Consider the following 58,575-nt stretch of genomic DNA (forward strand, 5'->3'; position numbering starts at 1 on the left):
AATAAAGTGTCACAAAAAGTCAGGCAGGAATCAGGCAGTGACACTGAGCTGAGAGATAAGAGACAGCTGACTCATGAGGACTGCAGAATCTCAGACACACACAAAAACTTTCCAGTCATGCTGACACTTTGAAACTGTAATTAGCTTCTGAACTCCTTTAGCACTTGGACATGTTAGCATCAGGACAGCTGCACACACTTGCAGACATGTTTAGCCAATCAATCAAGGGTGACAAATAGCATACAACGTAGCATTCCTGTTGTCGAAAGGCTTGAGACCTTGACTCCCGGCTACCTATGCATTAAAAGAGAACTAAATTTGACACAGCCTCTCAGAACTATCATCGCCATTTCAATCAACACAAGAAAGGGTGGTGTGGGGGAACAATCAGCTGATCAGTTTGGCATTCTCTCAGATTCATTGGGGGCTTGCTGATGTTTCTACCATATAGAGGAACAATTGACCAATCAGAGCCTAGTAGACAGGATGGCAAATGCGTAAGCCATCTTCCTACATAGCTAACGACATTCAGGCCTAGGGACTTAAGGCCCCAACTGTGAACCACAGCATCTATGGTTGGAGTCTGGCCAGACAGCTTTGTTGCATGTCATTCCTCCTCAGTCATCTTGCCCCAGCCAAATCTAATCTCTCTAATAAAGGCATACAAATTGCTAAATAGTAACAAGGATAAGGAGATTAATGTAGCTGTACAAGCTGTCCACATACCGAATAGTTAACTGAAATTGAAGTCCGCTGTAAAGAATACCGGTGGGACCCCGTTCCACTCGTCCATCCTTCCCTGCATCGTGCTCTAGTCCTTTCCCTCCCACATTAGTCCTGGGGAGGCAGCAGAATAGCATATGGACACACTGTTGCACACAATTGGACATCAGGCTGGACATCAACCAAGAGGTTGTTCCAGAAGAGCCGGACCAAGAGGAGCAGATGGTTTATAAAGACGGGTGTTGAATGCAAAGGAGCTCCGGTCGCAGCCATCATCTGGATAGCGAGTGACAGCTGGGAACATGTTGCCATCATGCCTGGCTCTGTCATAGGTAGCTTCAACAAGAGCCAAGCTAATCACCTTGCCTGGTTGGAACAGTGATTATGCATCTTTCGAACTAACCGGGGCCACTTGGCATGAAGATACGGCAGCCGATCTTACTGGGCACCAGCGGGCTTCAGGGACTCCAGGATGAGAGCGGCCGTCCAGTATCCAACCTAAAAAAACCTTAAAGCTGCCCAAAGCCAAGCCAAACCTCAGAGGGGATGAAAGGACCTGGATGTTAAAGTGACAGGAAAATTTTGTATGAGTGGAAATCCGGCAGTGTCTCATCTGCTGACCGCTTACTTTTGGTCAGCGGACCGCTGACACAAACACACACACACATCCAGTGCATCAGTACTGCCACAGCACACACTTTGCTGTCATGCTGACAGTGTGAAACTGCAGTTAGCCTCTGAACTCTTCACACACTTCCAAACATTGGTAACTTGACAGCTGCACACACTTGCAAACAGCGCACTTAACCAACTGTCTCTTCAGTCAGGGGTCACGATGCTCTGTTTTCACATAATATCGTACATCCCAAAAAACAAGACCTGACGTGGAGCGCGGAGCATTTCGTTTGGTGTTTGATACAATTTCTGACAGACATAGAGTCTAATACAGCTGTGCCAATATGCTGTGTGTGTGTGTGTGTGAGTGTGTGCATGTGCCTGCATGTGTGTCGGCCCTTTCATTAAAAGGCCACAGTTGTTTGGAGGCGAGATGTTCCGCACTGCTTGCTAGCCACTTAAATGGGAGAGCGGACACATTACCCACAGCCTTCTGCGAGCGCCGCCATTCACTCCGCACACCCTCCTCCTCCTCCTCTCTATCTTTTACCCCCCGTAGTCTCCTGTTCTTTGTATTTGATTAGCCTCTCTCAGGCAGTCATATCGAAGTGCTGTTTGCTGTGCAGAGATCCATCTGCATACAGCTTATAGGTTTTAGGTTGTGGGTAAGCCCGCGCAGCTTCCAGGCCCTAATGCAATCTGAGCCATTAAGATACAGTGGAGCCAGCGTAGGGCAGCGATTAGAGCATGTCTGATAGAGCAGGGCCAGCCCAGAGATTTCTAAAGACGACCTATGCAGCTATGCAAAGGCCTTACTCATCATTTCTCTGACATTTATCATAAGTCTGCTCAACAACAGGTGTCTGATTCAGAGATTGCGAAAAATCAGCTGCTCCATTTGCTTTTCTGCATTGACTGACCTTGCAGTTCAGTCAGAGTGTGGTCACGCTGTTCAATTATTCAACACATTTTACTGTACTTGTATAATCTTAAAGTACTTGTACATTTCTGCTTGATGCCATCTTGCACTTCTCCTCTGCTACATTTCTGAGAAAATGATCAGTTTATGATGCCTTATTATATATTAAACTCGTGTATAAAGTAGCTCTGCTTCCGACTGCGTCATTAAAATGCAGTTTATGCGCTCATGCATCAGAAATCCTGACTCAATCGTAAAATGTAATGTAAGACTTTGCAAGAGGCCATTCTTTTATTAACTTTTAATACTAATAAACATTTGTACTTTTATGAGAGTAAAAATTTGAATGCAGGGTTTTTACTTGTAGTGTGCTGTTCTTACACTGTGGTATGTCTAGTTTCATTCAAAGGAACAGTTTTGATACTTTTGGGCAAATCTGCTTAGGCCTAAATATTAGCTTTCTTGCTGAGATTTAGATGAGCAGATCGCTTCCACTCATATGTTTGTTGGTAAATATGAAGTTGCAGCCTGCAAACAGTTAGCTTAGCACAAGGACTGGAAACATCAAGGCACAGCTAGCTCGACCCTGTCCAAAGGTAACAAAATCATCCAACCAGCACCTCTGAAGCTCAATTATTAACATTCCCTCTTGTTTATTTAATACGTATGGGAAATAGGTACGCTGTGGTTTGTGGGCTATGTGGCAGACTATTTCTTAGTACCGTACCGTAGGCCGATTCTGTTTCCAGCCTTTGTGCTAAGCTAAGCTGACTGGCTGCCAGCTGTAGGTTCATATTTGTACGAGAGTGGTATCAGTCTTTGAATCGAAAGTATATTTTTCCCAAAATGTCAAATTATTCCTTTAAAGTAATTCATAAGGAATCCAATCAATCCCTCTCTCTTTTCACTCATGAGCCTCCTTCCCCAGATTCTCACCTCTCCTTCACTTCTTCCTTTCCTCCTCCCCACCAGACACACATTACTGTCTTCCTCTATTTCCTCCCTCGCCCACCCGCCTGTTGTGTCGCTTAGAAGTTTTACAGGATTCATACAGTTTCATTTCCTGTCGTCCAGTTTTTATGTGGCTTTAAACCCAGAAGGAGGAGAGAGAGAGAGAGAGATAGACCAGGTGGAGTGAGAACTCATCTGTATACTACAGCGTTGGCATAGCAACTGCCATTCCACTTTACTATTCCTCTTTGTATTCCATTATTCACTTTCTCGTTCAAATATTTCTCACACCACTCGTGACGTGTGCTGCAGGCAGGGCAGGGCTGTGGACTAACCTTTTCATTCAATGGGCCCATCATTCCTCCTCTCTGTCACCTCCCTCTGCTTTCATTGCTTCAAACTCTCCATCTTTCTCTGCTGCCCCCTAACCTCTCTCGACAACATTAAGACTTGTGAAAAATATACAGTGAGGCCTGCCACCGTTGCTATTTTACGTCGCTCCTAATGTCGCCTTGGGCCTCTGGCAGGCCGTTTTCCATTTTCTGTGCTTCATTGTGTTGTATTGTGTTTGTGAAATCCTTCTCACTCTCTCTTTCGCTCCTGTGTTTTATTGGCAGAGCAGCTGTGAAGAAAGAAACTGCTGCCAGTACGTTAAGGTTGAGCCCAGATGTTTATTCTTTTACATTATTTAGTTGAGCCTTTTTATTTGAGAAGACAAGAAGAAAAAACACAAATGGGAGGAATGTACCAACCGTGCAGGTGAGCTCAAAACCATGTGGGCTAACCCTGCACAAGCATGCATACATCTGTGTTTTTAAACTCGCCAACTGCATTCATTCCTAAAGGGGCACAAATAATGATTATTTTCATCATGGATTCTTGATTAATAACTTCATTGTTTGATCTGTAAAATGTCAAGAAATTTTGAACACTCCGAAAGCCCAAGGTGACGTCATGACGTCTAACCGGAGAACATTTGACATTTTTTTTCATTACAAATTGTCGCTGACTAATATTCTGTCAATCAACCAATCGATTAATCAACCAACAGCTTCAACTCTACATTCTTTCATCCTGTCATTAATCATCAGTGTACATGCTGAACCTTGTCTCGGCATAACCAAAGCCCATAAGCCTGGGGGGGACACCAGAATAATGACATAACAAATGGGAGAGGCTGGGATCATTTTTTTTATTTCCTACGACACTAAGCCTAACCAGAATTTTTATGTAATTTAATAACTAGAGGGGTTTTTGTAGCAATTTCACTTGTGCCAGTGCACCTGGTACAACCCTGGACAGTAGACCACCTTCTTTTAAATCTAACCTTAATCATATATGTGTATGTATATATATATATATATATATATATATATATATATATATATATATAATGCAGTGGCACAGATACACTCCAAAATATATATATTTTCTGATTTTCTGTCCTACTTCCTTCACTTTGTCTTATTATTTCTGTCCCATTGTCCACAGTGAATGGCTTTCATCTGTGATGGTTCTGACCTGACCTTTGACCTTTCCCAAGGCCTTTCTGTGAGGAGTTTGCTGCTTGTTGAGCCAGCCACTCTCCGTCACTGACCCATCACGAATCAGCCCAGGGCAGAAACAACACATTACTGTGCTTATTTACCCAAATTCAAAGAGACACGTGCAGCTGGAGCATCCAGAGAATGAAATGCAACAAAGCAGACCAACAAAAAATGCAAAGAAGTAGGAGCCTGACAGTGGGAGTGTGTAGGAGGACAGCTTTTTCTCCGTTAGAGGACCACTGTCTGCCTGAGTGAGGTGTTTACATACGGCTACTGTCGTATAAATACCTGGAATCACGCGCTTTCTGATTTGCTTTATTGATGTCTGCCAGGTTGCGTAATCGCAGGATTGGTTGACCTGTTATAAGGAAACGGTCTAATCCGCTCCCACATAATTCCGCGTCTGCGCTCATCCGATTAAGGGTGCACATAACGCACAGAGAGGGAGTGATAATATTAAACCGATTAGGCCAGGTAGAATAGTCTAATTATGCAGGATTATGCTGTATGGACTCTGTAGAGTTGGATTATAAATTGCTTAGTCTGTCGGGACTGAAATCAGAGAATCCCTCACGGAAAATGGCGCTTACATGATCATGTGTTAATTATACATTGGATTGTTTTTTTGTGCTAATTCTTTTTGCCTAAGGCCTCAGTTATTAAGATAATAACCAAATCAGTTTGATGCAACCTTATTTATGCCTGCAAGGCATTGATGCAGCAGCTTGCCCAGGTCAACAGATAAGAAATAAAAGAAAAATGTATTATAGTTAGAGGCTAATGCATTATAGCGTTTTATTCCAGCCTAAACCATTAGTTGTCCAAGAGGGTTTCTTCCTCAGTTTAATCACAAAACAGAGAAGCGTGCAGGTCCCTCAAGAGACATGTTGCAGGATTTATTTTGCTACATAATTGTTTTGTATTAGCAAGAGACATTTTTGTTCTATGATTGCATTCAAATTTGTGTGAAAATTATTCCCTGAATGTACAGTATTTTTTTTTTTTTTTTACATTGAGCTCCATCGTCATTTTTACCGGCTTAACAGGTGCCATAAACGACCAGATATGCTATTATTAGTCTTCTGGTACCAATGCTGCTTTTCTTCCGAGGCTACTGTAAGAATAACCAACCCTAAATAACCCACAACAATAAATAAGACATTTGTTTGGCGGCTACACCTTACAAATCCTGCCACCTGTTTCCAGCGCCTATTTCGCCTTCCTGACTCCGTCCAATGGGAGCGAGCGGCTGGGCTGGAGGCGGAGAAAGAGGCAGAGAAGTTGGAGGAGAGAGTGAGAGACAGATCCGAGGAGACAGGGAGCTGGAGATTGAGTGGAAGTCGGTGGAGTCACACACTAAATCTCAGGCTTCACCGCTCATCTGAGGGCTGTTTCTTGACGTCCAGCTTTGCGTTTTTTTGTTTTTTTTTATTTTTTTATTTTTTTGTGGTTTACGCTGCTGCACATTTTTTTGACGTGCAGCCACAGGTTGACCGATTAAATCCAGCTACCATGGATTACTCCTCCTCACCTCGATTCGATTGTCACTGACTGGCAATCGACATGGGCACAGCTCAGAGACCTCTGGTGCTTGAGAAAGAAACAAACTGATCACATCAAGTGCGCGGAGACGGAGGAGCAACATCTGTGCGGAGCGACGCGCAATTTCGAGAGGCGAGCGAGGACCTGTGGAGGGACCTATATGAAAGGAGGCGACGCGAAAAGATGATGGCTGTGGCAACATGAAAAAGAAAAAGTGCGGTGGTCTATTTTCATCCAGCCAGTGATTCAACACAACTAACCTGGGGGACAGGGACTGAGAGAGAAGAGGTAGGAGGTAGGTAGAGCAACAGACAGGGAGGAGGGGGCTGTGAAGGTGTCTGGTTATATCATAGGCGACTGAAAGTAGGTTATTGTTTTGGATCAATCGAATGCAAACAAATGCAGACAACTTGTGCTTGACTGAGGCATACATGCAGACACAGTAGCCCACTTCTCCTGCTGTCCAAACTGACTGATGTGGAATTATTATCCTCCAGTGTCAGAGCCTGATCTCATTTCTCATGGAGGATCTGCACCGTCCCCCTGGCTAACAACAGTGTAACACAGATGACATTTTATGGCAAAGATTGCTGGGAGCATTGTGGGATGTGAGAGAATGAGAGGACACTGAGAAACAGGGAGAGAAACGGCTGAGAGGGGCTGACTGGGCAGCTGGCTCAAATGTGACTCAAGGAAAGAACATATTCCCCAATTATGGCCACTTTTCTTCACTCTGCTGCCCCTCTTTGTCACACATGTTCGGCTTTTGAAGTTCAGTCGTTTCCCTCATTTCTTTTAACTAACCTTTATCCCTCACAAAGCTCCCTCCCTCTCTCTCTCTCTGTGTCTGTCCTGTCTTCGCTACCACCTTCATGATGAATATTCTGTCGTTTCTTCACACTTCTTCTCCTCTCTTGTTTTGTGTTTGTCTGCAGACAGGTGCCTGGCCACAGCCGTGACCATGGAGCCTCCCCCCTCTCTGAGCTTGGCTCTGCTAGGAGGGAGTGAGGATGAGGACCAGCGCTTCCTCCTTCCCCTGGGCAGTATATCCCATCCTTCCACCGCTGGCAACCAGCCAGGATCAAACCACTCCAACCACATGGGAGGATCAAGCCTTGACCGTCTAAATGGCAGCACCCCGTCCCCGTCCACTGCCACGCCCAACCTGCCTCCAACATCACTCCCCAAGTTGCCCCTGTCATCGTCTGGTGCCCAGCCTCTGCCGCCACCCATCCCCAACGCCCTGCACCCCACCAGCACCCCGCTCTCCTCCTGCCTGGGATCCCAGCACAGCCTGAGTGGGGACAACTCCCCGGTCTACAACGCCCTCTTTTACTCCTCCCACTCGCCCTCCATGGATCGGGAGAGGGACAGAGAGCGTGACAGGGACAGGGAGAGGGAGAGAGAGAGGGGCTGCAAACACAGACAGGCGAGCCCTCTGGTCCACCGTCGGGACAGTAACCCCTTCACGGAGATCGCCATGAGCTCCTGTAAGTACACAGGCGGGGTCATGAAGCCTCTGAGCCGTCTCAGCGCCTCCCGCAGAAACCTCATCGAATCAGACAGCAGCAGCGAGACCAAAGAGGGCGGTGTTTCAGCTGTTGCCGGAGCAACGGCTGCTGGGGGACATGACCGACAGCGTGAAGCCCCTCCTACCTCCTCGTTGGCCCAGACCTCTGCCAACCAACCCCCAATTCAGAGCCCCCCAGAGATTGTGATTTCATCCAAAGAAGACTCACCGTACCCCAGAGGGGGGTATGACATCAGCGACTCCACATCCAACCAGATGTCCATATACCACCAGAACCACGCGCTGGTGGAGAGCAGGCGGGCGCAGCCGGGGAGGGGAAGCAGGCAGGGGGGAGTTGGGGCAGTGGGCACCGGGGCCAGGGGCAGCACCTCCAAGGCCCCCAAAAGGAAGAACCAAAACATTGGCTATAAACTGGGGCATCGCAGGGCGCTGTTCGAGAAGAGAAAGAGGCTGAGCGACTATGCTCTCATCTTCGGGATGTTTGGCATCGTCGTCATGGTGATTGAGACGGAGCTGTCGTGGGGCGTGTACACCAAGGTGAGGGAACAGACTGGTGGTACTTACAGGGGCACTGCTGATTTTACAGATAAAGACCAGTTTACTGGTCATGCTTGTGTGACTGCAGTCGTATAATGTGTTGTGTGGCTCTGGAGGAGCTTCGTCAAGTGTGACAAGATAACCCTGATGATGTCAGAGCGACATCATCAGGGTTATCCTGGCTTGGGCTTGGAAAATAGAAATTCAAAGAAGAAAGCGTGTGCTACAAACCGAGCATGTGGAAGCTGACAGACGTCATTACGAGGCAGGGAGGGTCTAATGAAAGTTACTATTAAGTTGCATCATGGGAAGTGTAGGATCCTTGGAGTTCAACTCTTATTTGAGACTAAAAGTCGGGATATCTCGGCCTCTGCTGCTATGATTTTGACCATTATGTTTTTTATGTGTTTCTCATAAGTCGCCTAACTTAATGCAGGTGCAACAACATATTGGCAGACTGCCCCTTTAATGTTGTCCATTAAAGGTGTCCAACAAAGTCACACCAGGCTGTTATGACAGTTGTAGCATGGTGCACTGGTGCTAAGATGGAATCTCCCTGGTTAACTTTGCCACTTTTTAAACATTTCTTGCTCATTTATGCCTTAACTTCGCCTGTTTTGGATGGACCGTGACCAGATAATTGGAGTCAGCTTTCACCAGTTAATCGCCAACTTCCTGACTGGTGCAGCCCGCTCAGTCTGACCAGCACCATGCCCATGTTGTTGCGGGGTCGTGTACTGTAATGACCAGGCCCGACAGTTGCTGCTTTTGGGTGATGTAATACAACGATGTAGAGGACATGGGGGGCAGATCATCAGTGGGAGGCCAGGATCTCATTTGTCTGTGTAATGGGGAGTGTAATAAGCTCAATCGGCCCCTGGCTGGTATTGTCTGTTTATTTTGGTTGTGTGTGTGTGTGTGTGTGTGTGTCTGTGTGCCGCAGGGTTCCAGGGAGGCTTGGAGCATGTTGCGCTCACCTTCCTGATGCAAAGATAGTTCTGTCCTCGTTCAATCCCTTCTTTCCTGCTGTCATGTCACAGAAGGCTGGTTTTCCTTGGCTAATAAGGTGGAAACATTACTTCCACTTATTCAGCTTGTCATAAATGGATCACTGATCATGTGAGAGAGGTTATGGGATCATGTGAGAGCACAGATTTACAGGTAGCCTATTAGGATAGGCCAGCTGGGTGTGTCTCTATCTCCTTGCTTCTCTGGATCTGTTTGCAGTCTGTGGTCTCCAGTTGATACTTGGTCTCTCTCTCTGTTATTGTCATTGCTAGAAAAATCTGCTGCCTGTGTCGTCTCCCACTCATTACTTTATGAAAACCACAGTTTTAGGGGCGATGTCTTTTTATTAATAAAAATTCATGATTTGAATGTCTCTCTCGCTCAGTCCCTCCTCGTCTCTTTTCTTCCCTTTCTGTCGACCTATTCTCCTCCCTGAAGGAGACGGCAGACACTGGTAATGCTCTCGTTCTCTGCCTGTTTCTCTTCTCTATCAACTCCACGCCTGTCTCTTTATCCTGCTTTCTCCTTTCTTTCTTTCTTTCATTTATCCCCTTACTTTCTCTCTCCCTCTGCTCCTGTGCTGTTCCAGTGGGCGTCAAACTGGGGGAGTGTGATCGGAAGAGAAAAGCGGCTGGGCGAGAAATGAAAGGCTGTGGAAGGAGAGAAAAAACGGAGAGGCGATAATGAAAAGCTTGATTTGGACTTAAGCTACAACCAATATAGTCCTCATCTGAATCAGGCACAATTGTCTATCAATAAGAATTGATGGACAGCTTTAAAACACGAGCAGAGCAGCCACGGTGTTTTCCAGTGCTCTCTGTGGGTTAATCTGTGTTCATTAAGATATTTCTAGTTAAGAACGGGAAGTCGCAGCTGAGGAATAATAGCATGTAGAATACCCTTGCACCTTATAGTCTCCTTTCATGGTTGCACATTTAAAAAAAAGAGGTTGAATCCAGAGAGTTAAGTACATTCCTGCAAAGCCTGATCAAAATTCATTTTTAAATGCGGAGTGCAAGTTAATTTTTTTTTTTTTTTTTTTATGGTTGCAGATTTGGTTTGACTCCAACAGATACCAGAATTCCATCAGACAGTTCAAGCCCTCACTTAGATAATTGAGGTGGAAAGAAGCCCGCTGGTTGTTGTGAAAAATGAATAGAGATCATGAGGATGAAATAGAGAAAGGAAAGGAGAGAAGAGGTTCATGCAGTGCTTTAAACCAGTCAAGAGGGGAAGCCTTCAATGATTTACTCTATTGATTATTGATAATCATTCACCCACGCATGCACAGTCCATCCCAGCACACACATGCTGTACAAAGTGGCACATTGGAAATGGATGCTGCCTTTCAGAGGTGCTCGCTTGCATGCTGTGTATTGATAGCCATCCTTGAGAGGTGGTGTGAGAGCGTGTGGGGAAATGTGATAGGTACAGATCATTTTTCATTATTGGGAATCTACATGTATAGTTGTACATGCATATATATATCCTGTTAACAGCACTGACTTTATGTCTTTGACAATAGCTGTAAACTAAATGTCACTGTATAGTGCGGGTGTGTGTATGTGTTTCTACCAAACCAGCTGCTCTATGTTGCTCCCAAAAATAGAGATGAAGAATAAGAATGTTGGATGGTGTGTGTGTGTGTGTGTGTGTGTGTGTGTGTGTGTGTGTGTGTGTGTGTGTGTGTGTTAGGAAGGATAAAGGGAGAGAGGTTAACAGAAAAGGACATGGTGTTCGTGACTGTGGGTATAGTGAGTAAGCATATGTATATTCATGTGCAGAAACAGATTTCAAACCCTGTCAGCACGTACTGTAGCCACAGCTGCGATTTTCCGTTCATTGTATTATAGCCGCTATCTTCAGTTATTAACCTGCCGTTTTCGGTCGAGGTCAAGGCAAAGTCCATGATCGAGGCCACATTTGAAATCGTCAGGATTTTTGATGCAGATAAAAACTGCTCTAATGTATGTATATTCGGCATCCACATGTCACATGTAAATACTGAACTTTGTTCTCCACATTAATTTGACTGCTATAGTTACACAGCAGCACACTAAAACATTTAAAACATAAATGAAAAGAGAATGCAGTGTTCCTGAGCTCATGTAGTAAAATCCTTTATACAGTCATGTGTTCACAAAGTGCTGAACCTCGCTCCATCCTTGCTTGTGAACGACTTTCCAGGATGCTCCTTTCATACCCAATCATGATACTATCACCTGTCACCAATCAACCTGTTTACCTGTGGAATGATCCAAACAGGTGTTTTTGGAGCAGTCTTTTGTTGCTCCTGTCCCAACTTGTTTGAAACGTGTTGCTGCCTCAAATTCAGAAAAAGCTGAAAAATTTGCAAGTTATCACATTCAGTTTGATATATGTTTTAAACAGCGTCCCAACTTTTGTGGAATCAGGGTTGTACTTGAATGACAGGACTTTTGTAAAAGAGCATTTTTCATATTTTTGCGGCGTTGGTCGTTTTCAGTTAATTAAAGGATCTGAATCCTTCTTCGCTATTGATATTCAGTGCCCTCGGCAGTGAATTCCCCTACTGTAAATGTCCAATCATAGTTGTTGAGCCAAGGTAGATTATGCAGAGAGAATGTTAGATGATGAAATAACTCATGAATGTGAAATAATTTCATTTTCTCTCAGGCAGAATTGTGAGTTTTGCCACAAAATGCATCCAAGAAAAAAGCAATTGCTGTCGTTACTTATCTTGAGACACGAGGCTTGACACTGTACATCCTCAGAGTGTCAAGCATCACACTGTATTTTTTTTTCCATTCAAATTTTTATTTAGAACAAAATCATAACAGCACGTCATGTAAACGTCATGTAAACATTTATTTCTGTTTTTCCATTTCCTCAATCCCAGGTGATAGAAAGTTCATATAAAAATAGAGTTCAAGTAAAATAAAACAATCAAGATATGACCCCTGACGTACACCGAGATAGCATTGGTTGTATCACACTGTATTTTTAACTCTTTTCAAGATCAGGGGCACCAGTTTAACACTGTCCTTGACGCTTCAAATATTAGCTGCAGTATGAGGACAGTCCCTCTTAAAAACACTTTTATGAGCTTCTATTATTGATTTTATTAGGAACAGGTTAAAAGGCAGGGGGTCCCTGTCTGACATGTGTCTCTATCTGAGAATAACTGAGGCCCTCGGACACCTGGGACCTTAGCATGTGTCCTGTCACTGTCAGATCAATATATCATTTCACAAAGACCCATGTGGCTCCTCAGGGCCCCGGTTCCACGCCACGTTTCAGACCTGCAGTGGAACACGGCTATTCTGAGGGAGCGCACAGCTGCTGTCAGCTTCACCTGTCACACTGTCAATACACACACTTGACGCCTCGACATCCGGATGGGTGTTGTGTGTGTGTGAGAGGCGTGCACCCACTTACTGTCCATTTTTCACCACAAGCACAGCTGATTTCACAGATTAGCAGCAGTGCTCGCTTCCAGCCCCCCTTTCCTTCCTTCCTTCTTCTCACTTGCAGGGAGTGTTTATGTTCCTCTCTTAAATACGTCTCCAGTTCCCCAGGGGGGTCACTGCCGTCTCAGCAGGCTTACAACATCTCCCACAATCCCCCTGTGCTACCTCCGTCTCTCCCTCCCCACCCTCGCTCCCCTATCTCTGACATTTCTCACAGACATTTACTAGGAGACCTTTCCAGACCTTCCTCTGTAAGGCCACTTACACCGGCTGTGTGCTGCTTTTCAGACAGAACACGAGGATCATGAGGGAATTAAACTCACCAACTGCCACCATTTTCTCTAAAGGAGCTATCAGCCATCTCAGCATTTCTGTACCTCCTCCTCCTCCTCCTCTCTTTTCCTCCACACTCCCTTCATCTTCTAGATTACAGGCTTCCAAGGGACAGTAGATCCCACAGGTCTTGCTACTAACAGGTACAAATATGCTCATTTCCACCTGTGTAACGAGGCTAGGTTACCTCTCTCTGAATGTGTGAGCGTGTTGGTACTCTTGGGTGTGTTATAACTTGCATCATCCGGAGGCAACTTAAACATTCACGTCACCGAGTGGTCTCCTCTGTGTATACACACCTATAGAGTGTGTGTCTTCAGGTGGCTGCACCTGCCAGTGTGTGCGTTTGCCTGTGCATTCACATCCCCCTTTGTCTGGATTTAATTGAGTGTGTGAGGTCGTAATGGTGTGTGTCAACGTTCAGACGTGTGTGTGTGTGTGTGTGTGTTTATCCTGCTGAGGTGACATCGCTCATCTGTCTACTGCCTGTTTCCCTGGAGACTGATTGCAAGAAGGCATCACTCTGACAGGGAGAGCACACACACATTCATATGCATTACCAACACATGTAGTGAGCGACTTATCACTACAAGAGTAATGTGTTGTTAAGCGACTTGTATTTGCCATTTGCTCTTACATCTGTGTCAATAAGGGTGAGGTAGAGACAATTGGGGAAAACCCTCATCTATATTCTACCTCAGGAGCAGAGAACCTTTTTCCAATCAAGGGCCGTTTCAGGTTTTATAACATCCTTCTAGGCCAATACAAATTTTTCATTGGGATGGCACAAATGAAGTCATTGGTGTCATTGTCATTGGCGATTGGGCAGCACCTAAGAAGCTTGTTTTGCATATGCACTTGGGGACTGGAGCTGTTTCCCTTTTGGCAAGGCATCTGATGTAAGATGGTAGTGATGAAGATAAAGATGATGATGCTACTCGCAGCTGGTTTTCCAGGTTTGGGTCAGTCATCTTAGCAAGAGTCAGTGCTCACAGTGGTAGGTTGTTGCTTTGCAACTCAATGGTTTTATGTTGTAGGTTGTCAGGCACATCTGATGGTTCCACATTAAACAGCAAATATGTTCAGTTCCTTCTGTTCACTTTTCGTGTCCTGAAACCTCTCGCCAAACGCCTGAAGGAGTTTTCACACACAGCAACATATTCAGATGTCAGAGCAGCTTTTGTTCTTGCAGAATAGGAAAATGCTCAGTGTTTCCTCTTTCCAGTTGCCACAGCTTTAATTTCTCTTCAGATGATTTCACATTCGGAAGCAAAGAGCTGAGAAGCTGCCCTGAGCTTGAGGTTCAGCTCTGAGAGGTACTTAATGTCCACCACGAAGGCTGAATCACACAGACACTTCACGTCTTTATGAATTATTCCAGACAAAGTGACAGTTTGGAGCAATTTCACGTTGTCCGGTGCTAGCAGCTCCACAGCAGCAACAAGGCGCTTTTTCACAAATTCTCCTTCTGAATGACGTTTCAGCTTCTTTTGTCCTTGTCACCCTGTTAAGCATGTTTGTAGCTGTAACGACTCTTGAGATTAGTCTTCTTTATCACTGCAAGCTTGTCCCCATGGACTTAGACACACTGGCTTCCCCTTTACTTCAACAAAAAAACAATCGTTTGACCATTTCTTCTGGCAAGAGCAACACTACGCATCTACTCACTTTTTTCTGACAGGTGCCACAATAATGTGATAACAACGACTACATGTGTTCTGTTCAGGTACCACAATGATATCTTCTTTTTTGCTGAAAAAAATATGGGCTCGAGGTTCCCCACCAATGTGCAATCTAGTTTGGTGTGCGTGTTCGTGTGTGTGTGTGTGTCTGTGTCTGTCTATCTGTCTGCTGATTGAACTAAAGAAGCTCAAAAAGCTCATTATCTCCACATGCTGTCCACCAAGCCATTGATCAGTACAGACAAATCACACACTTAAGCACAGCTGGACAAAAAGATACAGGGAAAGACACACACACACACACACACACACACACAAAAAAACACACACATAAACATGCACACAAATGCAAACATATTTAGTATATGTCAGGGATGGTCCAAAATCTAGCGATGGAATATAACTGCTTACATTTATTTAAGTATTGTACATAAGTACAAATTTGAGGTACTTGAACCTGAATATTTCCATTTTATGTAAATTTATATATCTAGCCTGCTACATTCAGAGGGAAACATTGTACTTTTAACTCAACTACATTTATCTGACAGCTACAGTTACAAGTTACTTCAAAGATTCAAATTTTTCGTACTCTTCCTGTCCAGTCAAAGCCACGAATCACCAACTGTGGTGACTTTAAAGCAAATTCTTCTGCTAAGTAAGATATAAACTATTTAAATAACCCTCTTTTTCTGAGCTCATGAAAAGCTGATTTTTTAGAGATACGTGGTTCTCACTGGACAACGACGCTACAAACATATGATGACCAACAGTATATACAGTGGTTAAAATCAGCTCAACCTTAAACATCTACTGCAATAAAATGCAACATACACATGAATGCAGCAGTAATATTAAAACATCATATATAATAGTAAAGCACTGACAAGTGTTCTGCAGAATACTTTTACTCTTCATACTTAAAGTAAATTTTGCTGATAACATGCTTTTACTTAAGTAAGATTTTGAATGCAGGACTTTTACTAGCAGTGGAGTATTTTCAGTGTTTCAGTGTACTTAAGTAAAGGGTGTGAATACCTTGTCCGTCATTGCTGAAATCTGACATGTACGTTCCACAGCTAACCGTCTGGTTGTTCACAGGCCACCAGCTTCAAGCTAAAAAGATTCCAAAAGTCTTCTCTTTTTTTTCTCCTACTGCTCGTTAGTTTGGATGTCCAGAATCACGTAAATAACTAAAAAATAAAATTTCTGTGGTTGTCACTATGATACTTTTTATCAGCTAGCCTGGTGTGAAAAAGTAAAAAAAAAACATCCAACCAACCAGTTTATGGTTGTAAAGGGAGTTGCATGTTGTTATGGTAGTCCTTGATGAATAACAGTTTGTCCGTCTGCTTAGCACTAACCCTTTTTCACAGCAGACATATGACACAGGTGTGAATAACATTAACTCTGTTCTGTTCATGTGTCCATACCAGCACCCTGAAACTGAAGCAGCTGAATAGAATTCAGTCATTTTTTATTTGATTATTTACACCTGTGCAACTGCTGGTTGCTTGGCAACCTCACTGTGACAACAAGATTCCAGGAAGGTACTCTGCTCTCCTGTTGTTCATCAGGTAGTTACATCATGTAACATGAGCTTTAGAGGTGTTGCTAGGTGTATCTTTGAACTTTGGACAGAGCAGGCTAGCTTAGGCTTCCACCTGCTTCCAGTTTTTATGCTAAGCTAAGCTAATTTCCTGATGGCTACCTCCATAATTAACACCAGGACATGAGTATCAGTCTTCATGCGCAACTCTTGGAAAGAAAGGTATGAGCACATACATGCAACCCAAAATGTAGAACATTTCAAAGCTCTTTAACTAAAACCCTGTTCAGTCTTGTTGCAGCCATGTGATATCAAGGACCTGCTTGAATTAAATTTTGTCATCTGTCCATGTCTGCAAAGGTCTGCATGGATTGTACATGCTGCAAACTGTGTGTGCTAGAAAAGTAAAATGGGCACTTTTGAAGAGAGGCCATGCAGGGAGATCTGTTGGCATCCACACTTCACGAGAAATCATCTTTAAGGGAGTACAAAGACACACAAATGACTTTTTGTTCTGTCCAGCCAGACAAAGGAGGTCTTCTGCTTGCTGTCGTGAGATCTCCATCCTGTTTTCTAGTTCCACAGATTGTACTGTGCGTGCATCTGCTGTTCACAGCTGTCCATGTCCTCGCTGAAGACTGAACAAATCATTAGCCTCACTGTTGCTGTCTTTATCTAGGGTTTAATACAAGTGCATTCATTTAGAACAGCAAACACATGCATCAGAGGTGTCCAGTTACAAGAAATTAATGGACCTTTGCCAGCCAATTAGAATCAAGAATTCTCAGCAGCTATGGTAAAGAGTGAGTGAGAGTGAAAATGAACAGAAGGCAAGCATGTGCACACATACATCTCGTCACCGTCCAGTCATTCACTATACAGGCAGAGTAAGTGAAGTGGAAACAGGCAGAAACAAAATGCTCTTGACAGTGTGATGGGCAGAGCTGAAAACAAACCTGAATGGCTAACAGACGGCTGACGGTAAACGCAGCCAGAGAGGTGAGAGTGGAAGTAAACTCCGAGCAAATCGCTCTGTAGCTCACCAGTGTGGCTGTGTGTTTATACGCTGCTGAAATCCAAGTCTGCATTTTTCTCATTAGCACAGCGATGTTGGTTTCCTTTGTGCCTAGTTTGCTTCAGTGAGTACAAATGAGATGTTAGTAGAGACAGACCGAGTCAGGAAAAGAGAGTGCGAGGAAGTAAGACCAAAAGACAGCGAGAGCTTTGGGCAAGCCGATGGAGGAAGTCAGTGGTGAGCCGAGCTGGAGCTGGTATTTTCCCAGTGTTGTGCAGTGGCCCATGACCACACTGATGTGAGGAACAAATGAACAACACTCACTTAATGTTCTCCTTGTTAGTGTGTGTGTGTTTGTGTGTGTTAGATAGTACAAAGGACACCCAATCCCATATTCAATCCTGTCAGATTTTGATGTTTATATGAAAAAGGAATACTCAACAGAGGAGGGTGTCAGCGAGGATTAACAAACTAGACTTTGCGTGTGTTTGTTTGTGTTTGTGCGATGTCGAATTAATACCATTAAGCCCATGAAGCATCTACAGAGACCCCAAATAGGCACAGTAACACACAAACACACTCTATTTTCCAGGAGGCTAACTCGCAATATATATTCATGAACCCAAAACGCAATGTAGATGCTGCTTAATAACATCGTGAAGGAAAGCCTGAGTAATATGTGTCTAAACTTGGAGCACACAAGCAAATTAAGAGAGTGAACGGCGATGAATGCTTAACGGCATCCTACTTAACAGCTGAAATATCTGATCTGAGGCGCTGCAGTCTGAAGGTGGCACAACTCCTCCCTTGAAGAGGACACTCGCCTGTCGTGTTCTTCGCGTGACCTTGGTGATCTCCAGAATTAATGCACTTTGTCCTTGAGTTTATGTAGACAAAAGAAGCAATTCAACAAGTGCAGCTTTCAGAAACCATAGCACTAAATATCATATCAGTCTAACCCTTATCAAAGATTGTTTATAGAGAGACGTGTACAGTGTAGTTTAACCTGAGGTGCATGTAGTTTTTCATCAGTTCTTTTTCCTCTTTTCTTCAAAATTTAAAGGGCAAATTTTGATTTGTTATATTTTTCTTATTGTCAACAAATCCCATGAAAAGCCAAAACTGCAGTGATCCTACTAACAAGCATCGCCTGTGTAGCCAAAGGCAGATACATCTTATTCCTCTGTGCCATAGAGCTCCATGTTTGTTTAAAAGCTGTTAACAACAATCAGTGAGCCAAACTGTTGCACTGTGTTCCTTCATTCACCATCCTGCTGTAAATACCAGAGCATCAAAGGCATATTCATCCTCTGTTGAAAAAAGTCTCCTACAAATAATAAAAACTCCAGTTTGAGTGACATTGACTAAACACCTGCAGTCTGAGAAAGTTATTTCAACATTAAAAAGAGAATAAACCAGTTATTTTCTTCAATATTATCGTCATTGGTTTTATCATGTAACAACAGTTGAGCTGAATAATGCAACAATGTACAGTAATATAATCACATAGATGCCAGAGCAGCACACCCCTCCATCCATCCCATCCTCCCATAGCCCACCCCCCATTACCCACACACATCCATCCCAACCACCCACCCTTTCATGTCCGACCAGTAATCTTCAGAATATGTACCTTTTCAAAGAAAAAGCAATAAACAAAGGCAGTACAGAATATTAAATAAATAATACATAAAACAAGACAGTTGCAAAGAGTGAATAAATAACAACCCTTGTCTATCAATTTAGTTGAAAGAGCAGGATAAAAAGAAAAGAAAAAAGCACCAACAACATAAAACAAGCATATCTGACTCACACATGACAGTTGGATTTAACACTTATTTGCATATAAAAGGAGTACTGTGTTGTGGACTTTTAGCTGTCCCTTCAGGTTATACATTATCTTTTCATTTACTAGACATGACGCTAATTCGTTAGTTGTTGTTCGTCATTCCATTGCACGGATGTACATTTGTAGGCTGTGATAAGGACAGCGCTTAATAAATTTTAGTTTGTTTTTGTTGTCTTCTATCGTAGATGTGTGGTCCAGTAGGATTACTCTTTTAAAATCTGGGCATGGTTATTCCTGTGATGTCATTAAGCACATTGAGTATAAAGGTTTTACCTCTTAGGCTGAAGTGATGAAAACTGAGGCTTGACAGGGCCAAATCATGACCCAATAAAACCAAAAAACATGTATTTACCCGCTTTAGAAGGCGTGAGAAGGAAGTAGGAAGTTGAAGTTGGAGAATATTTAGAGAACCAGATTTTGTTTTGTTTTTTTTAATTAGATTTGTGGACAGTAAGAAAAATAAAGAATAACACCAGCATTATTCTTTATGTTTATTGTATACAGAATCTTTTGGTGTTTGCTACCGTCTACTGTGATAACTACCTTAATTGATTAATTGCATTTATAAGTAATTTATTATCATAGTTATGTCCTTTATTTACTTCATATTTTAATTATATTTCCCCATATCTCATTTTTACGACTGCTACTTCTGTTTACTCTGTGCAGACAGCACCATTTTTTTGTTTGCTTGTTTGTGTGTTTGGAGTTTTGTCATATTCAAATCAAGGATCTAGGATAAAGTGTGTCATATATTTTTCAGATTAACTTCATTAGCTTCAAAAGCAGTGCTCTCATGATAAGATGATAAGATAATATAAATGATAATGAAAAACTAGACTGACAGTTGGCAGCCATGCTGGGGGCTCTGTCAGGCTGTACTTAAGCACAGCAGTGCATCAGCACCCCCAATGTTAATGCTTGTAAGTTGATTGCTTAGCAGATATAATGTTTACTATCATCAGCTGAAGCTGGTGGGAATGTTGAAAGGTATTTGATCATAAAACAGAAATGCTGACTTGATGATGGAGCGAGATGAAAGGTCAGGAGGTAAAAGTTTTTACAGTTCACTCTGCGAGGACCATGAATACCAACTCAAATTTCACTGCGACCCATCCAATAGTTGTGGAGATATGTCAATCAAAACCAAAAATGTCAACCTGCTGGCCAAACTACAGCAAAGACCAGGGGGTCTAAGTAGATGTTGACATAGTTCAGTGATTAAATCAAAGCTTTGAATAGATGGTGGCGCTAGATGACAAGTCAGAATATCACCAGAGTCAGTATTCATCCTGGGGGGAATACATAGTCTATGTAGAAAAGTTTATGACAATCCAACACTTCAAGATATTTCTGGACCAAAGTGGTGGACAGGCCAATAGAAAGACCACCACGCAGACTAACATTGCCTAGAGCCACGCCACTGGCATGACTAATAAGGTTTCCTGATGCGTGGCAGTTATGGATGAGGTGGGAAAAAAAAAATAGGAGGATGAAGTGGAGTAGCATTTCCTCCAAGTATGCCAGGAAGCTTCAGAGGGAATTAATTCATATATGTTATGGCCTCTTACCAAAGGCATAAAATAAGATGCGTTTAGATAATTAACATGCATGCTCTCTCATTAGCTCAGCTTTTTGATGTCAATTTGTAAGTTATGATACCTGGTGCTCAGGCTCCTGACACCTGAATTGATCCATTAATTCCTACAGCACATTTGGCTCACACATGACCAAACATGCCGTTTCCAGTTAGAACATATTCGTAAAAGAGCATGTAAACTCACTAGAGGACAGCGGACAGAAACTACAGTATCTGATGCATTTTTTCCTTTTGATCTTCCATCTGTATGTCTTAATCCAGATTAGGTGTTCGCAGCTGTATGCTTCTTGTGTAAATGAGCTAATGTACAAGTGTATTAGTATATGTGTATTAAGTCTAGTAAACGTTGCTGTGCTTTGTGTGAGGTGAGGGGGTTAAAGAAGCCACTGAAGTGCTATGGGTTGTATTGATTGGAAGTTCCCCAGTGCATTGATTGCAAGCCCTTTGAAACCAGACAAGCAGAGGATTTAAAGCTTGACTGCAGAGTGATATTGACGGCTGGAATACTACCATTGTACTTCTGCTCTGCGTTTGAAAGTCTATTTTGTAAATGTTAGTTTTTATCTTCTATGCTGAGGCAGTGGTACACATGCAGAGGAGTGACAGAGGACATCAGGGGACTCACTCCAAGTTGAACGAGTCTTGTGGCAGAATGTGGTCTATCACGAGTTTTTAAGAGTGTTGGATCTTTCATAGATGATTTTTTGTCACTGTTATCTTAAAGGTACAATGTGTAAGGTATGGCCAGAATCTTAGTTAAAAAAAGTTTTTAAAAATTAACATCAACAGAATGTGAAGGAGTAACAGATCTGACATTACATCAAAGATGTTAGCATGCTAACAACACACTTAGTTCCAACTCAACAGAAACAAAATTAAATTTACCAGAACCAAGCCCAATTTCGTAGTCTACAGTGTAAACACCAACAATACCTTGCTCCGTGCTCCAGGTCGGGGTAGACCCCTGTCAGCTAATACGGCAACTAGCTGCATGGCTAACTGAGCTACTTGGCTAACAGCATCGAGTTGCTTCAGCCAGAGATAGCTTCGACAGGGTATAGTGAATCGCCGTTCTCCAGTGCTATGTTGCCCCCTATTTGTTTGGATTGACCTTCGACAGGTGGCCAATTCTCACACATTGTACCTTAAGTCGATCTTATCATAAAGTCGATCTAAGATGCTTGTTATGTTTATGCTGCGTGTTTCTAAGCTTGTGTGTGTGTCAATTTTCTCGTTTCAGAGCTCCATGTATTCTCTGGCCCTGAAGTGTCTGATCAGTCTGTCCACAGTGATACTGCTGGGCCTCATCATAGCCTACCATGCACGGGAAGTTCAGGTAAAACACATGCACGTACAACCACAGGCAGATATGCCTGTAGCATAACTTCAATAGCTTAGCTTTAAAAAAGTTATAGTATGCCTTTTACAAACGGTTATGTGGGACTATTTCAAGACTACAGGAAGTCGCTGCGCCTGGGCAAGAATTAGTCTTGTATCTAGCCCACTATAAAAACACAGCTTTTCAGTAATTAGTGAGCTTTAGAGGTGCTGGTAGACAGATTTTGTCACCTTTGGACAAAACGGACACCTTTTTGGTTTCCCCTTGTTTCAATTCTTGATGCTAAGCTAAGCTAACCAGCTTCTGGTTCTGCTACTTCTCTATTTAGTGGACAAATATAAGCTGTATCGCTCTTGCCATCTTGGCAAGAAAGCATTTTTCCCAAAACAGTGACTATTCCTTCCTAAGAGTGGTTTCCTATATATATAAACAGAGTCACATCTGAGCTCTGTCCATAGTGTACGCATTATGTTGTCATCCCTTAGGCTCCTGAGATACTCAGAAGGACCCAGGTGTGCATCAGCTCCAACCAATTAATGACATTAATGAGAGTCGTAGTGGGAAAGCCAGAGCCGTCTGTATGGTTTTGCATTGAGTAGATACGCACCCAGTGTTAAATACATGCTTAGTCAATACCAATCCTGTCATTCAACAGATGCACAGAGAATACACAACGTGCACACACACACATGCACACGCGCACACACACACACACGCACGCAAAGCACACAAACACACATAGTCTCAACCTCTTGTAAGGCTGAAGCAATCAATCAGAAATGCTTTCATGCTTCATGATATCTGTTTTGCTGTTTGTCATTTTGCTAATATAATGGTACCACGGTCATTTAGCCGGGGTTTTCATCTGAAGCCATTTGCAATCGATGCACATTGACTATTTATGGGAGCCTTGCGGGAATCAGACCCATTGAGTGCCCCCACACCAGCTATTACTCCCACCAGCTAAACCACGGAGCAGCGCTCATCCATCTAACCACATATTAGTTTAATGCTGAGACTTTTTTTTTCATTAAATCACAGCTTGGATGTTGCTGAAAATGTCTATTAAAGTTCCAACGGGTCTGTGATGGAGATTCTGATGCATTCTGCTCTGAGCTTCAGGCTCTCCATCTGTGGATCAATAACCATTCACTGTCATACACAGGGACTGATAGACTTGTAATCAGTCTGTAACAGGCAGCTGCTCTGTATTAAGATTCAAGGAGCCGATACGATGTATGCACATGTGGTGCACGTGCATGTGTGCCTTTGAGTCATTGATAAAAGAACCCTCGTTTCTGCTCACAAGTTTGATGTCACATTCACATACGGAGTCAGTGATGCTCCCACGCACACTGTGGCTGCTGCACGTGACAGGCGAGGTAATACCGCTACTGTCAGGCAGAGTGAGAGAGAGCGAGAGAGAGAGTCGTCTGTTAATCTCTTTGAGAAATCACTCCTTTTGATTAAATGAAGTTTGGAGTTTGGGGAGGGTAGTGGGAAGATACAGGTGGGAATTGCAATGGGAAGGGGGAGGTGATGTTGGGATTTAAGCTCAAGTCACTTTTGATAATAACTTTAATAGGATGGTGATAATTTATACACATTTTCAGCACACAGCAGCTGACATCTTTAAATGATAATCCTAATTTGTGACAACTCGAGTATTATTTTTGTAGTTTTGGCCATCATCTTTGTTGGTTATTATAACACTGCACTCACTAAAATTGCTGAAACCTGGGAACACAGTGACATTGCAGTCAGACAAACAGACAGGTTTCAAACAGTCCAACCGTTTAGCCAGTTTATCTAAACTGCTGTGTAAAACCAAAGGTGAGCACTCCAGAAACAAACACGAAATTTAATGCTTTCATAGGTTCTCAATCGATTTTGGCTCATCTGGTTGCTGTTTAAAACTTGACTGATTGGCTAACCACTCGTCATTCATCCCTTTTATCAATTCAGCAATGAACGCTGTGAGTACAATGTTGTAATTACCTATAGGAATGATGGCTGAAATTACAAGAATAAAAACTGGAGGTATTCTTTGAATTGTTACAGATAAAAGCAGCAGTAACTACTTGTGTGGCTACTTGGGGGCAGTGGGAACAAGCTGTAAATACAACATTGACATATTATAATAGCTTTTAAGTTAAGACAGACCTGTTAGCAAATGTATTAACACATCCATTAGTTACGGAGGGACATTAGCATTCATTTGGAGTTGTGTCTCTGGAGAATGTCCAGTCCAATATTGTATAATATATGTCTTGTTTGGTCTGCGCCAGCTCCTGAGGAAAATCAGGCTTATCAGCAGCTAAAAGCTTCACCAGCAAGTCACTGACTTTGTCTGTCTGCTGTTTGGTGCTGAGCGGCTCGTGTACGATCGGCTTTCAGAGCTTTTTGGTGAAAACGGCTGCCTGCTGCCGCTGAAAAAGCTGATGATACCAAACCAAACCAAAACCGAGCTGTAACACCATCTACAAAGCTCCACAGAGGTGAGGGGGAGCTGCACACGGTAATTCTCTGTGGGTTCCTCAATACAAGCAGCCCCTCTCTCGAGGCGAGGCATGACTGAGTGGCGATGTGAACAACGGGAGGGGTTGACAGTTGAAGCATTTGAACATTATGCAAATAAAGGCTAAATTCACCTGGAGGCTTGGCATTGATTTGGCAAATAAATGACAACAAAAAGTAATGCAGCAGTGGGACGGGATGCAGAGGAGATGATCGCTTCTGGAATCCCTCTTGTATGTCCCCTACTTCCAAGATTACACTTTGTTTGGCACATGTTTACACAAAGCTTGCTAACAAGCAATAAGAGGCAGAGATGCTGCTGTGTGATTTGTCCCCCGCTCGGCTGGAAGCGGCTGTAGACAGCTAGCCTGACTCTTTCAGCCTTACATAAACGAAAATGTAAAAAAGAGTATTTGTAGGAAGAGTTGCATCCATGACAGCTGAATGCAGAAACAGTGTGCAGCATCCCACAGTGCACGAATAACACACCTGAAAGCAAACACGTTTCATTCCACGCATTTTAATTTTGCTATTCGGTACCTGCCTGCCGGCATCGAAGCCGGTTTGCTTATTTACATGAGCAGCATAAGAAGTGGCAGTTTGTCTCTGGTTTTTATTGTGGGATGGTTCAAGCATAAACACACAGATACGCACCACGAGAAGTAATGCTGTGCGAAATGAAAGGCATTGTTCAATAAAGATCTCATTCTCAGATTACGACACACTCTGCCGGAGCGTTTTGCTCAGCATGTAACAGGATATTACATGCACGTACACACACACACACACTCACACACACACACACAATCGCACACACAAGTATATATACATTTGCACAGGAGATTGGAGAGGCAGAGTCACTGGAGATCAGAATGATGTTATCGGGTTTAGATGGCATTTATACCACCTCTCTCTCTCTCTCTGATCTCCATTCCTCTCTCCCTCCTCATGTCTTGTATCTCACAGTACTTTTTGTTTACCGCCATCAGTGTGCTTCTCTTTTCCTTTCCTTTTTCCTTCTTTCTCCTCCTGCTTATCAGATTAGATCTGTCTCCCTTCTCCTCCACTGGGCCTCAATTCAATTTTGCTGTTGAGTTCCACATCCTTTCTCCCTGACTCCTCTCCTCCCTTGTTACTCAGCATTCAACTTCTCACCTATTTACCCTTCTCCTGTTGTGCTTTAACACTTGCCCACTCTCGCCCTCTGAAAACTTTCACAATTTTTTTTTTTGGCCTTTTATCTTGTCCCCTTCTCGGCTAGAGTCCTCTCCTGCATTTTTCCTCTCATCCTTCCTCTTTTGGATGTTTCTCTCCTCTTCCTTTCCCCACCTTCACTGTCTCTGTTAGGGGACTGCCCAAACCAGTTGCCCTCAGCATGAAATACAAAAAGTCAATCTAGCCTATAGTGCAGCTCATCGCTAATCATCACGAATTACAAATTTGTTCCTTGTTCACTGCTGTCAAAGAAAGGAATTTGAGTTCTTATTGTCTTATTAACTATTGACAGTAATTATATGTTATTATCTCTCTGATGTTATAACAGAATAGAGACAATCGTTTTCTGGATAAAGCAAACAGGACCATGCTTTAACCGACATGAACATGTAGCAAAAGTGTGTGTGATTTCAAGGTTTTTGAGCTGTCAGTCCGGCGTTACAGTGAAAAATGACAGAGACAGGGAGCTGGCGTGAGAAGTGTTTGATATGAAGCGAGAACATTGCAGTTTTGTGTTGTGCTTAGTCAGCAGAGCCACGCTGACACTCCACGGTTTGTTTCTTTCATTTTTAATCCAGAAAACTGGAAAGTTAAAATCCTGGCCAAAAAAATGTAAGCAAATGCTCCTGTTGAAACACTGATTTTCATTAGTTTCATAGTTTAGATTAAATCAGTGGAGTACAAATTAGCACACTGCCACAGTCTGTAAATCATTTTATACTGAGATATATGGTGTTAAAGTACCCAAATGGTAGATTTTCACAGTCATCAGTCATGACCCAAATTTTCAAGGACAGCATCTGATTCTTGTCAAATTTGTCAAGTCTGGCATGTTTTCTCAGTTGTTCTCACATACTGGTCTCACATACTTCTTTGAGCAAACTAATCCCAAGAATCCTCCTTAAACTTGCACAAACTGCAGCTATGGGTTTTAATGAGATGTAATTGGCTTGTCCCCGAATTATCATTTCATCATCATCTATTATTTACTTATTAGTTTCAGAGGAGTTTTGCAGCACATATAAGTGTGAGAGCTTAACTATACAAAAATATCTCAAATTTGGGGATTTATTTGCATTTATCTGCAATTCCTGTTCAATGCATTTTTTCATCCTTACCGTTATAATCAAATAAAGCCTACTTTCAGTATATTTGATTGATAATGATTATTAGAAGTTATGGATATTTTAGTGTTTCATTATGGGGGTTTTCTTCATCGATACAGCAAATATCCCCAATATTGTGCAAACTATTCAATAAACCTGCATTTTAATCATCAGCTTACACTGAGTTCCATACATTAAAAAGTGATCATAATGCATAATCCTTCTCTGCAGGAGTAATAAGCTTTTCTTTGTCCTGATAATGGCTGAAACCTTGGCAAAAATGTACAGTTATCAAGTGCTTGTGCAGGTGGTTATTGGTGTGTCATGTCTGGTATTTCCAGCTAAACTGTGCAATTTGCATAAAAGCACAAGTCTGGACTGCAAGTGGCCATCAGACCCCGCTGGCTCTGGCTGAAAGAAGTTCTGTCATTCCATCTTAAAGCGGTCTGGAATCATTTCAGCTCTTAGCAGAACTGTTTGTTCCTACAGATCTGCAAATGTACTTCCCCGAGGTTCAGATGTGTGCAGTATAGCGTTGCGTAAAAGAACATCAGTGTCCTTTTACATGTCGTATCGAGCCTTTGGTGGCTAACCCCTGACCCTAACCCACAAGTGATGTTTGACAGTGAAAAAAGTCTGGGGGTGTGGCGTTAGAAAGAAGTGAGTTTACCAGACCTCTGTAGCCCACTTTTCATCTCTGCATGAGGCTGGCCACTCAAGCCGACATTAATCGCTGCTAACATAACACATATTGAGAAGGGTCTTTCCGCAGTCTTACAGACTGCATGACACACCCACTTTACTACATGACACACCTCCTGAGACCTTGGCTCCTGAGACGAACAAGAAGAACCATTTTTATTAGTGTTACCATGGTAACTATGACATATTCCTGCTGAACTGCGACAAATACTGTACCTGGTTTAGGAATCTATGTCTGTAATCTAGGAATTTCTTTGCAAGTATAATGCTTAGGTTAGAACAGGTTAGCATATTAACAGAAATTCCAAGGAGGAAGATTTTTATGCCCCTTTAATGCTGCAACATCAACATGAATCAGTATTGTGTGGTTTTGCAATCATTGTCTCATTGCTGCCTTTGGCAATGTGTTTCTTTCCTCAATCACTTTTATTTTTTATAAAATCGAGTTCAGCCTTGGTTTTTTTATGTACTTCATTGTCAGATTTCTTCACTGAATCTTTGTCACTGTGTTTAAAGAAATTCTAAAGACCATTATTTTAGAGATGTCATTAGAATTTATGCTGAGATTGTGATCACCACCGTGAACTCAATGGAGACTGAGTATTGAAATATCATTAGTCTAGCCAATGATGAATCAAGAAAATACTGTGAAGAGAGCTGTTATATGAACAAGGGTTTCCAAGTGGTCCTTTGGCCAGTCAAAAGGATAAGTGAGAGCCAAAACTGGGCTAAATGTTTGAATAAAAAATTTAATATCCGCAGATTTAGAAGGGATGCACCTTGTCTTTCATGTGTTTCATGTAGCATCCAGGGACATCCACGCACACATGTTCATGTATTTGAAGTTCTGGTCTGTTGCATGAGTCATTAATCAGCCAGCTCACCAGAGGCCGTCTTTTCTTTTCTTCACACATAAACAAATGCAAACTTTTGCATAGCTAGCACCAAGAAAAATGAGCTCTCGAGATTCATTTTAGCTCTAAAACTTGCAAGCAATCCAGACTTGAGAAGCAACAAATGAATTTTTGAAATTAATCAAATAGAAATCCTAAGAGCATGTGTGAGAAAGAGATATTTCTCTACTCCATTAGTGCACTTTAAGCATTCCTGAACTGTATTATTCAGTTACTTTTGGAGGATTTTTGAAGCAACCCACTGATCAACAAGACACCTGCTTGGCACTCACAGCCACTCAAAACCTGGCAGTCAGTATGGGGAAATTAAAGTGAGCCATAGTCTTCCAAAAAGGGTCGTCCTCTTTAAAGTCCTGGGACGTCTAATACTTGGACGGTCATTTCATGATGTCATGTTCTGCGTGATGTACATCTGCCTTTGGAACCACAATGGAGGAGAAGATGAGAGCGAGGTAAACCACAGCATCCTCCTTAGACTGTAGATATGAAAGATGCATTTCACTCACTTATTTCCAGGAAATGTTAATTTTTCAGATGCCATTTGTGTCATGCTAGCCTCTGGCCATTTTTAGTAACCCAGGTTGTTTTTCATATTCGCACTGAATGAATGAAAGAGGTTCCTGGTCTCGAGACTCCACTGGTGGAATCCTTTCTTTACTCTCTCTCAGTTGCTGTTTTTAGACTTTCTAGTGGCAGGCAAGGCAACAACGCTCGTGCACACACCGTGAACCTTTCCTCATCTCTCACACTTTCCAACGCTTCCTTTTCACTTCCACGACACCCTCTCTCCTTCCTTCCCTCTGCCGACTATGTAGAAACAGCCACCGGGGTGTTTCCTCAGAGCTGCAATTACAGTCGAGGAAAGCGTGTTATCCTCTCTGCATATTCACGTATAGTCTGTGTGTGTGTGTGTGTGTTTGGCTCGCCCCAGTTATTTTCAGCCTGTTCTAGGGATTTCCATGCTGTAGGACCCAGACATTTCCCAGAGGTGTGACTATGTGTGTAAAAGTATGCGTGCATGCTTTTCAGCGTTCGCCCCGTTACTGTCTCCTTTACTGATTAGGGCCGTCTCCATCCCAGACTGAAGTTTAGTCTTTTTCCCTTCCCTCTGGAAATGTCGACATGAGGCTGATTTTCCTGCATCTACCTCGGTGCTGCATTTGACAGGGCCGTCTGATGCGTGTGTATGTGTGCAAAATCGTCCCTGCATGTCTCACTTGTTCGCTCCGCAGCGTCTAGCCAGCGCCGCGTCTGGTTCGGTGATGAGAGACATCTGCAATCAGGCAACACGATTGCCAAAGCACGATGGCCATGGGGACAGCAAGGGGTCAAGGCATAGATGGATGGCTGAAGAGGAAAGATGGAGGGGTGACAAACTCTTCCAGCAGGATGCAGATGTAGCAGTGAGGAATGCTTGAAGTGGAGAGAGTCCTCTCAGATCTCACACCTTTACCTGTGAAGAGACCTCAGCTTGTCTTTGGTGCTGTCATTTTCACACATTTCTCCTTTTTCTTTTTGGTCTCCTGTCTCCCTCCTCCTGCTCTGTGTTTTTCCTCTCTTACTTTGTCCTCCTTCTGTCCTGTCTGCTTGCTGTTGCCTTTCCTTGTCCCTTGCCCTCTGCCCTGTGATGCCATGTTTTGTTAAAATTAAGAAAATAACAGAGGATGCTTTTTTCCCTCATGATCTTGTTCAGTTTTCCCAATGGGCTTGTTCTTTATGTCCAAGTTTATTTAGCTTTGCCGTTGTCTGACCTTCCTCCCTCTTTCTGTCCTGATAGAGTCGACAGTTTGTGTTTGAACTCCCTCACACACACTCACACACACACACAGACAATCCCTGCGTACTTTGCCTCCTCCCTCATTCCCTCCCTCTGTCATGGTCATGTAGGGGCAGTGGCACTCACTCACTCCCATTGACAGATTACTTTCCTAATGGAATTTAATTATTTATCCCTTCCTCGTGGCGATTTAGCCAGGAAAAGACCGACAGCAGGAGCGCGAGGGAGGACAGAGCAGGAGGGGAGGGCGGAGAGAACAGGAAGGGAGAGGCGCTCATTTCCTCTAGTGGCAAGAAACTGGATCACCTCCGTTTTGATTTGGAGAGATGTCATTCAGAGAGAGGAGGAAGGGGAGAGAGGGATTTTGGAAGGAGGAAAAACTGAGAGGTAGACAGAGAAAAAGAGACAGAGCTGATGTCTGTCACACACACACTGAGAGAAACCGAGCACACACACAGAAACTTATTTTTGTCACTTAGGAAGATGTTGCACTGACTTACATTCATCCCCTGGAGACTTAGAAATAACTACTACATGTCCACCTCCAATCCAATGTTAGCCTTAAAACTCTTAGCCCTGAAATTCAGTGGGTTACCTTCTGGGAAGCAGCTTTTTGTCTCCAAATGGGAGGTGAGTCCCCAAAATGTGACTGTGCAGCTAGATTTTTGTCCTCAAACGTGAGTACACACACACACAAACACACACACACACACACAATCCTTTGCAAGTCTCTACAAAGACTGAGTGTTAGACAACCTGTCTGTGCTTTCCTCTCTATACCTCATCACCTCACACCTCTCTTTTTTCTTCCTGCATCTCCTCTTTCTTTCTTCTTGTCTCGTCTCGCACTGCATTTCTATCTTTTTTTTTTTGACTGTCTTCCTCCCACCCCACCCCCAAAACTGCCCCCCCACACACACACACTCTCGCTGGGGATCCTAATTAAGCTTGGCTGCTCTTTGATGTTGTCGCCTTGGCAACAGTCACCATGACGAGGCTGGGTCTGCACACTCTCTCTCAAACTCACTCAGGCATACACAAATACACACTAGTACAGTAACACACACACACACACACACACACACACACACACATTTACTGAAATCATTAAAGAATACAGCCAGCGTTTGACCCTTGGTTCAAATGATAGCTCACATACTGAGTCAGGCGTGAGCGTAGGCTACATAGGTGTGTGTACACATGTTGGCTATATGTGTGCATACATGTTACATCAGTAGAACAATGAAAACACGTATCCTGCTGAGCTGGATATAGATAACGATGAAATATGCAGTGTGTGCATCCATAGGCGGTTGAGGAAGTGGCAGAGCTTCAGTCCGCCCTCATCGGCGACCAGTAGGCTATGACACACAGCGGCTGGCTGTCATGCCCGCTTGCTCTGATGTTTGACCTGTTATTGTATTTTTTTGTTTTCCTAAATAAATGTTTGTGTGGGCTGAAAGCCCTTGAGATGAATCATGTGGTAAAGAGCAATTGTTAGCACTGGCTGTTTCTCGAGGCTGTACAGCATGTGGTAAACTCTGCTGATTTACAGCAGGGGAGTTCCTCATTTCTCTCACTGCACCCCGGCCTTTCTTGTTAGGCTGTGCTACTTCTTTTAGATTGTGCTCCTGGTTCCCTATTTACCCTTTTCTGTCCAAGAATCTCCTTTCAAGACATTTTTGTTCATAATTGAGTCCTAAAAATTTATTTTATTTTAAGAAATTTAAAAAATGTTGCAAAATTCCAGCATGTTTCTGATGAAATCAACATAACACTACAGATTCAAATGTGCTTCTTGATTTTTGTGACACGTTATGGTTTGATAGATGTCTAGAAAATTCTTGTAATTAGGTCGTTGTGCTGTTTTAATAATTTTACTGCCCTGGAAAATGACCTTGTTTGAAGAAAATAAAATTTTATGAACTTAAAGACCAAGTTGGCTCACAAATACAGAGTTTTTTTTTTTCTTTTGCTGTGTCCTCCTTGCTCTGATGCTTCCTCGTTCCTATCTTTATCTCTTCATTTCCACTCTATCCATCTCTTTCCACCACCCTCTCCTCTTATCAACCCCACCTCCCCAACACCACTACCCACCAGTTCCTGTCAGCACCGTCTGGAGGAGGGCCCCTGTAATGAAACCTGCTCTTACCACTTCCTTATAACAGCGGGTTTGGCGACAATATCAAGATTAACCACAGCAATTACAAACGCAAAACACCAACATACGGCTCAAGGAGGGAAAACTGCAATTAAAGTACAATAGTTAGGCGCGTGCTCGTGAGGCTGGCAGAAATAACGACGTAGTGGTCTTTTTTAGAAAAATATTGTTATTTTAATAATTAGGAACCTGTTTTGCTCAAGAGCAGCCACTTGAGAGACTCAGCGTCTTTGATTTTAATTTTAGTAAGAGTTATAGGTTATATGAAAATGAGGCAAATCACTGTGTGGAGACTGAATAGATTACTGATTAGATGGATGGTATTTTACATCTCAGGAAAAGAGACATTTACTCTAAATTGCTGCTGGTTCCTTTAATCATCAGATCAGTCAGCTGTACTCATGAGTGGACTGTGCCAGCAGAGGATCATGATGAAAAGTTTGCACAGTGACACATTAAAAACAAGTGTAACTCCTTCCCTCTTTTAACTCTTTTCATGTCCTTCCTGTCTCTGCAGCTGTTCGTCATCGACAACGGAGCGGACGACTGGCGCATTGCCATGACGATGGAGAGGGTTCTGTTGATCGCTCTGGAGCTGCTGGTGTCTGCCGTGCATCCAGTTCCCGGGGACTTTAAGTTTCAGTGGCGGGCACGGCTGGCTTTCTCGTATGCGCCGTCACAGGCCGAGGCTGATCTGGACATGGTGCTGAGCGTGCCCATGTTCCTGCGCCTCTACCTCATCGCCAGAGTCATGCTTCTGCACAGCAAACTCTTCACTGACGCCTCCTCCAGGAGTATAGGTGCCCTAAATAAGGTCAGGAGGGTTTTCTGTTGCAGGTGTGTGTATGTGCGGCATGCATTTAAGAGTGCGGTGGTCAAAGCTTTAGCTAGAAAGAGGTGAGGGAGTCAGAGAGGTATTAAGGTCAAGAGCTCTCTCCTCTGAATTAATTTTGTGTCTGCACTGTCCCTTTCAATCCTGGCCTCCATCTCTCTGACTGTCTCAAGCCCTTCCTCCTGCTCTGTCCTTCTAGTCACCCTCTTTCTTTTCATCTACCAGTTCAAACCCCTTTCTTTTCCTTTTGTTATTGCTGTGCATAGAGACTTAGATGTAAGCTGTGGTGGATCTTTCATAATGCAATACGAGATGGGAGCGTGAAATGGGAACAAGATATTGCATACGGCTCAAATGGGGCATGGAAAGAAAGGGCTCGAATGAGATCACAATACGAGTGCGGAGAAACATGTACAAGCCATGCAAGAAATGATGGGTGCTAGGTTTGTAATGACTTTTAGTGAAAAACATTATTGTAAAATCAGGAAGTAGAGATGTAGTGTGCAGTGGAAATATGCAAACTACAAAGAGGAGGAGGAGGAGATCGAGAGAGATGGAGGAGATTTTAGATGAGTAATTTAGTAGGTTGCGAACATATCGGTGATGGCACCATCCTGACCCTCAGGCTACAGTGACTGGGAGGTGAAGCTGCCATTGAAGTGCAGCTCTAACATGACAACAATTTATCAGCTGCTTAACCCTTCCAGGCCTCCACCGTTGCTCTCAGATCATCCATCTGCCAGAAGTTGATGACAAATGAGCTGCGCATGAAAACTACCACGAAATGGGTCAATTACTCAAAGACACTGTATAGTTTGATAGTTTGATATGACTTATAGTCAGAGGGCAAGCCCCAATCTCCACTCCAGTTACAGTGGAGATTTTCCGAGTGCTGCCGCTATCTAAACCTACTCAGAAGACTAATTAGTAAAACATCAAAACGGTGGAGGAAACACATTCAGCATTCAGAGCTGCACAATACTAAACCTTGAAAAAAGATGAGATTACAGTGTAAATTATCTGCTCTGCTATACTGAGTGTGTGCACTTGTGTGTATTGCAGGTGCATTTTAACACACGATTTGTAATGAAAACCCTCATGACTATCTGCCCCGGGACGGTGCTGCTGGTCTTCAGCATCTCTCTGTGGATCATCGCCGCCTGGACCGTACGAGTGTGCGAGAGGTCAGTCATAAAACTGTTTCATTGGAGTGTGTGTGTGTGTGTGTGTTGTTTTTTTTTCATTGTGTGTGTGTGCGTGAGACATAGCGATGGACTGTGGTTGGACGAGGAATTCAACAGAACAATTATATTCAATTGGCAGGAAATATAATCTGGGACATGTGTGCAACATAATCCGTCTTTATGAGGCTTTCTCAGCAGTTGTACACTTAATTTGATCCAGGCAATGGAGTTGTTACTTCGTTTGTCCATTTTGTCTCATTAATCAGCAATATGATAGTGTCCTGAAAGACAACTTAGGTTTACACTTATTTTAACCCACCTGTTCAGCATTTGTAAGACGTATGCAAACACTTAATTTTGTTATAGCACGCTACAATGTAGTTTTAAGCAGCTATAAGGACATATGGCTAAACATATGAATGAATAATTAAACACAATATAACATGGCCAGAATTAAAGTACTGTACTGAGTTTGAAGGTACGTTCTTGACCTCAGAATAGTAGTTTGAATAAAAAAAAAATCTTAAAGAAATAGTTAGACTTTTTTGAAAATATAACAGCTGGATGAGAAGGTTGATACCGCTGTCATGTCTGGCCAGTAAATCTAAAGCTACAGCCAGCAATTAGCTTAGCATAAAGACTGGAAACAAGAGGAAAAAGCTAGTTTGGCTCTGTCCAAAGGTAACAGAATCTGCTTACTAATACCTCTAAAGCTCACTAATTAAAATGTAAAAAAGAAGCAGTGAAAAAATATTTCACTCACATTAAAGTACTGTTAGTTAGTGATCATTAGAGGTGGTAGGTGGGGATTTTGTTACCTTTGGACAGAGCCTTGTTCCCAGCCTTTATGCTAAGCTAACCATATTGGCTTATATTTATCGGACAGATATCAGAGTGGTATCAATATTCTCCTCTAAGTCACAGCAAGAAAGCCAATAATCTGTTTCCCAAACTGTCGAAACATTGCTTTAACTCAAAGTCCACTTACTGCATTTCTCCCAGGCTTTTGCCTTCTTCTTCTTCTGGCCTTCGTCACTGAATGATGTTTGCCCACTACTTACTCATACAGAGTGAAGAAGTACTCATAAATAAATAGCTACGTCATTGATACATTACTTCATTAAATATGATAACAAATACCTCATATCCAGAAATTACAGTGGTTATGTATTTTTAAACATGCCCTAAAAATTTAAACACCAGTAGCAAATGCTTCACAGGTGCAGGCATAGTTGCTGACAAGTGCATAAATAAATACCTAAAAACGTCCTTATTTATTATATCGGCCATGAGATATGATGTGTTATAAACCATTAATTGTTCATTGTTAATTTATTAATTGTTCATTGTTTATTTACTGCTTGTAAATGCTAAATAGGTGGTTGAAATGTTACCGTCTGTTCCACATTTTGCATTTTTAATCATTTTAATAGTTTCTCTGGGGTTTATATTCTGAAAGTTAGAAGAATACATATTGTACTTTCGAACTGACATGTAACAGTTGTATCATATGGTTGTGCAGACTGCTTATTTATTTGACATTATGTGAAACCAGCAGACAATATGAAATAGCTACTGATGTAGCCGGCTCACTGCTGCTGAGGAACTGTTTCAAACTGTTCATCAAATTGTCCGCTTACATTTAAAGACTGATAAACTGATTTTATGAGTTATGTAATGTTATGAATGTACCATCAAGAGGAAGGCAAAAAGTGACCATCCCTTTTTGATGTGTTTAAATGCTTTTGAGATAATCAAGGAAATATGGGAAAATGCCAGTTGGTTAATAAGCTTGGATATGCACATCATTTCCTGGCTGCTGGGAACTTGTTGTTTGGTCTACATCCAAGTCTAACTGGCATTTCCTCCAAACCAAATTAATGAAGGAAAAAAAAAACATGAAATTCATTAAATTGCTTCAAACAAGGTGCAAAGTTGATCATCTCAAGAGAGTTTCCCTTCAAGCTAGAGAATCGTCAGCTCGGAGCAGATATATCTCTCTCTGATATCCAAGGTGAAAATTTTTCTGTTGGATAGATTTTTTTTTTTGTTGTTGTTGTTTAGAGATAACAGTTTTGTTTTAGATCTGCACCAGGTTTGGTTGCTAAGGAAACGATGTTGTGCATAGGGCAGGAATGATGGAGGCAAGAGCTGCAGTTATGTGTTATGTTCTGTGTCGAAAATGAAGGACACGTGTTTTATGTTTGACGCCCACATTTGCAGACAGGACCAGTGGGCCAGTTATGTTGTTCTTTTAATTTATTTATATCTTTTGCCATTGACTGACTTCATCCTCTGAACACCAACGGTATTTCTTTTCAGGTATCACGATGCCCAGGATGTAACCAGTAACTTCCTGGGAGCCATGTGGCTAATCTCCATCACGTTCTTGTCCATCGGCTATGGAGACATGGTTCCTCACACCTACTGTGGCAAAGGAGTCTGCCTGCTCACAGGAATCATGGTCAGTGCTCTCTCACCTCTCCTTCTATCTCTCTGGCTCCCCCCCCCCCCCCCCCCACGGTGCTGTCCTCGCCTCGTTCAAAGGTCAGCAGATTAGAGAGCATGCTGTCATTTGCGAGAGAAATTCTGCCATTTGTGTAATTTGGGCAATCCTCCCTGAATTAGCCTGCATCTGTGCCTCTGTGTGTTTTGGGTGTGTAGGCGTGCAAACAAGAGCACGTTAGTGGTTTGTGTGTTTGTGTGTCTCTGCATGTGTGTGTGTGTTTGTGTGCTTGCATGTTATTCCCTTGTCTGTCCTCATTGCATAATGAAGGTCCCACCTTTCAGTGTGCCATGTCCTCCCACTCTCTCTCTCTCTCTCCACTCTCTCCTTCATTTTCCTTCTGTACCTCTATCTACCTCTCTCGTTCTGCCTCTCTTTCTATTTATCCCTCTATCTCTCTTTTCCTCTCCGTCCGTCTCTCCTTCCCTGAGGCCATGTGTTTATTTCTATCTACCGTCCATCTGTTAGCATGAGTGTTTAAGCTGCCGACTGCTCCTCTATTTGCTTCACTTCGCAGGTGTTCTTCCCTCTTCAAACAATTTCTTTCTCTCTGTCATTCTTGCTTCTTCTTTTGTCTCATTTCCCGTCTCTGTTTTCTTCTTCAGCTCTTGCTTAAAGGAGTAACCACAAGTTTTTCGAAATCGGTCCATCTGTTAATTTTCGTAATTGTAATTAGAACTATTCTTTTTGTTCCATGCTAATGCTTTAATGTACGCTGTTCTGAATGGCTGGAGGAAATTAGTGACTTTTCAAATGCAGGAAAATGAGAATTTCTTAGTGGCTACAGCTAAATGTCAAGTTATCGCAAATTACCAGTGCCAATAAGTATGGTGGCTTTCGTTTATTTTTATAAGGTCAGGGAAGAGAAATTAGGACTGAAGATATGATAATAATATGCTACCTGCAAATACTTTTCTCATAGGACATGATGTACCACATTTTATCGTTTCTGTTGCCGACGGGGAGACCGCGGTGAGTAATAGTAGACTGTGCAGCTAAAGAGCTCAAAGTCACTGCACAGTGGGTGCTCACCCGAGTTGGGGGTAATGCCGTTTTTTAACTACTTATGTAATAATATTATTTTTTGAATTACAGACTTGTACAATGCATTAAGCACAACATTATCAATGTGTTTCTCTAAATGAAGATCTAAAAAGACGCAGAAGCCTGGAGGAGACATTTGAAATGTCATTTTCATTAACTGAACAGTGTTCGTAAGCTTTTACAAAAATAATGCCAGTGGGCTCGTTAAGGCAAATGAAAAGTAAAGGCACTGTGCCTGTAACAGAAGAGGAGCTCCACTTAAAGTTCCTCTCCTCGCATGAATCAATGCCGAAAATCTCGTCTCTGATCATCTGAATTACATATTAAGGAGTTGTTTTTTTTTTCCCATGACAATGAAATCGCTTCACGGCTTACTTTGTCTTAGATGTAACTCTACACCTTTGCCTTCATTTAGCACAGGCAGATCTACATATTCCCCACCTCTATCTCCACCCGCCCCTCCGCCGCTCGCCTGCAGCTTCGACTGTGCTCATCAAACACACAAACCCCGTCAGCAGCTCAGCTATCTGACAGACTGTTTTGAGTAACGTTTGCCGTAACTTTCTTCGTTAATGCTGCCACACAATATAAAATGCATGCGATTGATGATTGAGGATTGATGCAGTCATGTTTCCTGGCAGGCTAACATTGGCTAACATTATATAGCACACTATATAGGTTTGTTCGCGCACAGTCGGCTGATAAAACACAAGAAAAATACACTTAACGGTTGACCAACATGTTGGCTCGCAGTACTTTGCAACCTAAAACATAAGACGTCTGTAACATCATTTTGAAAAGAGTGAAACAAAATACTGACATGTAGCTGCACCTGACTGTTGGGACTGTTTCCTGATATTTTACATGTGAAACTCTGGCGGCCTGAATCCGTGTTTGTGAGACTGTCATTGGTTGAAGAAACATCAAGAGAGCGAATCAGAAAGACTAAAAACATAACTTAAAAAACATAGCTCTCAACTTCAAAAGCCCATAAGTATTTTCCACAAGTAAGTTACTTCACTTAATGTGCCTACTAATGCTGTTTTGCACATTGTTGCACCATTCGTCTTTAACCTTATGTAATTTGATATTGCAGTGTAAATATGCAGCACTGGCTGGAATCATCTACGAGGGTCTCAGAGAGGATTTTGGTGTCTACATTTCTCACGAGCTACTTCCCCAAAACACCTAAAAACCTCTATGTGTCTTCTCTCATCTTCACCGTCTGTATTTGCCAGCTCACCTACTTTCTTTACTGTATAGTCCATTAAATGTGCGAATAAACAGACTCATGCACACATGCAAGCACACGCACACGCACACACACACACACACACACACACACAGACCCCCATTTGCTGGGTGAATCATCCAACTGGTATTTTAGAGTACAACTCTTACGATAATGTTAACACACACACACACACACACAAAGTCATAGAACAGGGGGTTGGATACAGAACGTCCCAAGCCCTCTCTTACAGACTGCATCCTCCACACAAACACTGACACAGAGCTTGACATACACTCTTAGCATGACTCCCACACACACTCTCCTCTGCTGTCACAAACACACTCTTCAGAGCATTCGGAGTGGATTATTTTCGTTGATCATGGGAGAAGGTGTGAGGATGCAGGTAGAGGAGAGAAAGGCGAGGCTCGTGGCAGGGGCAGGGGTAAGAGGTCAAGAACAGAGAGCGAGATTTTTTTTTTTTTTTTTTTTTTTTACTTGGTTGAGAATTATTTTAATGAGTTTCTATAGGAGAAATTCTCGCCGTTGTTTCTATGACAACACATGAAGGCCAACAGTGTTGGAATATACCACTGCCCCGAGGCTAACTGGGGGTGTGCCAGGTGTTAGTGTGTGTGTGTGTGTGTGTGTGATCGTGTGTTGTTGTGGTTGAGGGGATGGTGGAGGGGAAGACTGCCACAACATGCTGAAATACAGGGAACTATTTGTTGTTCTTAAATACAGTGAAAAGGTGTGTGTTGTCTAAATTACGACTCATATCGAATGATGTGGTTCATGTATGCATACATGGGTGTATTTGTATTCTTCTATTGTCGTTCATGCATGTCGGCATGCACTTTAATGCCCAATAAGCAGGTTCATAAGGTTTATAACACACAGTAGTTGCATGAATTAATATATACTGTAAATATATGTTTGTGTGTAAATGTATTTGTCAACATCTACTGTATAACTCGTCCAGTGGCCATCCGTGAGTGAAATCGCCTTATATCTGCATACGCCAACATCATATTGTGTTATAAACCATTTTTTTCATACTGGGGTGTTAAAATACAGCGTTATGCTAGGAATGTGTGTTTGTGTTTGTCTTCCATCTACCACAGCCTCTTGATATTCTGTAGCTGATGGATCGTCAGGTTAAAGAGATGCAGAGTAGCTGCCATTTCAAACCCATTTTCTGTTTTTGCCTGCCTCTAAGTGCTTGTGTTGTGCACACTAATTGAGCAAATTAAATTTCACATTTTTGTTTTCCCCGTCATTCCTCTGTGTGTTCACGCTGACCTGTTTGGGAAACTATTTTCCTCTTGCGTTTTTTTTTATTTACCTGGAGTGTGTGAATGTTACGCAGCAGCACAGATGGGTGATTCCCCCATTTTTTCTGACAGCTACGTACATTGATGGCCGCGCTGTAGCGGAGGAAGCGAGGGAAACACCCAGGCGTATGAAACAAATCACAGCAGCGCAGCCATCATCAGCCATGTCACTCTGTAGAGATTGCACAGGGAACCCTGCTGAAATCAGCAGATGCAGGCATATACACAAACAAACTCTCATACACACACACACACATGTGCGCACTCACCAGCACATGCATGCACATACACACGTGTCCTGCCTTGAGAAACCAATCAGCACCCCACTGTTTCTGACCGAGGAGGACATTTTTGAACACGCATGCACACGCATACACACAGCCGGGCATGTGCACGCCGCGCTGCACTTGTACATGATGTACTGTAGCCATTCGTCAAGGGCTCTTTTACCTAAAGCACAGACATGTATGAATGCTCTGAGGGTTTTCCATCGGCTCTCATCATATTTTATTCATAGTTTTGAATATACACAAATAGATTGGATGAGTGTATAGACGTGGGCACTAATGCCTGTTTGTGCGTTACATTTTACTGAAGCCAGCCAAAGTTATTTTTGGCAAACCTGTCTTATCGTTCTAGAGTGTGCACGATGAAGTCTTGGCTATTTCCTGCACGCTTCCAAATGTTGCACGCTCCCTCGCTCTCGCTCTCTAACTCACTACATTATAGCTCTTTTATTCTCTCTCCTCTCTCTCTGTCTCCCCTTTCTCTCCCACTGTGGGATGCACACACTCACAAGCAGGAAGGAAGAGCACTCATACATTTTCATTAAACACTCTTAATCTTAATTCATTACTTATCAGGAGATATGTGACCTCATTAACATTGCCTTCTTCTCCATCTTTCTCTCCTCCTATCCTGCGCGCACACCCTCATCTCCTGCATTCATCCCTCTCTCTCTCTGTGTTTCCTCCCTTTCCCACTTATATTTACTCATAGCTCCTCACTCTCTTTATCTTTCCTTCCCTTCTCCCTTCTTTTCCTCTCGGTGCCTGCCCCTTCAGAGGAACCTGTGAGCACTCAGCAGCCCCATTGAAAACAGTGTCTAATCTGAAAGTTAATTAAGTCTGTCTTCCTCCCTGTGTTCCTGCTCCTCTTCTCCTCTCAAGCAAGTCTTTCTGGTTGAGAGACTGCTGTCACTCGCTCCCAAGTGAATTCGCCATATGTCCCATGTGGGCCGAGTTGGAATACAGACAAACCGGCCTGTGTTTTACACTTTTACACTTCCTGCAGGCCGCGAGCCTCCGGTGACAGGAGAAGACTGACACCATGTAATTCAGATTGACAGCATCTAATTAACTGAAATTAGGTATTGCCAATCTTTGATGTGCTTTTTTTATCTATAAGGGGCATATTTTTCAGCTACATATAGAGGCGATATAGAAGGGATCTCACACCAGATGGATTGGAAGTGAAAATAGACTTGGCTCGCCTCTCAACTTGAGGAAAATGTGGATCTGGAACAGAGATATCCCTCTTAATCCTCTCCTCTCTCCCATTCACTTCTCCTTCTGTCGTGCGGCTCCCTGCTTCATATTTTTCCTCGCTCCTTTCAATCACCCCGGCCAAAAGCCGTCGATTTACCAATTCCTCCTCTTTACTGACTGACTCAGTGCTCTGTTTTCTCCTCCTCCTCTTCCTCCTCCTCTCCCCCCTCCCTCTTCTCTCTCAGGGTGCAGGCTGTACGGCTCTGGTGGTTGCCGTGGTAGCCAGGAAGCTGGAGCTGACCAAGGCCGAGAAACACGTACACAACTTCATGATGGACACGCAACTCACCAAGAGGGTGTGTAGGCTCGTGTGGTGTCAGTGGTGTGAATGAGTGTGTCTTGCAGAAATACACCAAAACTATCATTTTTAAAAGAAAGCACACATCTTCTGCATGGACCGTTATTGAGACTCTAACAGACCTATAATTTATAGAAATACAGGTTTTATTTGTGATCCTCCTTTGGGTGGTTTTGTACTGTATTTTCAGATTACTTTGGTGTTTGAGAGTCCAGCAGAAGGACTTGTCCTTTCACTGCCCCCCCTTCACACTTCCCAACTACTGCATCACACTATCACCCTGTATTGTTGTGACAGAGTGCCATGTTATTTGAGTGAGCGAAGGCAATAAAAGGTCATCTCTTTTCTCGCCCTCTCTGTTCTGCTCCCTCACTTACCGTCTCTCTCTTTCTCTACATCTCCGATCTTTTTCTTCCCCCATGGCCATCCCTCCGCTCTGCCACCTCCCCTCTCCTCTGACATTTGTCTCTCTTACAGTAAATCCCCCCCCCTCTCTCTTTCTATCACTGTCTCTCCTCTCCTCCCTCCTTTGCCCTCTCCTTCCCTTTGTCCTTGCCCCCTTCATGCCTCCTTCCCTCCATCTCTCATTCCCTCCCTCCACCGGTCCTTTTCAATTTTTCATACAGTTGAAAGACCCAAGTTTTAAAAATAGCTCCCATATCAAATATGTAGGGTACATTATGGCAGCGGGGTGTCTGGGTGACTGAACGGTGTACGGTGATCAATAATTTCAGTGCTGATAAAATATCGACAGAGGCTGAGTCTCTGTTGGAGCATGGCTCTCACCTCAACTTCCTGCAGGCGCTGACCAGGTCAACCAGACCCTGTTTTCACAGGATGTTTAACACCTTGAACTGTGTGTGTGTGTGTGTGTGTGTGTGTGTGTGTGTGTGTGTGTGTGTGTGTGTGTGTGTGTGTGTGTGTTTGCATGTAGATTACTTACCATCTAGAATTCAGCTGACCAGTAAGGCAGTTGTTCGCAACCTTTTGAACCTGACAGTGATAATTATATAAAATATAATTTTTATTTTTTTAGTCTAGTCCAGCATTTTGGTTCAGACTGAAATATCTCTGCAACTATTGAAGGGTTTGCCATGAATATTATACAGGTATTTGTGGTTCTCAGAAGACGACTTTGGTGATCCCTTGATTTTTCCTCTAGCGCCACCAACAGGTTGACGTCTGTGGCTTTAAGTCAAATATCTTGATATCTGTTGGATGGATTGGGTGAATTTTGGACAGATATCATGCTTGCAATGCATTTTAGCATTTAGGCATGTGTCAACATTCACACTGCATTTTCTGCCTGAAATGCACAACTGAGGTACCTCAGCTGTGCATTGTGTTTGTTATAATGTTAACATGATGTCATGCTAAACTGTGTTTAGCATTTTGCCTACTTGACATCAGCATGTTAGCATTGCACATGATTTTTTTTCTCATTGCTCGTGTTAGCATTTCACCCGGCTAAATGGCACAGCCTCACAGAGCAGCTAGCACGGCTGTACTCATGCAATGTAAATCTGACTCTGTGCTCATGTTATCATAGCTGCTTATTGTGACTGTAAATTTAAGATTCAGCCACATTTGTGTGTGTATTTTACTGTTTAGCACTTATGTGAATATGTTTAAAATCAAAATGGTCTTATGTTCCCAAAATCGTTGATTTTTAAATTCAGAATGATATTTTCTGTATCTTTTATAAGCCATTTGCACTGCCATTGATTGCATAAATAAAGATAAAACTGATGGCAATCACATTTTATTCACATCTAGGTAAAGAAGAATATCACCCCAGACATTTTAAAGTGAATGTCTTCCTTAATCCAATAAATCACATTCTTAACAAAGCCAGTCGTCAGGTAAGGGAGGGGCCGTACAGCAGTTTCAGTCAACACAATGCAGCGTGCTGCTTGGTGACATTTCCTTCAAAGGGTCTTCGGTTTATGCAGTGGTAATTGTCTCCTGCCCTCTATTACTAAGAGACCAGTGATTGAAGCTGTTGTATCCATTGATTTACATGGCGGGGGCCTGCCTCTGCCATATCATCCTAACAAGAGAATACAATCACTCAAGGCTTTATAATGAATAATGCAACAATGGACTCTTCTTCCTACCATCGTCATATGTGCATGCACACACACACATATAGACACAAAAGCACATACACTGGCTCCCTACATCAATGAAATGGTGTTTCCGTCCCTTTGAAGGATTAACAAGAATGTCAATGAAATGCCAATCAGCAAAGCTGTTAGCCAGTGGACCGTGTTGCTGGTAATACCAGTGTTTCATGTCAAAGAAAAGTGTTTGGTGTGGTTCTTTACGGTACCTAAATAGCACAGAGCTAGATCCCTAAAACTGCGAGCAAACTAACTTTTACACAAGAAAGTAAACTTTTCCTTAGACATACCGTGTGTGTACCACACAGATCATTTTTAGTCCAAATGTGTGTGGTATTTCTGACACTCTCTGACACATACTTCAAAATATTTTCACTCTCCATCATTTGAGTGTTCTCTGCTTTCATCCTCAGAGCTGATTTTTGGATGCGCCCGACGGGACTGAAGTTTGAAATCTTGAAATCTCATGTGGCGCATATTGCCTGCCGAGGACCTAATAACCTTATCAGGAGGGGAGGATGATGTGCTTTAAATGCATCACTCAAAGTTCAATAATTTTCATGCAGTGTTCAGTGAAGTGAAGTGTTCCTCTCCCTTTGATCGGATTAATACGGACGTTAATTAAATAACAGCTAACGTAGCCCCTAAGTCAACCGTGTGTGAGGTTGTGAGTGCTGTGTTTGTTGTGAGGACTTGCTCAATGCAGAATGTGTTTTAAAGGCTGCCGCTCTGGTTGCAGCAGTGTGTGTGTGGCTCCATGCTGAAGTGTTGGTTGATTCGGAGCACTGCTGAAAGTCCATATGGTCGGAACGTCGCCCTGAACGTTCGCAGAGTGCTCTCGACACTGGAAAAGTAGAGCATGCTTACTGCAGGTGCTAAGTCAGTAAAGTGGAGTGGTGTCTCCTTCCTTTTGATGGCACTAGCATGTCAATTAAATGCCACTCACTGAGGCAATAAGCCAGTTGACCCTGTGAACGGCAAACTGTGTCTTTTTCTGAGGTCAGTACTTTTATTTTAAGCTTTTTAAGTCTTGTTGCAATGTTGAAAATATTATGTCTTTCTATAAATTTGTACCCAAAATGTGTATTCTGCCTCCACTCTGGGCCATTGGTTATTTCAGAGCACTTTAAGAAGTCCCTGTGGCATATTCAGAGCCTCACCCTCTCTGAATATTCAGAGTACACTCTGGGCTCCGGCCAAGGAGGAGGTGCTGCAATGCCTTCCAATCTTTACACCACGAGCCAAATGGGAGCAATCTAACCCCCGAAGATTTCTGCGTAGCTTTCACTCTGCACAGTAAAAGTTACTCATTTTCCAACAGCCTTTTAATACACAAGCAAGCCAGATGGATCATTATTAGTATGGACGTGTTGTGACAGCGGCAGAAATTGATTTGACACTCCATGAATGCGTTTACATATCTCACTGATGTTTTTCACTTTTTACCTATTGAACCCGAGTGCACTTTCTGGACTCATGAAAGGTTCTCTGTGGTGTGCTTGTGGATGTTGTCCCGCTATCGAGCTCATTCATGAGACACAAAATGTATAAAAGCAGCGGAAGCCAGTTATTATTCTAATTTCTGAATTGTTCTGTGACCCTTCATTGATTTCTTTGAGCGTCTGTGATGTGTTTGTGTACATTCATGGATGTCTGGCCATGTTTGTCCAGGTGTGTGTGTGTGTGTGTGTGTGTGTGTGTGTGCGAGATTTGTCACCATGCCTGTTAGAGGAAGATCAGAGCAGGTAAGTTCACGTGTCACTGTGGCACGTGGGAGGTTGTTGCCAAGGTAATTAGCCTGTTTGTTTATGTTTCCTGCTCTCCTAGAATATCATTGAATGTCGAGCCCCACAGCACATAATTATTGATAACATACGTAGGTCATTGATGCTCTCCTGGGTTGGAAGGGTCAGGCTTTCAGTCTCGGCTTTTCTTCTGATGTCAGAAAAACATCTCCATCACTACGACCAATGAAGGGAAAACAATCCACGGCTTGTTTTCTCTTTTTTCAGTGTAGGCAACAAGTGAAGTGTCAGAACCCAGGTCTTATTTTTTCAGCTTCTGATACCAGTATCTAAATATTTAAATAATACTGTCGTTATCAGTAATGACATTTCTAAAATATTTCTATTTATACTGATTGATTTATTCTCTGCAATATGTCATCAACCACCCAACATGCTGAGGTGTGGGAACCCCTTGTTTTAACAGATTTCTCTTGTACCTGCCATAAGGTGTGCCGTGTAGGGGAGCAGCCATAACAGATATTTGACCCAACCGGCCATATGGCCCCAACATGGTTGCCCAAGTACAGGCCATATGGTCCAGGAATGGCTGCTGCTGCTGTCGTTTGGTTTCTTGTGGAGTATTCTTAGCGCTTCATGTTGAGTCTTTTATTTTTTTAAATGTCTATGCTTCTGTTTCTACAGTGACTCCCAGGAGGAGAGAGAAAGAAAAATATAGAGGGTGGTGGGGGGAGTTAAGTGTGAGATACAAACAGTGTGGTATCATCAGTCCCTGTTATTTATATGTGGAGCAGTTCCCATGGTTTAAATGAATGGGGAAGCTTAAGCATCGTCTAATTAAATGGCCTGAAGCGGCGCAACAGGGTCCCTCTGCACCGCTGGACAGATGAAGGAAGTTTGTGTGAAAACTTCCACAGCAAGCTGGCCAGACAGACACAAGATGCCATCGTTCATCATATTTCACTCAGCCTGCAGTGATTAATCAGCTCATAAATAGGATTTGACACATCAATTTAGCAGTGGGCCTGTAGATATGAGGGGTATTAAACATGCTCTTCAGTAACCTGGGCCTTCATAAAAACTAGAGAAACTGTGTTTTGTTAAAACATAATCAAGACAAATTAACTTTTTCCTGTCTAGCACCGATGTTTGGTTGCAAATATCCTTTCCAACAGCTTAAGCAGTTGTGAAAACACTAAACAATCATGATATTAGCAGTGGCATTAGTGCTCTAGTTGCAGCTGCACTAACAGCATGTCTTTATTTACTAGATGGTGCCTCTTCTTACTCTTGTTTGCAGCTCTGTCAGTGCCTGTATTTGCTACACGGATGGAAGTTCTGTAATCCCATTGATACACAAACTGAGAGATGAGGCTCAGAGGGAGAAACATGGGATAGCAGGGTTTACCTCGTACTCCAGCCCTACACTTACAGCCAAATCCTATTTGTTATGGCATGTCAGCTAAACCTAAATATTTTTTACCTCGTTGGGCTCATTCGCATGATATTTACGTGCTATATTTGAATATCTTATCAGTGAACAAGCTGTTTAAAGGTAAGAATCCATAAATTTGTAATGCTAGCTGTCATTAAGAGTGATTGGCTAACTGTATGACTCAATCTCCTGGAGGGGTCTTATATATTATCTATAGTATGTTGGATTAGCTCTTTTCGGTTTGACTTCCTCTGTGTCATTGAAAACACATCTGCAAGGCCCAGGGCCTCCTACTCTCTTCATCTGTAGCCAATAGTGTGTGTTCGTCTGCATGTGTGTATGTGTAGGCGTGTATGTGTGTGAGCAGTCCTTGACTGTGGTGGATAGGTGCTGATTAGCCAAGCTGCCAGGGTCTTTTGTGCTCTTCAGACGGGGTATAATTGTTCTTTGTTCAGTGCTCAGCATCTCTTTGAAGTCTCTCATTCAATTTATGTCCTTACAGATTCTCTCTCCCTTCTCTATGGTATCCACCCGCGCTACTTTTTTTTTTTTTTTGCTGGGTGTCAGACCCCTGTGTTGTAATTACATAGCAACCTATAGGGCTGTACAGTATACATGAAACATACAGGAGCAGATATAGAAACAGAATCCTGGTCCTTGTTCACAGAAATCGATCTGAAGCCTCCCCTGACATTTTGAAGGAGCATTTTATTAAATCACAACAATCTCACATTCAGATGGTACAAACTAAAGACAACTGAAGCTCATATCTCACCAACAGAATGGAGAAAAACAACCACCATTGACTGAAGTGAGCGTCATTACACAGGCTGTTTCTCTGATGTGTCTCTCCTGCAGGGATGAGGATGGTCTTTGACAGCGAGTTTAAGAGCAGCGACTCACGCCACTATTGTTTCTGTCAGTTGCTGTCATAATTAAATGGAAGATCACCGGTTTTAATGAAATGCAGTGTTACTGTAGTGATTTAGTTCTAACCAGATAAGACGGTGTGCTCCGTCTGAGTTAGTCCACAATATAATGTGGCTTACAGACAGACAGAGAGAGGAGAGAAGTGTGTGTGAGGGAGAGACTCTTGTTGGTTCTTATTGCCAAATCTCCCTAAGGAGAGGGCTGTTTATGAAAAGCATTGGCAAGCAAGCCGTTGTGTGTAGAGAGAGACAGAGAGAATGAGGGCAGCCTCTAAGAAGAGAGCGATGGTTTCCTTTTTTTCCTTGCAGGGAGACAATGGAGAATGGAGGGAAAAAGAGAAAGAGAACAGGGCTGGGTAAACCTGTTGCCTGCTTCAGTTGCCAAGGGCTACCTGTTGCTAACAATGTGTGTGTGTGTGTCTGTGTGTGTGTGTTGATTGTCTGGGAGCAGATAAAGAACGCAGCAGCTAACGTGCTAAGGGAAACCTGGCTCATCTACAAACACACCAAGCTGATGAAGAAGATCGACCACTCCAGAGTCCGCAAGCACCAGCGGAAGTTCCTCCAGGCTATACATCAGTGAGACCACGCCTGACACGCACCCACACACAAACAGACACACACACACACACACACACTCAAAAACCACTCGTTCACACAAGCACATGCACGCAACAGTGCAGTTGAGCTGAGCCTTTGAAATCAGCTGTACTTTCTATCCGCCCACAGGTTGAATCAACACTGATAATCAGATAAAGTGTATGAATCCCTGCACACACACACACTTTGAAAGAGACACACAAAATGAATCATCATCTACTAAAGGACAGGTTCACGCCAGGCAAATACAGTTGTGGGACTGGATAATCAGTGCATTGTGTACTATTAGAGACACTCTGAGCATCACATTATGTGTACTTAGGGATGTTGTTGATGACACAGATCCATACAGCAGAACTTAATTGTGCATTATCATTCCTTTCATCCATAGCATTGTTTAGTTATAGTTTAATTGGGTGGTTGTCTCGTTAATGATTGTTTTACTCAAAATGTTTGTACATCCTCTGTCTAGCATCACAGTTAAGTGGCCCTTTTTTGTCGCTTGCTCCTTTGATCTTGAACAGTTCGGGCTAGACTTGAGAACGTTAATAAGTGCCTTCAAAGGCCAGAGTCAAGAGACTGAAGACTCATTTAATTGTAACATGAGGGCTAATCCTGCACCACGTGAACTGTGGGTGAGAGACTGACTCTGTGAATACAGTAGGATGCTAATATTATGGGGATATGAATACTTTTCTTTCTGTTTCAAACCATAGACAGTATAATGAGTGGATGGAGCTTCTGGGTCTGAAAAGTGAAGCCAATGCAAAAGTGCCTTTAATCTGCTTTCTCTCTAAACGCCAGCAGGGGGAGACACTGCTGGTTGCAAAAAGAAGTCTGATTGTATGTCGGCGTATGAGAAAGTGACCCGACTTCTCTCTTGATTTATTATGTCAGTAAAGTTTCCTAATGAGTTTATGGTCTCAGACACTAGTTTAAAGTCTTCTTCGATACAGCTTGATGTTTATTTTGTAAATTATGGTTCCATTTACAGTCAAATAGACAATAAAGCAGGGTGTGCTTTAGGGTAGGGGTCCTCATCTGCATTTGTCCAGGGCGTCCTCTGGTTCTCAGTCAGGTCCAGCAACGCGTATTCTCTCCAGCTCCACCCTTTCAACCAAATATGGACACGTATGGCTCCAAAGAACACAATGCCAAACTGAAGTCTTCAAAGCAGTAGCCCACAAACTGTCACAGTGGTTCAGTCCACTTCTAAGTACACAGTCTAAGGTTCAAACCTGTTAGTGGAACAAGAAAAACAAGTTAATCTGGTGGTGCAGCCTCTTAAAATCAGTCTGCACGTCATCATAATGGCGGAAGCCACAGGGTTTGTTTTATGAAAACACAGATCAGACCTTTAGTTCACTAATTGTTGTGTTGTGTTTTCAGAGTCAGTCAGGTGGTATTTTTAATTGGGGCTGAAGAAAGATGATTTATTTTATTTAATCTAATTTCATTCCCTTTAGTTTATTTCCCCATGCCCGAGCCTTAATCCCCTGAAGGTTTCTTAATATTGAAACTACCCGGTTTGTTTACTCCACATTGTAAGGTCTCTGTCTTATTTTACATTAAATGTAGGAAGATTTTCACCTTCAGTACAAAATTACATTGTTTCAGAGCACACTGTGTGCTTGCTGTATTTGGACATTCAAAATCAGCAACACACTGCAGGTAGAAATGAGGCTGAACTAGGCAAGGTGACCGCTCCACAGTGTTTTTGTCTGGACCCAAAGGGATTAGCTCTCTGGACCGACCACTGTCTATTTACTGGGTTTCAACTTTCTATGTGTGCGTATTTAATGTGAGTGTATCTGTTTGCAGATTACGCAGTGTGAAAATGGAGCAGAGGAAACTCAGTGATCAGGCCAACACACTCGTGGACCTCTCAAAGGTGAGACACACTTCACAGACGCGTAACCATCGTACAGGTTAGTTACTCATACCTTGCCCCCCAAAATATACCACAACATTCCTCCGTTTCACTGCTGACCTGCTCGATTTTGTGGCTTTGTGTCTCCTAGCAACCGGAACAAGTGTTAAAACAGGGATGACTGAGTGAGAGCGAGGAGGAAATGAGAGGAGGGAGGGGAGTGCTCATGTTTTTCTGTTACTGTGTGGGTGTTTGAGTGAGAATGTGAGCACACACGTGTGTGCGTCTGTGTGTGAGTGTGCATGTGATTGTGAAAGAGAGAGAGAGGAGAGGGAGTGAGATGGAGACTTCAATAAGAGGGAGGAAAAACGATCGAGCGAGGGTGTGTGTGTGTGTGTGTGTGTGTGTGTGTGTGTGTGTGTGAGTGTGTGTGAGTGTGTGTGTGTGTGTGTGTGTGTCTTTCCAAGAAGCAATGGCTTTAGCACCAAATATTTTGCAATTATGCCATTGTGCCAATGACTCCATCTCAACTGGCCACTTGTGTGTTTACCATGGTTACGGAGGCCAGGATGTGCAAGGCAGGGACAAGGCCTTCCTTTCAATCTCTCTCTCTTCTTTCTCTCATTCCCTCTTTCTTCACAATGTTAGAACGCCCACATAGAGACTTCCCTCCAGCCTCCTCTTCATTCCAGCTTCTACTCCCTCTTGGACAATTTTTCCTTTTGAACAGTGTCTTACTCACTCCTCCTCCCCAGCCTCATGCTTGCCCTCTTTCCACATTTACTTCACTCTCTTTTACTTTCACTGTCTCTGCTTGTTCAGTGCAAAAGAATTTTCTCTAAACAAGCTTTCATAAAGCAACCCTCATAATACTCCTGTTTACGTATTTGCAATCTGTCTCCCTTCTTCAAAGTACTCTGTGTGCACTGAGTCATCTCCCACTCTCCGCTCCTCTCCTCTCCTCTTGTAGATGCAGAGCGTCATGTATGAGCTGATGTCGGAGCTGAACGACCGCAGCGAGGACTTGGAGCGCCAGATGCTGTCCCTGGAGCAGCGGGTGGAGCAGCTCACCGCCGGCTTCAACACCCTGCCTGCCCACCTCTCAGCCACCCTCAGCGCCCAGCACGCCGCCCTGGTCCACTTGCTTCGAGAGCGGGACGCAAGGGATGGTAGAGGAGGTAGTGGAGGAGGTGCTGTGGTCCCGCTGTCCCCAGCTCCCCCTTTAACCACTGCTCCAGCTTCAGTTCCTCCCGTCCAGGTCGCAGCAACACCCCCCTCCCAGGTCCCTTCTTTGGCCTTGGAGTCCCCTCTGTCGCCCCCACCACTGAGCCCAGAGGGGAGCCTAGAGGCTAGTCCCAACCTCAACACCTGCACTTCTAGCTGCTGAAGACAGCTCTGAGGACCAGGAGAGGACAAATATGGAGAGAAAACAGGGAGAGAGGTGGGGAGGGGGGTGGGGGGGGCTGTGCTAGTCTTCTCGCTTCAGACTAAAGGAGAGGAACAAGGAGGGAGGAGGAGAGAAATGTGAGGTGATCCTCTGAAACTAGCGCTCTACGAGGGAGGGATGAAGACAGGACTATGAGGAGAAATAATAGGATTAAGATGGAGGGCCAGTATGAATGATGAGACATGTTAGGGACTTTGGGGCGCTTTCCTTGACGAGGGAAGGAGAAGAAAAATTGAGATAAAATGGAGACTCTTAAAGGTGTGAGGGGGAGGAAGGATGTCAAGAGGGTGAGAAATGGCGGTAGAGAGGATGAGCAGGGGAAAGGAGAGAGGAGGAGAAAAAACGTGGAATAATTATATGAACTCAGAGCTCCTAAATGGAATCCACTCCAATTACTGAAAAATGCCTTTTATTCTCTCTCTCTCTCTCTGTTTCCTTCCTCCTCTCCCAATCTCTCTCCCTTCATCAGGAATTAATGACCATGACTTTTTATCCTTATGATGTATTTTCTATCTGAATGCTAATTGTGTGTTAACGAGCATCCCTTTAACAGAAGGTTCGATCAATACGACCGTGATTAAAAAAAAAAACTAGTGGCATGCAACACACACACACACACACACACACACACACACACACACACACACACACACACACACACAATTTATATTGACACCCCATCCATGCAATACAAGTTAACACAGCACAAACAGCATAAATACACAGTCTTTCACAATGCAGGCCCTATTTACACTCACACAAAGAAATTAATGCAGTAGCCCACAAGATAATACTAAAGCCTATACTGCCAAGCACTCAATGCACTGTCAATCTCCACAGAGCACTGCCAAGCAATGTAGACGCACTGTAAAAAATGTTCATCCAAATGACTTATCTTTTGTGGGTGTGAGCTAATGCAGTAGTTTAGACTTAAAATGCAAAGTTGTGACATTTTAATGACTCGTTTGGGAGAATCGTAACCATCCACTGAGAGACACAAACTACAGATCAACGTGAAATAAGTCGGTATGACACTGAGGGACGTGAGTCATCATCCAGGTCCGTTTGTGATGAGGAAGACGGTAGCAGATGATAAAATAAAAACACAACTACAACCAGACTTTATTACTGCATTTACTGAATTACAGGTTGAGTTGAACTGATGCTGTATTTGTAGGTTTGCTGTACTGAAATGAGACTTTGAAAGAGTTTGATTTTGTTTAATTTCTGTGAACGTTACTTATGAGAACCTCAGAAAATTGACAATTTATAGTTTTGTCAAGTGCATTAACACTGGGATGGTTGTTGGGAAAAAGAATAGATTTCAACACAAACATTTATTAAACTGGCATTTCAATTTTGAAGATGATATCGCAACTATTTATGAAACACTGACTCGATAAGACAGCTTTGCACAAACCCAATGCTCCACATTTGGTGAGTGTTTTCATTTTATGTTATTAAATTTACTGGAGTCTATATAACCAGAGGTCTGCTGCAGACAGTTAAAATAATAGTCAAAACGTTATCCATCAATAATAAATGATCTGCTTATTCTCTTACTGAGAGGTGGCTGAAGGCAGTGGAGTCAGATTGACTGGGATGCTCTAGTATATCAATTGTTTTGCTTTCATTATCTGAGAAAATATTATACTTAGAATTACAAAAATATAGATTTTTCCATTAGGAATTAAATTGACTTTAAAAATCCAACAATTATTTAGCTGTGTGATTATAAGTTGATAATTAATATTTTTCACAGTGTACGGTTGTGTCTATGACCCTGTATGAAGGGAAGAAGACCATACTTACTGCCATTCTTTTTCAGGCTTGCAGTCCCAAAACAACGCACTGTTATCATGAATGTACTCTGTGTAAAGAAATACACTCAAACAGTCTTGCTTGCTCGATCACTTAAACTGCCATGCAGACACAGGAACAGACACCCACACGCACGTACACACAGATATACACACACCTCGACAACCAAAGTGCTCTCTCTTAAATGGACTTCAATAAGAGGCAGGGAACGCTGCTGTCACTGGGGACAAAAGATAGCAGGAGGCGTTGCAGATATCTTGACAATATTTCTGAGGGAATAACTGTGAAAATCTGGGCATGGACTTGTTACAGTGCTGTACATGGACTGCTCTTCACTGCTTTAAAACAGATCAAGGTGGACTACGGATGAACACAAGGGAACACAAATAAACCTTATAAAGGATAAATGGCCATGAAGGAGCAGCTGTTTGAAATAAATAAAACATAGAAAGAGAGACTAAGGTATATCTGAGAGGAATTATAATGGTGTGATGAGAAAAGAGACAAGCCTACCCTTGCATTGGAGACAATATCGAAAACTGTCTTATAGCGACACGCTGTGGCCGGAATACTGAATTACATACGCTTGGAATATTGTATAGTATGCTGTTAACAAAATCTAGCTTTGTATTGCTTAGTCTTTTCTACCATTATGATTAAACGCAGTTATAGCTGATATCTAATATTACTAAACTATAGTATTCTTCTCATTCGTCATGACAATTATGATATATGTATTAACAATACGTTAAATAATTATGAACAAGGAAAGTGCCGTTTGAGGTTGAAATTATTTTGTAATTTTATTTTATCAGAGAGAATTAATAAAGTATATATCTATAACATTATAGCTTCCATGTTTTCTGTGTCGCTGTTTTTTATTTCATTTCATTTTGCTTTTTTTTCGGTGCGACTGAGCTCCGAGTGTGCAGCGCTGCTAAAGAAAGCCATTACTGAGCTAATCCACGCGGTACACATTAGATGTCCTTCATTCAGAGTAATCAATTTATTTTAATGTGAGAGAACAATACGCATATCTTGTCAGTCTCCATGCCGAATACATTTGGACACCATACAACCTGTAGCATACTGTTTGTATACTGTCTGCAAATTAATTTTCTACTATTTTACTTATTTTGGGTCTATTCTCTCATCACGGCAAAAACAAAATAATAAACATCTATGTGACTTCAGCCAGCTCATTTCTGGAGCACAGTAATTTGGGTATTTGTGACTAACCAATGAAGAAAGCCGATGTGATGGTTGGTCGACGTTCACATTCTTGGGTCGCAGGTCATGTGACACTAATTTTCATTTGCTCATCTTCTCGCGATATTTGGAGAAAGTTCCACTGACAGCGACTTTGATAACGTTTGAGAAGTTAGCAGCCTGTAGCTAATTTTCAAGTGAGTCGTTTTTTTAAAATAAGTTATTTATATATATCTAAATAAGTATTTTTTCATCTTTAATTGTAAAATTGCTAAGTGTTGGCTTATTCGTGGTTTAGCGAAAAAACTTAATAAACAACTAGACAACATAGCCACAATAAGGTAAGTTGACTAACGTTATAACATGCCAAAAAACACTTCAAATTCCAGTTTATTGCAATAACTTTTTTCTCATTTGAGCTAACCTTAGTCAACAAAACTGGATGGCCGGTCAAATAGTATCAAATAAATGTCAGGCCCATTATCACGGATGATGGCGAGTAACGAGTGTGTTGTTAGTTAGCCGAGGCAAGGTTACCTGAATCAATTTAAAAAAAAAGGCAATGGAATTTTCAAAATAATGTGGTGTGACAAAAAAAATGTTCTGGTGTGTCTGTGCGTCTCTGAGCTTTTGTTAAATCATGTGTGTAAATTCAGGAAAGCATCCAGACCTGAGCGAGCCTGTGTCCAGCCTCTGTCTATGTCCAAGCCTCCCTCTGTTCATCTGTCCTCTACCTGCAGCCAGCAGGTCTTAGTTTCTGTTGTCCTCCATACAGGCGTCAACCACCACCGACCTCATACAGTATGAGCATGGGTGATTGGAAATGGAGCCATGTTTTAGGCATGTGGATGGCCAGTGAGTAGGCTATGTGTCTGGTTCTACCTCTGTCAAATGTGGGGAATAATTTCACATTTTAATCTGGCTAATTACGGATGGCTGGCCAAGTTTTCCCTGCATTTGCATTCAGGACAAGCAACACAGATATGTGTTTTAATGTAGATTAAGTTATAGATTGGAAAAATGTCAAGGTTGCATCAAGCATGTGTTGGTTATGATTAAGTTCGCGGTGAACCTCTTGCAACCGTTATCTGACATCTGAGTCAATGCAGCAACAGTGAATGTAAATTACAAGTAGCTGAACTCTGTTGACTCTGCTGGTGCAGAGAATTAATACTCACGGTTAATAATCAAAAAGCATGCAGCACAGTATTCCAAAAACTTTAGTAGACTAAAAGCCTGCAAGAATAATTTAATGCACTTTTGGCAAAAATAAGAAAGGAAAAAGACAAATACAAGGGGGAAAAGCCATTATATATTTGCATTTACCGCATTGGCTGATGTGGCTACGGATTCATTTAGGTCCTTCCTTAACTGATTCTGTCTGAAATGCCTGTGGTAACAAGGTCACTTATTCAGTCATGCTGGCAGGTTGTTTGTCCTATTTTCGAATTTTTTCTCTAACTCAGGCTGTGTTTGGAAGTGTTTCTTGCAGTGAGAAATGCATTTTACAACACAATGTTGTTAGTTTTAGGATGTGCATGTTCAGGCATCCTCGTTCTAATTGATTGTAATCCTTTGTTAGGTTTGTAATCTTACTGTAGCAGGCCTTGCAAAGTGTGGACTGGGAGTAAAGTTTTAACAGTGAATAATGCTAATGATGAGCAGCCATGGAAATAGAGTGATGTTAGTATTCTCTTGTTCTTTGTCTTTGATTTTATTTTTGTTTGTTCACTTACAGTATTTCACTTGTCTCGTCTTTGTGGATTTGCCGAACTATTATTTTTAGAGTACATGCTTTTCAAATGCAGTGACTACCAGTGGGAAGCCTGCATTCATCATGAGGTTTGTGAGGACATTACAATTTGAAAAAGGACCACATGCTAAGTATTTGTCATTTGCAATATCACATTATTTGTGCGTGGATTGTCAAAATATGCCAAACTGAGAAGAAATTTCTCGAATTGCTTATTGGTCATACCTTGTAGTGTGAAACAAAGGGTCGCATTCAGTATATTAAGATCCGAACAACTTGTTCTACATTAAGTTCCTTCCTTACATATAGATCTTCTTACTGATCCATGATAGTTGAGTCAATGCTATTTAAATTCAACACCAATGCTTGTCCCAAATGTGGCAAGACACTAATCTTCTCAGGGTTTATCGTGTGTAAATAAATTTTCTTGAGCATGAAGGCAGTCACAGTATTCACACAATCTCTCCTAAACAGAGGAAATTGATTTTCATTTTTTCATCAACCAGGCATCATATAAACCAAGCCTGTGTGTGTCTCGCTCAGGGTGAAAATAAAACAGAGTAACAGAGGTGTGAAAGCCAGGCAGCTGGAGGCACAGCTCTGCCCAGGGCACAGCACATACCCAGATGCAATGAGCTTGTTATCTGTGTTATTTACTGGCAGCCTCTTTTGCTCTCTGGGCGTTCATCATCTCTATCTTTCAGGCTATGTGCATTGTCATGATTGTGGTCTATAATTTTAAGGCCAAGGTAATGTCCATGGCTTAGTTTCACTTTCCCTTGCTTCTCTCTCTCTCTCTCTCTCGCTCTCTCTCTGTCTGTCCCTGAGTCTCCATTTTTCAGGAAAACCATTTAGTCTTTCAGCATTGTAGTTTTAGCCGAAGATAGAAGGACCTAGAGAAAATGGAAATTGGGATATGTTTTTACTTATATTCCAGCCAAACCGAAAGAATGACAAGAATATGACTGCAACAACATTTCATCACTCAAGAACATTTTACCATAAGTACAAGCAAGAAATGGCCAAAATGTAACACCAGAGACAACAAATTTTAATAAATGAAAATAAGATGTATTAGTACGATAA

General features: G+C 42.6%; 1 protein-coding gene across 1 annotated transcript; it reads left to right on the forward strand.

Moving 5' to 3' along the window:
* Nucleotides 1–7,258: 7,258 nt before the first annotated feature.
* On the forward strand, nucleotides 7,259–52,674 carry kcnn3 (potassium intermediate/small conductance calcium-activated channel, subfamily N, member 3). The gene is made up of 9 exons (XM_041942371.1): nucleotides 7,259–8,365; nucleotides 22,091–22,186; nucleotides 33,099–33,395; nucleotides 34,476–34,597; nucleotides 36,920–37,061; nucleotides 42,445–42,555; nucleotides 49,241–49,368; nucleotides 51,211–51,280; nucleotides 52,230–52,674. Exons 1-9 carry the CDS (start codon nucleotides 7,259–7,261, stop codon nucleotides 52,644–52,646), a joined length of 2,490 nt encoding a protein of 829 aa, XP_041798305.1. The 3' UTR covers nucleotides 52,647–52,674.
* Nucleotides 52,675–58,575: the final 5,901 nt, after the last annotated feature.

Source organism: Chelmon rostratus, chromosome 8, assembly GCF_017976325.1.
Source record: "Chelmon rostratus isolate fCheRos1 chromosome 8, fCheRos1.pri, whole genome shotgun sequence".
Lineage (NCBI taxonomy): Eukaryota > Metazoa > Chordata > Actinopteri > Chaetodontiformes > Chaetodontidae > Chelmon > Chelmon rostratus.

What these genes read in the sequence shown, in the direction of transcription:
- kcnn3 (XM_041942371.1), top strand. Translation starts at nt 7,259, where the DNA reads ATGGAGCCTCCCCCCTCTCTGAGCTTGGCTCTGCTAGGAGGGAGTGAG. An exon ending in GCCTGCTCACAGGAATCATG is followed by an intron (nt 37,062 to 42,444) that starts GTCAGTGCTCTC and finishes CTTCTCTCTCAG; the next exon opens with GGTGCAGGCTGTACGGCTCT. An exon ending in TTCCTCCAGGCTATACATCA is followed by an intron (nt 49,369 to 51,210) that starts GTGAGACCACGC and finishes ATCTGTTTGCAG; the next exon opens with ATTACGCAGTGTGAAAATGG.